Here is a 72,089-nt window from a genome sequence, read left to right as displayed (position 1 = left end):
ACTTTCGATCCGAAAGTTTAAGGCAAGTTCTTCTTCTATCTCTTTCCCTTTGATTCGTGTTTCTATACATGCCTAGGAAATTCCAGGATTTATTAAACATATAAAATTAAATAATTATGCATATTTAATTGGATTAAAACATAGGTTTTTATGAAATTAGTTCATATCTATTCTTGTGTTATGAATTGATAAATGCATGATTTTGATTTGATTTCTGGTGTGAATTTTTACATGTTTGAATTATGTATTTTTCATATCTGTGGAATGATGGAACGTAGAAACATGCCTAGGATTCCTGAACATTAAATAGGGACTAGGTTTGGGTTTAAATAAATTTAAATACACTCAATCATAACGATGCTTGCTATTTGAATGTTTTAAACAAACAAATGGATTTAATCTTTTAAAATGCTTTAGCAATTGAGATTAAATGTGTAGGATGAATTGGATATGGTGAATACTTATTTGACGATATAATAAAATATCATCATGTATAAGATTCAGTCTGTGCAGGACATATGATATAGGAAGCTTAAATAAATAATAAGTCATTCATATTATGTGATAACTTGATATCATATTATCATAGTTATTTCTGGAATGTTTGATGTATTTCTTTAATTATTACATCAATTGTTGGATTGTGTGGTTTAATGCACCGGTATGGGACGGTGGCCTTCTAGGGACGGATTAACTTATCAGTTAAGTCCTACCTATTTTATATAAGGGAATGGATTAACTAAAATGTTAAGTCCTACTTATATTCAAGTCAGGTCAGCTGAACAAGTTGAATGACTTATGGAGGATTAATTTATACTGGATAGGATGGTTACTATATTTTATATATATAAGTATGGCGCCATGATATGAGCTTGAGTCTCAGGATCAGTGGTTAGGGTGCGTATATCGCCAGGGATGTGTAGCTAGATATAGTGTAGTTGTGTACCCTGGTAGGTCTAGGTACTCATGCCCACTATATGTGCGTTTTGCATGTTGCCTACTATTCAGGTTGAGACAACCCTATAGTCTAGTGAGGTTCCTTTAGTGTGTGTATATATATATATATACGGACTACTAGTTACTGTTGGATTGACTAAGATATATACGTGTATCGGATCTCTGCTTGGACTGTACTAGAGTAGAACTTGTTTGTGGGCCTGACCCACCATTATTTTTTTCAGGTGTTCGTCAGGAGTAGAGGTTGTTCGTGCTAAGCGATGATCAGTCTACTTCATTCTTCCGATGCTACATAGGAGTTCCTTTATGATTCAGTTTCCTGATTTAGACAGTTATTGTTGTCATTTGTTTAGTTTGGATTTTCTAGGGGTCCACACAGTATGGATTCCCGAGTTGTATTTTGAAGGATCAGTTGTATCAGAAGAGTTTAGTAATTAATGGAAATATATTCTGAGGTTTATTGTTAGATTATCATTTTAGTTTCTTGTCAGCATTTTATTTTTGTAAAATGCTAGGTCGATGCATGCTCATCTCCTACGAGTAGCTTTATGTTACCCACTCACGTAGTGGGGACATTTTTCAGGTACATGGACCTTGATTTGGGATGCACACTAAGCTATGGAAGTTTCGTAGACTTGAAGTATCATTTTCATGAAAATGTTGGCATGAAAGGTCATTTTTGTAGACTTGTATATCAAACTTGTATTTTTGATTTCATATATGTAATGCGTACATAAGTATACTCTTCTCAATGTATTTGGCATGTATGAGTTGAGGCCGGAGGCCAACGACATGTATTTTGTATTCTATACACTTTCATTTTTAAGGTTATTTATGAAAATATTGTAAAATGTTAAGTCATTGCTTCATAACTTTTGCACCGGGTGTGGGAATTCCATTCTTTTTCTTTCATAGGGTTTCTATGATCATGTTTGAGGTGTGGCCAAGGTCCAACCACCATTTCGTTCTAGGTTTTGCATTTTGGTTCCATTTATTCCATTTTTAGGCATTTTTGACCGTTGGGAGGTCATATTTTGCATTAAGGACATTTTGAGGCCGCGGACCATTGTGACGCGTCTTAAATGTCTTTTTATGTTTGCGTGCATGTCCATATTTCACAAAACTCTTAAGTTTCAACCTTGGAACTATTTTTGGGCGATTTTATGAATTTTTATGAAAAATTCATCCATGGGGTGTCATTTTGAGTTCTTCCTTGTTTTGACACGATTTTAATGCTTCGAGGATGCTAGGGGATGTTTTCAAACTTGTTTGGATCATGTAGAAAGCATGTAGAACCATAGAGTGGACCGGACACCATTTTCACACATTGTAGCAGCTTTTCATAGTTGCAGCAGATGTGTCGGTCGGCTGATGAAGCACCATCGGTCAACCGATAAGCCTCGAGACCCGATTCCAGTAGCCTTTTTAAGGAAATCATCATTTCGGTCAACCGATCCTCCCTGGAACCCTGTTCTTCATCTTTTCCTTGGACAGCTTTGTTGTTCCGACTTTAAGAGATCATATCTCATTCGTTTTAAATCCAAATTGAGTCATTCTTGAGTCTAAGTTTAAGAGCCTGAAGTTGGCTTTCCACTAGTATCAACCACTCATCAAAACTCCATCTATAGTATGAGTTATTCTTATTCCAGTAAGACAGGTTTATGGTAACTCTTAACAGAGAACGCCACTTTGTTTTAAATTCATATCTTTTCCGTTCAGACTTAGAATCAGGCTATTCTTGAGTCTAATTTGTTCATTTTTCATTGTCCTTCCAATGGTGTGCATAGTGGCACCCATTTCATTATGAAATGACCATTTTGCCCTTGGTTAATTTCTTTTCGGGTTTGGCATTCTTGCTTCATTTGCTTGGCTTAATAGAGTTCCATGGCTTCATGGGGAGTCATTTTGGCGCCTTAGGGATGACGTGCATCTCTAGTGGCCATTTAGCTTCTTTCGCTTCCTCATTTCAGATCCGTTATCGGGTTATTCTTTCAGTTCATCACATAAGACACTGGGTTTAAAAATCCAGGGTCGTTACAAAAGCAAAGATAAAAAAGATCCTCAGCAATACCTGCAGGATGTATTTGATACTCTCAGGAAACATAGAATGATGTTAAACCCAGCAAAGTGTTCGTTTGGAGTATCCTCAGGTCAGTTCTTCGGTCACCTGGTGAGCAAGAGGGGAATAGAAGCTAGTCCCACACAGTTGGCGAAATTATTACAGAATCAGGAGCCCCGAACCATGAAAGAAGTCCAAGTCCTCACTGGGAGAGTAGTAGCTCTTAGCCGCTTTATATCCATGTTATCAGATAAATGTAAGCCATTCTTTGACATAATCAAAACAAAAAGAGGAAATGTTTGGGGGGTAGAGTAAAAAGAAGCTCTCGTGAAGCTCAAGGAGCACATGGCAAATTCCCTAATTTTATCTGACCCAGAGCCCGAAGAGCCATTGTACCTTTACCTAGCGGTATCTCAGTCAGTAACCAGCTTGGCCCTGGTAAGAGAAATGGGAAAAAAGCAACACCCAGTCTTCTACTCTAGCAATGCCATGACTGACGTAGAAAGCCGGTACTCAATGACAGAAAAAATCATCCTTACTTTAGTTCAGGCCAAAAGGAAACTTTGACACTATTTTAAGGCTCATCGGATAATAGTCCCCATGATACACCCTATCAAGGCAATTCTCAGTAAACCAGATATCTCAGGTCAGATTACCAAGTGGGCAATCGAGTTAAGCTCCTTTGACATTTGGTACGAATAGCGCACTGCAAAAAGGGGGTAGGTGCTTGCAGATTTTCTCTTAGACACTGACCTAAGGGAAAAATAGCAAATTACAGAAGATCCTTGCTGGGAGTTATACGTCGATGGATCCTCGAGCCAAAACGGAGCAGGTTCAGGATTAGAGATAAGAACCCCCGAGGGGACCAGAATCCAACAGTCAATCCGACTAGAGTTCCCAGTCACAAATAATGAAGCGGAGTATGAGGCGCTATTGGCAGGGCTCAGATTGGCAAAAGAACTCCAAGTAAAACACCTTAAAGCCTATAGTGATTCGTAACTCATCACTAAGTAGGTGACAGGAGAATACACCTCTAAGGAGAGCAGAATGAATGCATACCGAGAAGAAGTCAAAAAATTAATTGACAAAGTACTTTGATACAATCAAATTTCAGTGCATCCCTAAGGAAGAAAATCTGATAGCCGATCGCCTGGCCAGTGCAACATCTATAGCGGACGAATCACTAACTAGGGTTGTGATACCCCCGGATTCCCGAATGCGGGTTAGCCAGGCCCACGCCCGAATACCCGAGGATATCAAAAACAAATCGGCAATAAACGAACACAGAGTACAAAAGAATAAAGAAGAATAAATTATCAGCTTAAGGTGAAACATGTTAAAGGGCTTATGCCAACTAACGTCTATGTCAAGATGAGACTCAGGAAACATCTTAAGCTACCTTAGATTATTTATAGCATAAATCACATCATCCATGCAATTTAAACAATACAGAGGCATGTTATTCAAAACAGCTTGATATAGATTCTCAAAGTCCTCAACTTGAAATTTAAAATACGAAAACAACTAAAGTGGGTCATGCCACCTAACGTCTATGTTCCAAGTGAATCTATATGATCATTCCTAAGCTACATTAACATCAAAATACAAATCACAATATAAATGCCATTAACCAACATTGGAACTTTCAATACAACGCATAAAGCATGGTTTCTCAAAGTAAAAATCTTGAAACTTAAAAGGAGAAAACAAATAAGGAACAAGAAGTTATAACATCATCTAGTTATCAACTTGAAATGAAAAGCGAAATCAAATAAAGTGGATACTCGGACATCACGCCAGATTAGACCGACAACATAGTTACTTTAGGGTTACTAGCCCATGGGTAACCTCCCTATGTGCGCAATAGACTGTAGAGGGACAATCGCCCGTACTAGAACCATGTCCTAGCCATAGTCAAACAACGACATCCCCAAGTTTCCAAAATCAACAAGTTGTGCAACAACGTATATATCAACATGTATATACAAGATAATTAACTATCTACCATGCACAACCAAATTGGAAACACATACAATACATGCACTAAGTCCACAACTACTATGGCATGACAAATGTTGAATCTTCAGTGTACGATTCGTTACACGCTATGGCAATATATTCCAATATTGAAAACAGATACTCATGAATCTAATATAAGTCTGAAATCATGATTTAAACGTATAACCAAGGTCAAATACATGTTTTGATCTTTAATGCAATAGAAACAGAAATTAATTAAATAAACTAATCAATTTTCCTAGGTTTCATATCTCAACCAAAAAGTCCCAAGTCAATACATGTTAAACAACATAGCATGGACATTACAAAAATCAATCTAACAACTTAATTAAACCAATGGGACCGTTAAATATATTTTAATTAATTCTTTTAATTAAAATCTCTAAATTTTTATACTTAACCAAATGCTCCCAAATTAAAGTATGTTAAAGAACATGCCAAAACTTAATTTAATAACCTATCATAAGTTATTTTCATGCAAGATGCGACCATAATAATTAATCTTTCACGAAAGAAAAATATTAAATAAATGTTGCAATTCTTTTCCAAATGGCCCAAATTTAATATATGTAAACAACCACAGCAAAGCTTGATTTTCTAGCATGCCACAATTTAATTCTAAGTTATACATCATCATGAGAATTAAATCTTAATCATAAAAAATAATTAAATTAAATTCTAGATCTTAAACCAAAGCATGCATACAAGTTGTATAAACTTCTAAAATCATCCATACAACAATAATATAAACCTAAGACACCCCCTACCTCGATTTGAGATGAACATCTCAAAAGCCACCAAAGTGAAACGACTCCAAATCCGACAATACTTCGGGGTTTTGTCGGGGACAACGCCATGAACATTAAACTCCAAAGAGGACCTACCAAAATCCCAACTTGACCTCAAACCCAAACTCAAAATTTGGCCAGAAACGGGTTCTAATAAGGGTGAAAGATGCGCATCGTCAAGACAAGCACAAAACGCGAAGGCACTATGACTTTATAACAAAGGGAAGGAAGTTTACTTGAGAGAAGAAGGGTGGCAGCCCCCTTGGGCAGCCATGGATGCTTCTGGTCATGAGTGGTGAGAGGAGAAAATGGCTTTTCAATTTTATAACCTCCTATTTATAGAAAATCTCAGAAAGTGCCCCGAACGGGCCCCGCCGAGTCCGGAAAAGTAAAATTTGAGCAAACGCGCTCAAACGGCAAAACTCTGTGAACAAAAAAGATTCAAAATGAGAAAATATGAACAAAAAAAGAAACGGCGTCAAAAACTGAATCTCGAGCAGAGAGTAATACTCCGAACAAGTTCGGCGGCAACCGGGGCTAGAAACCCTGAAACTGGAGAAAAACGACCAGAAGGAAATCCTAAAAGTACACGACTCGACGAAATGTGAAAATGAATCCTGTATAAGGATCCAGGCTCCAGATGAGGTATTTTGCAATAAATTTTGTTAATTGCACAATGGCCCCTACAAAAAGGGTTAACTGTGAAACTGCCCCAAAATGAAAATATCTTCCAAAAGATATTTTCTTAGATACCCCTGAAATAAAATATCTTCAAAAGATATTTACAAAAAACACCCCAAGAAAAGAAAAAGATTCTAAAAAACTATGCATCCATGCCCCTATGGACACCGGGAGCAACCAGAGAGCTTTTCTGCAAAAGCAAAGATACGTATTTCATGGAAAACACTTAAGATGAAGGCATGTGAAGCTGGAAATCAACTCCGAGCACAAAAAATGAGGTTGTGTCAACAAAGTGGCAAACGGGGAAAAGATAAAATAGGGAAAAGGACGAAATAGGGAAAGGGACAAAAAACGAATAATGTCGAAAAACGAAAAATGTGGAAATGACTCGGTCCTCAAAGGAAGTTGTCAATTCAAAGGAAAGAGTCTTAGAAACCATTTCTGAGCACTTGAGATGACACTAAGAGGCAAGAAATCGAACCCAAAAAAGAAGAGACAACGGAAAAAAATTAACCGAAAAATTTGAAAAAAGGGAAAGGAATGAAAATGACCGGGTCCTTACAGCTTTTTACAACCATATCATCTATCTAAGCTTTGACCATTCGACCAATCTGCTCTTTTAACATCTTGTTAATCAACATTTGATAAGTTACCCCTGTATTTTTTAGCCCGAAGGGCATTACCTTGTAACAGTAGGTCCCACGTTCGGTGATGAAAGAAGTCTTTTCCTCATCCGAAGGGTTCATCGGGATCTGGTTGTAACCTAAGTAAGCATCAAGGAAAGTTAGTTTTTCATACCCGATCGTAGCGTCTACCATCTGATCGATCTTGGGGAATGGGAAGCTATCTTTCGGGCATACTTTGTTTAGGTTGGTGAAATCAATACATACTCTCCATTTGCCATTCTTTTTCTGGACAACCACCACGTTTGACAACCATTGAGGGTACTGACTTCTCTGATGAATCCTACTTCTCAAAGCCGATTGACTTCCTCAGTAATGATTTTATTTCTTTTGGGGGCAAACCTTCTCTGCTTTTGTTTCATCGGATGGTGGCTAGGATCCACGTTTAGGCTATCCAGGCTGTCCGTGGGTCAATTCCCGGCATGTCCCAATGATTCCAAGCGAAGATGTCAGCGTTCCGTCGCAGGATTTTTGTCAGCTCCTCCTTTTCCTGAACTATCTGGAGAGTCCCTATGTAGGTCAACTTGTGCTCGTCCCCTGCGACTATCTGCAAGGCTTCTAGAGGTTTTTCGGTAGGATGCTCTTCTTCCGATTCTTCTCTTTCTTCGGGAGGGGAAGAGTTCAGTAATTGCTATTTCAGCAATTTCTTGCCATTATCAGAGGGACAAATCGTCATGTGATAGCACTCATTTGCTGTTACTTAGTCCCCCCAGATGTCGACGACCTCTTGACCGTTCGGGCTCACGCATCTCATGACTTGGTGTAGGGTTAATGGGACTCCTTCCATGCGGTGGATCCATCCTCGGCCCATTAGTAAATTGTAGGTAGGATGAATATCCACAATCACGAAGTTTTCTTTCAGAGATCTTTTAGCAGTAGTGACTGACAGTGTGATTACACCTATGGGCTTCACTCTTCTCCCATTGAATCTGTGGCCAATTTTAACTGGTCAAACGTCCACTTCGTTATGATATTGGCACTACTACCGGGATCAATCAGTACTTGTTTAACCAGGCAATTATCCACTAGTAGGCAAACTACTAATAGGTCTTCATGCGGGTGTTGTACCCTTTTAAGATCTCCTTTATGAAAAGAAATTTGTGCCAAATTGGGTTTATAATCAACAGCGTTGATTTCACTAATCCTCCGTAACTTGTGGGCTTGTTTGAGCTAGATCCTGTAGGAATTTCCTGACTGTTTGTCCTCCTCCGGACGGCATGAATTGTTTTAATTACTCGAATAGGATGGTTTTCTACCGCAGCCTTTGGAATTACTCGGGTTTGATCTTGCTGCCTTTGTTGCCCCGGGGTAATTAGGAAATCAATCAATTCGCCCTTAGCTATCAATGCTACCATTTGTCTTCTTAAGCTCTTGCAATCATTGGTTAGGTGGCTAAAATTACTGTGGAATGCATAGTGCTTACTTTGGTCTCTCTACACCATTGGCTGTCTGATTGGTGGTGGGATCTGAAAGATGTTTCCTGCCTTGGTCTTTTGGTATAGTATAGCCAGCATTACTTTGAGAGGTGTAACTTTTTCGGCCGTTCGGGACTTCTTCTCAGGGGCTCGTCCCTCAACGGTCGGGGGTTCCCGATGGACCCTCGAGGTGCCCGATCGTTCCTTCGGTCGGTTCTCCACTATAACCAGAGTCGCTCTCAACTGTCTAGTTACTTCATTTTCTTCAAGTCTGATGTAGTTTTATGCCCGCGAATTCAATTATAACATGTTAGTTGAGGTCTTCTTCACCAGAGAAGAGTGGAAACATGAGCCCTGTACCATAGCTATCTTGAATACTTCTATGGCTGTGCCTTGGTTGCAGTGTGGAATGCCCAAAGACTCCATATTGAATCAGGTGAGTAAGGTCTGCAAGCCTTCTCCTTTCATCTGTCGAATCGTGAAGAGACTGGCGATGGTTTTTTTTCTGCTTCTTGTTTCCACAATACTGGGCTAAGAACGCAACGCACAGTGACTCGAAGTTTGGGATTGACTTGCACAGGCAATTCTTGAACTACTCTAGGGCCACCCCCATCAAACTGGATGGAAATATTTTACACATAAATAGATCGTTGTGCGCCTCTAGTGTCATTTCCTGAGTATAGTGGTTTAGGTGTTGGAGGTGATCTCAAGTCCTATTGAACTTGATGAACTTGGGCATCACGAACTTCCTGGGCCTCGTGACTCATTCTATCTCATCAGTGAAAGGGGTCTTCACTATTGATGCAGTGAATTCCCTCGCTATATCTTCTGGTGTTTGGGCCTTCAACCCTTTAATCCGTTCGTCTATTTCCTTTCGGAGCCTAGCAATAAAGTCACTTCCTGTGGAGGTTTGATCAATCGCTGGGATTCATACTTCTTTTTTGCCTGAGTCAGCATCATCTGATGGATGCATTTTAGTGGTTCGAGGCCCTCCCATATTGGAATTTTCAACGATGCAGGACTGGCTTGCTGTGTCGTTGGTGTCGCCCAATGCTCCGCTGATCTGTTGTTGCAGGACCGTCTGAGGAGGAGGATTATCGAGGACTGCGGGGCCTAGCCCTGGAGGAAGATTTCGTTCGATCATTCGGGTGGTAGGTCAATTGGGTGCCATTTGGGTGGTAGGTTGACCTGGTGCCGTTCGGGTGGTAGGTCGATCGGAGGCTCCTTCCGTCGCGGGTCCCACTGAAGTCTCTCATTTTCCTCGCACAAGATATTGATCTACATCATGCTGGCTTCCCGAGCTTGCCTCAGTGCGTTGATCTGTTTGGTACTGGCTTCATTGGCTTGCCAAAAGACGTCAAGTTACACTTGTATCTCTTCACGTATTTTCTGCATAGTCTCTGGCTGTTGTTGTGGTTGACCGGCGTCTGTTCTGTTGCCATTCCGGAGTGATATCGCACGCAAGAGATAGAGAGCGGACTTTCTATATCGGATTCCTACAGACGGCGCCAAAGTGTAGGTGCAAAAAATTACACCCGAACACTTAAGAGAATAATATGAGGAAACGTACGTAAAAATGAAGATAACTTTTGAACAGAAAGAACAGTAGTTGGAATCTAATCCTCTCTTATTTTATTCAGGCTCTATTTATAAGTTTTTTTTAGAGATTTACACGGGACTGTTTCTTGGCTTTTATTTTCAGACATGGGCAATTACGCTTTTCGATCGTGCATATATCATTATGGTAAGCGTTATGGAATTTTGGGACTTGTTGAGATTGGGATGTTCTTCCAGTTCTTATGTTGGGCAAAGTTTTCTTCACTTGATCAGGCTGAACCAGTACGTGCATGTGGTTTCTTCCGTTGGGCCTCCCATTGATTATAGGCCTCTAGATATGTTGGTTTGGTTTGGGCTACTTCTTACTGCTACATATTATATTTTGACTGGTGGGGTTTTTTCCCTCCACAAAAATGTTATGCGGAAGTCTTATACGATAGAATCCTAGAGACACTGAACCTAGAGTGCTCTAATACCAACTGTGATACCCCTCGATTCTAGAGCCACGGGTGATCAAGTCCGAGCACAGATCCGAGGGATACCAAACAATTAATATGTAATTGAACACGGAATACAAAATGAATTAAAGAAATAAATAATAAGTTGAAAGAATTCTAAATTAAAAAAATAAAAAAAAAAATCCTCAAAATAATATAATTGAAATCCAATAATCCAAAACCTCCATTAATTAACAACTCGGGAATCCATCTAGTAGACCCCTAATAATATCCCAAACTGAAACTGAAATAACTGAAATAAAAATCCAAAGCTAAACATAGAAAGTAGTCCTACGTAGTCGGAGGAATAAGTGACCGTATCTGGTCAGCACGATCAAGCTCCCTAAAAATAAGATAGTGGATCAGGCCCACATGCAAGTTATATCCTACTACAATCCGTACAGAAACCCGATACACAGATACTTCCTAGATAGCTCAACAATAACTAGAATAGTCCATATACGTATAAATACACACTATAGGACGCTTACTAGCCGAATAGGTCAGTCTCAGCCTGAGTAGAGATACCATACAAATCTCACATAACGTGGTCATGTGTACCTAAACCTACCAGGGAACAGCAACTATGTCCAGTTATCCATTCTAGGCGATATATGCACCCTAACCATGATCCTGAGACTCACGCTTATATCACGGCACCAAAATTATAAATATATAAAGTCCGTATAAGCCTAATACAAAATACCATCCATCTAGTATAGTGGCCTGACATATGTATAAAAATCCATCCAGAACCAAAGTATGTCATTCAATCATTTATTGACCTGACACCAAATATAAGTAGGACTTAACCTTTATAGTTAATCCATACCTCAATCCAGAATAGGTAGGACTTAGTGTTTGAACTAATCCGTCCCTACTATGCCACCGTCCCATACCGACGCATACAATCCTCCAAATAGTATAATTGATAATACAATAATAAATACTCATCAACCATACTCCAAGACATGCATAAATAAAGTTTAATGCATATATGACCATATTAGGCAATCATTATAAGACCAAAAAATCACGATCTAAACCTTTAAATTACTAAAATAAAGCTAAGTATTTAAATCTTCCAAACAGTCCATAAATTGATATAGTTTACCACAATTTAAATATCAATTTAATCCAACCCAAGCATAGTTATTTGCAGATAATCAATTATACTTATAACACTGTTGAAACATGATTAATCATTATTAAATCATATACAAAAGATTTACTAAGTTCCAGCAAACAAATTAATTAAGAAAACAGTATGCAACAAGTAGGTTTTTCCTTAACTTTATGTTGCTCTATTCCTTAATACATTAATGTAATAATGCTTCCTATTATTTTCTTAGGACCATAGTAGTTATTTACAACCTTTAATACAATTTAAATGGCCTAAGAATACCCAGTACAGCCCAAACAGAGCCCAAAAATCATTTTCTGGACGTTTCAGGCGAGAGCAGGCTCCGATACATTGCAAGCCGCCTCTGCCCTCTTGGGAGCCTGCTCCCCATAAGTGTGGGTGTGATACCCCTCGGATCTGAGACACGGGTTGATCAGGCCCAGGCCCAAACCCGAGGGAATATCAAACAATTAAAGTATTTTAAAACGAACACAGATGACAAAAAGAACAATAAAGATAGAATAAAACTGAAAGAAACATTAATTATAAAATCCTCCATGTACAACTGAAAATTGAAACTCCAATCCTCTAAAACTTCAAGGTTACAACTTGGGAATCCACTGATGGACCCCTAACCAAAAGTTCAACTGAAACTGAAAACTGAAAATAGATAATGCTAGAAATATCGAGAGAAGTCCAACGTAATCAGATGAAAGTGAGACTGTTCGCGACAAGCACGATCAAGCTCTAAGGCTGGAACCATCCTGTACCTGAAAAGAATAATAAAGGGGTGGGTCAGACCTACGAGCAAGTTCTAATCTAACTGCAATCCATACAGTGACCCGATAAGCAGATACACCGTAGACACCTCACTATATCTATCTAGTCCATACGTATAAATATATCCACACTAAGGGACATTCACTAGTCTATAATAGGGGTCTCAACCTGAATAGAAGGCAACATGCGAATACGCACCCAAAGGTGGGCACGAGTACCTAGACCTAACAGGGTACACCTCAACCTATTATAACCAGCTACGCATCCACTGCATATACGCACCCTAACCAACGAGTCTGAGACTCAAGCTCAACTCGTGGTACCATAAACATATACATAAAGTCCGTCCAAATCCAGGGTATGCAGTTCAACTATTTATTACACTGACATACAATAAACCAACTAGTTAGTCACTCAACTTATTCAGTTGATATGACTTAACTACCATCTGTTAATCCAGGAAGTCATCCAACTTGGTTACAGCTGATCTGACTTAGCCACAATTAGGATTCGATATCTTTCAATCCATTCCATTAATCCATTAGGTTAGGTTTATGCGTTTTGAGCTAAACCGTCCCTAGTATGTCACCGTCCCATACCGGTACATACAATCCTCCATATCCATGTAAATTACAACATATATAACAGTTCAATAATTTACAGATCAAAAACCACCATCCAATACTTGCAGAAGGAATCTTAACAATCTAGCAAATAAAATCCAGTAATAATCCATGTAATTGCATCGGAGAATAAACTATTCTAACAATTAACATCCAACACATGCATAGTTCAAATTTAATAAAACAATGACCCTATCATGTATTTAAAATTAGTTCTATAATAATATTATAGTCCAATAAATCGCTAAATTAAACTAAGCGATCTAGTTCCCTCCATCCGGTAACAGAATACTAAGTCATATACTTATATTGTGTTGTAACCTTTAGCACAGAGCCCCCACTATGTCATAAGTCCAATATATTACTTTAAAAGACTTCATCGTGCATCTAAAATAAATTTAAAATCATTTTATAGCACCCTAAACCATCAGATTAAAATTAATCAACAAATCTCCTTCCAGCCGTTAACTGTACGCAAAGTTGTCAAATAGCGTACTATTAATTCCATTTAAACTAAGGGATAAATTTATGCAATTCAAGACCTTAGTTACAAGTTAAAATTATTATTTAACACCCAACTAAAATTTTAAAACTGATTAATAACCCAGATTGCCCAAACAGTGAACATAGTACGTAGAAAAATTTAAAAAACTTAAAATAAACCAAAAATAACAAGGGAGCCTGCTCCAGAATTTGGAGCAGGCTCTTTTCCAGCCTAGAGCCAGCTCTAGGACTTCTTAGAGCAGGCTCTACTTTGTTGTGGGAGCCGGCTCCCACTTCTATGGAACCGGCTCTCACCTCCTTTGAGAGCCTCTGTCCCCGTTGCTTCGTTTCAGTCCGTCCGCTCCTTCTCTGATCAAATCCAACCACTCTGTTGGTCTCTAAAACTAATCTTAGGACTCTTAATTTAGTCTAGAAGCATTCCCCAAGATTGTTTACAATAGTTTTGCAAACAATTACAGAGTTTAATCAAGCCATTTAAACTAGCATAGTTGAAGAACAATACTGAAACTAAATTGCGACATCAGTTTTATCCCAACCCCTCTGTTCTTCCTCCAATTTTAAATTTGAAGTCTTAAATTACATCTAGTATCCAATCAGACCTCGGTTGATTTCAGTAAGATTCAAAATAAAAAAAAAATTTTAAATCAGTGAGACGTTACGCCAAAACAGAGTCAAGAAAACCTACGTGCTATAATTGTTTTGTAAATAAATTTCACAGATAAAACGATCAAGTGAAACATATATAAAACATGCATGGTTCAGTTTAAGGCCAATTAATCTCCTAGAGATGTCCAGGTGCACAGAACACAAATCAAAGGGAAGGAGGAAGAAAAGAACTTGCCTTTGAGTTTTAGACTTGAAACTCTAAATTCCCAGTTCTGTATTGCCCGTTCAATTCCCCATTGCTGTTCCACAAACCCACGTTCCTTCTACCTTGCTTCCACCTATCCTTCCTCTCCTATCTCTCTCTATTCTCCCTCTGTATCCCACGGTCTCTGTTGTTTTTACAGAAATTACGTTTAATTATTCTCAAACCCTAAACCACTGTGACACACATACTTATAGGCTTAGTGATTAAACCCTAATCCATGCAACCTTAAAGCCAGAGCCCATCTCGGCCCATAAACCGACCTAAGATAAATACCTATGTCGGCCACCTATGTAAATTGCAATCCTAAATTCACGTAAAAAACAGAAAACTAAATTCCCTTAAATTTAAATTTTCATTAAATAAAATTGATTAAACAATTAAATAAACACAATTAAATAAATAAAATTTTATAAACAGTTACCAAAAACATATTAAGTAACATGACTGATTAAACAAATAAACCATTAAGCAATTAATTAAACCAAATAATGCACATACAACCAATTTAAACAAATGAAAAAAAATAATAAAATAAATAAAAATGCGATTAAGACAATAAAATAAAGAAAAATGCAATACAATAAATATTAAAAAAAATGTCGAGACTATCCTTTTAAAATTAGGGGTATTACATTCTTCCCCCCTAACAAAAGGAATTCCGTCCTCGGAATTCGCTCTTACCTTCTTCCAATATTTCAGGAAACTGCGAGCGAATGACATCCTCCCGTTCCCAAGTGGACTCAGCCTCATTGTGATGACTCCACTGCACACGAACCAAAGGGATAACCTTATTGCGAAGGATTTGATCCCGACGGTCAACAATACAACATGGTGGCTCCAAATAAGTTGCATCCGGCTGCAACTCAATCTCCCCAACATCGATATGCTGATACCGATCCTCATCTCGCAGAAATTTCCGCAACATGGACACATGGAATACGTTATGTACGCGGTCCAAATTATCCGGCAGTGCCAACTGATAAGCAACAGCTCCAACTCGATCCGTAATCATGAATGGACCGACAAACCGCGGAGACAACTTCCCTTTCTTCCCAAAGCGCATAACACCCTTCATAGGAGATACTTTGAGAAGAACCTGATCCCCAACCCGAAACTCCAAAGCACGAGTGCGACGATCAGCATAGCTCTTCTGCCTACTTTGGGCAGTACGCATGCGATCTCGAATAAGAGCAATCTTTTCAGAGGTATCCTTGATGAACTCAGGACCTAAGAATCGATTCTCTCCAACCTCCATCCAAGAAACAGGTGATCAACACGGTCGACCGTATAACGCCTCAAAAGATGCCATCCCAATAGTCTTCTGGAAACTATTATTATAAGCAAACTCCACAAGTGGCAAATATTCCTCCCAGTGGCCCTTGAAATCCAGGACACACGATCGAAGCATATCTTCCATAATCTGATTCACCCTCTCAGTCTGTCCGTTAGTCTGAGGATGATAAGCAGTACTAAAGTGTAACTTCGTACCTAAAGCCTGCTGAAAACTCTTCCAAAATCCAGATACAAAGCTCGAATCCTTGTCCGATATAATAGACAATGGAATGCCATGTAGCTTCACAATCTCAGAAATGTAAAGCCTCGCCAACTGCTCCGAAGTGTAGTCAGTGCAAATAGGCAAGAAATGAGCTGACTTGGTCAACCTATCCACAATGACCCATATGGAATTATGCCCCTTGAAAGAATTTGGCAACCCTTCCACAAAATCCATAGATATGTTCTCCCATTTCCACTCCGGAATTGGTAGTGACTGTAGAGCTCCTAGTGGCCTCTGATGATCAATCTTAACCATCTAACAAGTACTACACTGAGAAACAAAAAGAGCAATGTCCCTCTTCATACCTGCCCACCAAAATTGCCGCTTCATATCCTGATACATCTTATCGCCTCCTGGATGAACAGAGAACTCAGAGTGGTGAGTCTCAGTCATCACATCCTTCCTCAAATTATCAGCAGAAGGTACCACTAACCGTCCCTTGTACCTTAAACCTCCATCAGCCCCAACATAGTAGAATGGAACCTCTCCGGAAGCTATCTCTGCGACCTTGTCAATGCACCGCTGATCCGTGAGTTGTGCTTGTAAAACCTTGCGAATGATGGAAAGTGTAACCACCATGCAAGCCATAAAAGCATCCGATAACTCATCCACACTCTTCAAAGCATTCCACTCAGTAGTGAATAGAGCAGAAAGACTACCAACAGGTCGGCGACTGAGTGCATCCGCCACCACATTCGCTTTCCCTGGATGGTACTGTATAGAAAAATGATAGTCTTTTACAAACTCCAACCATCTGCGCTGTCTCATATTCAGCTCCCGCTGAGTGAACAAGTACTGCAGACTCTTGTGATCACTGAATAATCTGAAGGACTCACCCAACAGATAATGCCTCCAAATACGCAAGGCAAAAACCACTGCTGCCAACTCCAAATCATGTGTTGGATAATTAAGCTCATGAGGCTTAAGTTTCTGAGATCCATAAGAAATTGGTCGCTCCTCCTGCATCAATACACATCCAAGACCCTGCAACGAAGCATCCGTGTAAACAAGATACTCTATCCCGCTCTGCGGAGTAGCCAGAACCGGTGCAGAAGTCAGCTTCCTTTTCAGCTCATCAAAAGCTCGCTGACAGTGTTCATCCCACACGAACTGTACACCCTTCTTGGTCAGATGAGTGAGTGGTCCTGCTATCTTGGAGAACCCCTGGATGAATCTCCTGTAATATCCTGCCAGACCAAGAAAACCCCGAATCTCAGTAGGTGATGTAGGCTGTCCCCACTCAACTACCGCTGAAACCTTGGCCGGATCCACTGCTATCCCCTTTTCTGACACTACGTGACCCTGAAATTTCACCTCCCGCTGCCAAAATTCACACTTCTCGAACTTGGTATATAACTGGTGCTCACGAAGCGTCTGCAAGACTATGCGAAGATGTCTAGCATGATCGTCCTCCGACCGAGAATAGATCAAGATGTCATCAATAAAGACAATAACAAACTGATCCAAATAAGCCCAGAAGACTCTATTCATTAAGTCCATGAATACTGTAGGTGCATTAGTCGTCCCAAACGGCATAACACGAAACTCATAAGAACCATATCTCGTGAGAAATGCTGTCTTAGGAACATCCTGCTCCCTAACCCTCAGCTGATGATACCCAGAATGCAGATTAATCTTAGAGAAGTATGTGGCTCCCCTTAACTGATCAAACAAGTCATTAATCCTGGGCAAAGGATACTTGTTACGAATCGTAACCTTGTTCAACTCCCTGTAATCTATACACAGACGAAGCGAACCATCCATCTTCTTCACAAACAGAACCGGTGCTCCCTAAGGTGATGTACTCCTACGAATAAAACCCTGGCTGAGTAACTGCTAAATCTGATCCCTCAGTTCTCTCATCTCTACCGGTGCCATCCTATAGGGTGCCCTAGCAATAGGCGCAGTGCCTGGAGCTAAGTCTATCACAAAATCGATCTCGCGACTAGGTGGCAACCCTGGAATCTCCTGAAATACATCCGGGAAATCTTGTACAATTGGTATGTTATCCAATGACACAGTAATCCCCTCATCCTTTTTCTCCTCCACATGGAACAAATAGGTTATACCGCCTCCTTTAGAACGTGGCATAGCTACTACATACATATCCTGACCAGGTATGGTAAAAATAATAGATCTATCAAAACAATTAACTTGAGCATGGTAGTGAGACAACAATCCATCCCAAGTATCACATCATAAGTGTGCATGTCCAGGACCAGTAGATTGGCTAGAAATCTGAGTCTGCCAATATCTAGTGTCACAGGCCCATCACTCTCATGTATAATAGCTGTATCACCCAATGGTGTAGAAATACCCTGAGGTCTAGTGCATACCCTCGTCCTCATCCCAGATAAAGCAACAAAAGTCCTAGCTACAAATGAGTGTGTAGCACCTGTATTAAATAAAACACGTCCATGTAAACCATGAATAGGAAACTTACCCTCAATAGTCTGAGGTGCCTGAACATCCTGTGGCTTGGGGTTATACACCCTGCCATAATGCAACTGTTGTGGTGCCTGTCCCTGAGTCTGCGGCGGTGTCGGTAAAGCCAAATGTGTCTGTCCCTGAATCCGTGGAACCTGTGGAGCTGGTAGAGGCACTGGCGCCCTCTGTCCCTGCTGCACATACTGTCTCTGTCCCTGTCCCTGTCCTGCTTTAGGACACTGCCTGGTGGTATGACCATACTCTCCACAAGTGTAACAACTACCCTGAAAAGTACCAAATGGCCTCCTCTGTCGGTTAGCCTGTGGCTGACCCTGTCCTGCCTGTGGTCCCCCATTCGGTTGCCTCTGAATAGGTGCCCCATTCTGATGAGCATCTAGACCACCCTTGTGCTTCTTCCAAGGCTGTTGCCCTTGGAACTTACCTTTGTCATTCTGCCGGTGACCATTGCCATTCCCCTTTTCAGCTGACTGATTAGTAGAGTCTTTATCACCCCACTTCTCACCACGAACCTGTCTGATGTCCACAGTCAACTGATACTGTTGTAGAGCGGCGTCTACCACCTGAGCATAGGTAGTATAGGCTGGACTACCTGTAATAGCTCTCTTGATAGACTACATCAGTCCCTTAACGAAACTGTTACGCTTCTTCTCCTCTGTATCCACCTCCTCCGGTGCAAAGAGAGACAAGCGTGTGAATTGCTGCTCATACTCCGCCACTGTCATGTTTCCCTGCTGCAGATTTAGAAACTCGGTCTTCATAGCTGCCCTGACTGCATAGGGAAAATATTTCTCCTCAAAGTGAGCACAGAACTCATCATAAGTCAATGTCATCCTCTCCTCTGGGGTGGTAACTGACTCCCACCACTGTAGTGCATCCCCAACTAACTTGAAAGTAGCAAGCATCTGCTTCTGAACCTCCGTGCACTGAACCAAACGAAGATGACGCTCAATATCCTATTTCTACTGGTGAGCTGCTCTCGTATCGGTGGAGCCTGAGAACACAGGCGGATTCCCCTTTGTGAAAGAGCTCCTAGCCTTTCCCCAAGAATCCGTCTGAGCCACTGGTACTGGTACAGGTACCTGCTGAACCTGTGGTTGGCTCCGAAGTGCAGCTGTTACCCCAGCCTCTATAGCCCGAGCAACAAGGTCATTGAGGTGTGGAGGAATCTCTGGATCTCTGTCCCGACCCTGAGTCTGTTGAACTTCCTCCTGCTCCTCCTGAAACCCTGGCATTTGCTGCTCTTCTTCCATTTGCCGACGTTGCAGACGTTCCTGCTGTCTACGTGCCGCTCTCCTCTGTCGACTGTTCATGTTCTGTCCTCTTCCAGTGTTAACCATGCTGTTAACATAGAAAGACAGACATCAGTACGAGTTTAAACGAACCGTAAAAGAATTCAACGAATCCTAAACATAAGCTCTATATAAAAAAAACGCTACGCGGAAGTCTTAATACGAAACGTCCTAGAGACACTTGAACCTGGAGTGCTCTGATACCAACTGTGATACCCTTCGGATCCGAAACACGGGTTGATCAGGCCCAGGCCCAAACCCGAGGGAATATCAAACAATTAAAGTATTTTAAAACGAACACAGATGACAAAAAGAACAATAAAGATAGAATAAAACTGAAAGAAACATTAATTATAAAATCCTCCATGTACAACTGAAAATTGAAACTCCAATCCTCCAAAACTTCAAGGTTACAACTTGGGAATCCACTGATGGACCCCTAACCAAAAGTTCAACTGAAACTGAAAACTGAAAATAGATAATGCTAGAAATATCGAGAGAAGTCCAACGTAATCAGATGAAAGTGAGACTGTTCGCGACAAGCACGATCAAGCTCTAAGGCTGGAACCATCCTGTACCTGAAAAGAATAATAAAGGAGTGTGTCAGACCTACGAGCAAGTTCTAATCTAACTGCAATCCATACAGTGACCTGATACGCAGATACACCATAGACACCTCACCATATCTATCTAGTCCATACGTATAAATATATCCACACTAAGGGACATTCACTAGTCTATAATAGGGGTCTCAACCTGAATAGAAGGCAACATGCGAATACGCACCCAAAGGTGGGCACGAGTACCTAGACCTAACAGGGTACACCTCAACCTATTATAACCAGCTACGCATCCATTGCATATACGCACCCTAACCAACGAGTCTGAGACTCAAGCTCAACTCGTGGTACCATAAACATATACATAAAGTCCGTCCAAATCCAGGGTATGCAGTTTAACTATTTATTACACTGACATACAATAAACCAACTAGTTAGTCACTCAACTTATTCAGTTGATATGACTTAACTACCATCTGTTAATCCAGGAAGTCATCCAACTTGGTTACAGCTGATCTGACTTAGCCACAATTAGGATTCGATATCTTTCAATCCATTCCATTAATCCATTAGGTTAGGTTTATGCGTTTTGAGCTAAACCGTCCCTAGTATGTCACCGTCCCATACCGGTACATACAATCCTCCATATCCATGTAAATTACAACATATATAACAGTTCAATAATTTACAGACCAAAAACCACCATCCAATACTTGCAGAAGGAATCTTAACAATCTAGCAAATAAAATCCAGTAATAATCCATGTAATTGCATCGGAGAATAAACTATTCTAACAATTAACATCCAACACATGCATAGTTCAAATTTAATAAAACAATGACCCTATCATGTATTTAAAATTAGTTCTATAATAATATTATAGTCCAATAAATCGCTAAATTAAACTAAGCGATCTAGTTCCCTCCATCCGGTAACAGAATACTAAGTCATATACTTATATTGTGTTGTAACCTTTAGCACAGAGCCCCCACTATGCCATAAGTCCAATATATTACTTTAAAAGACTTCATCGTGCATCTAAAATAAATTTAAAATCATTTTATAGCACCCTAAACCATCAGATTAAAATTAATCAACAAATCTCCTTCCAGCCGTTAACTGTACGCAAAGTTGTCAAATAGCGTACTATTAATTCCATTTAAACTAAGGGATAAATTTATGCAATTCAAGACCTTAGTTACAAGTTAAAATTATTATTTAACACCCAACTAAAATTTTAAAACTGATTAATAACCCAGATTGCCCAAACAGTGAACATAGTACGTAGAAAAATTTAAAAAACTTAAAATAAACCAAAAATAACAAGGGAGCCTGCTCCAGAATTTGGAGCAGGCTCTTTTCCAGCCTAGAGCCAGCTCTAGGACTTCTTAGAGCCGGCTCTACTTTGTTGTGGGAGCCGGCTCCCACTTCTATGGAACCGGCTCTCACCTCCTTTGAGAGCCTCTGTCCCCGTTGCTTCGTTTCAGTCCGTCCGCTCCTTCTCTGATCAAATCCAACCACTCTGTTGGTCTCTAAAACTAATCTTAGGACTCTTAATTTAGTCTAGAAGCATTCCCCAAGATTGTTTACAATAGTTTTGCAAACAATTACAGAGTTTAATCAAGCCATTTAAACTAGCATAGTTGAAGAACAATACTGAAACTAAATTGCGACATCAGTTTTATCCCAACCCCTCTGTTCTTCCTCCAATTTTAAATTTGAAGTCTTAAATTACATCTAGTATCCAATCAGACCTCGGTTGATTTCAGTAAGATTCAAAATAAAAAAAAAATTTAAATCAGTGAGACGTTACGCCAAAACAGAGTCAAGAAAACCTACGTGCTATAATTGTTTTGTAAATAAATTTCACAGATAAAACGATCAAGTAAAATATATATAAAACATGCATGGTTCAGTTTAAGGCCAATTAATCTCCTAGAGATGTCCAGGTGCACAAAACACAAATCAAAGGGAATGAGGAAGATAAGAACTTGCCTTTGAGTTTCAGACTTGAAACTCTAAATTCCCAGTTCTGTATTGCCCGTTCAATTCCCCACTGCTGTTCCACAAATCCACGTTCCTTCTACCTTGCTTCCACCTATCCTTCCTCTCCTATCTCTCTCTATTCTCCCTCTGTATCCCACGGTCTCTGTTGTTTTTACAGAAATTACGTTTAATTATTCTCAAACCCTAAACCACCGTGACACACATACTTATAGGCTTAGTGATTAAACCCTAATCCATGCAACCTTAAAGCCAGAGCCCATCTCGGCCCATAAACCGACCTAAGATAATTACCTACGTCGGCCACCTATATAAATTGTAACCTAAAATTCACGTAAAGAACAGAAAACTAAATTCCCTTAAATTTAAATTTCCATTAAATAAAATTGATTAAACAATTAAATAAACACAATTAAATAAATAAAATTATATAAACAGTTACCAAAAACATATTAAGTAATATGACTGATTAAACAAATAAACCATTAAGCAATTAATTAAACCAAATAATGCACATACAACCAATTTAAACAAATGAAAAAAAACAATAAAATAAATAAAAATGCGATTAAGATAATAAAATAAAGAAAAATGCAATACAATAAATATTAAAAAAAATGCCGAGACTATCCTTTTAAAATTAGGGGTATTACAGTGGGAGCTGGCTCTAAGGTGTTGGGAGCCAGCTCCCTCCACGTGGGAGCCGGCTCTCTCCTTGTGGGATGGCTCCCTCCTTTAAAGAGCCAGCTTTCTCCCTCTGAGAGCCGTAGCTTTAAAACCATGCATTTTCTTCGCCTCCGGCGAAGTTCATAGCCACTGTATTGTGTTCATTAACATTCCTAGGGTTCAATCTCTATCCCAAATTAATTAGAGCAAACTATTATGCACCAACAACATGAATAAACCAAATTTATAAGCAACAAAAACAAGATTAAAACATTGTTGCTAACAGTTTATGCACAAATAGTTTCAGTTAAACCAAACATACAATAATTTACAGTTTAATTTAACATGCATAACACATCCGTTTTCAAGCTTAGTTTAACTCCTGGAGACTATAAAGCATGCACAGAACACAGGTTTAAGGGAAAGAGTTAGAATAGAGACTTGCCTTCGGTTTCAGTTTTGAAACCTTAAAGCACCATCTCTGAGTTTTTCGACAGATTCTAGACTACCGTTCAACACCTCCATTGGTCTTGGTTCAATCTAGAAGTAATCCCTTCTTAGGTCAATCTAAAAGCAATCCCTTCTTGGTTTAGCCCTTGTCCCTAGCCAAACCCTAACTTTCCTCTGTCTGTTTTCCTCTCAAAACTCTCTGTATCTCGTCGCCTCCACTGCTACGTAACTTAGGTTCTAAAAACCCTTAGCAGACTTACACAAGTATTTATATAGGCTTATACAAACACAACCCTAATTCTAATTATACTAAGAGAAGGAAAAATATAATTCATTAAATCTCTTAGTCAGGTAAACCCAATCCGTGATTACCTAATAGAAAATAACAGCCTAAAAACAATTACTAAAAACAAATAATTAAATTTCCACACAAGCATACATTAATGAAAACAATTAATTAAAACAAAACTCAATTAAATAAACACAATTAAACAAATAATTCAATTTAAATAAAAACAACAATTGAACAACTAGGTAGATAAACCAAAAAACAAATAAAATGCAATAAAACAATTAAATAAAATGTCGAGACTATCCTTTTAAAATTAGGGGTATTACAGTCACCACGTCAGACTTCAGAACAATCAATCACTTTAAGTAACATTGACTCTCAAGGCCTATCATACTCAGATGTGGTCGCTGCTATGATGACTAGAGCTGTCACGGTAGAGGAACAACTAGCAACTATGTCTCGTGCCATTGAGAACCTCACAAAGACTATTGAAGAGAAAGACTTGCAAATCGCTACACTGATGAACAAATTGGAAGTTCAGACCTTCGGTGAATCACCAATACAATTTAGGCATCCTACAGCTTCCACAGCACCGCCATCTGGGAATTGTGCAAATTCCACACCACCACCTTCTGGGAATCCTACATCTTCCACAGTAGTGCCGACGGAGAATCCTAACTCTACCGCACAAGGTACTCACACGGAGGACCCCAAACAGACGCTGTTGACAGAATAGGTGACTGTTTAAACCAATCATACCTCTTCTTCAGTCTCTTTATTATCTGTCAAACAATTACAAGATATGATAACGATTACAATCCGAGCCCAATACGGTGGTGTCTCACAAAACACTCTCATGTACTTAAAGCCCTATATAAGGAGAATCGACAATATGAGAATGCATGTAGGATACCAACCTCCGAAGATTCAGCAATTTGACAAAAAAGGTAACCCCAAGCAACACATTGCCCATTTTGTCGAGACTTGCAGCAATGCCGGGACAGAGGGGGACTTACTAGTTAAACAGTTTGTCCGTTTCCTTAAAGAAAACGCATTCGAGTGGTACACTGACCTAAAGTCAGAATCAATTGATAGTTGGGACCAAATGGAACGAGAATTCTTGAACAGATTCTATAGCACTCATCGTACTGTTAGTATGATAGAGTTGACTAACACGAAGCAATAGAAGGATGAGCCTGTAATCGACTATTTTAATCAGTGGCGAACACTCAGTCTTGACTGCAAGGACCGATTGTCAGAAATCTCTGCTGTGGAGATGTGTATGCAGGGAATGCATTGAAGCCTTCTTTACATTCTGTAAGGCATAAAACCTCGCACATTTGAAGAATTGGCTATGCGTGCCCATGATATGGAGATTACTATAAAATCCCATGACGGCAAAGGTCCGGTGACTATAGAACCACGCAAAGACAAGAAGGATTGGAAAAAGGGTGACAAGTCGTCAAAGACTATTGCTAAAGATTCCATGGCTATCTCAACCACCCCAATCAAGATATCTATTAAAAATGACAAGAAGGATGATAAAAAGCCTCTCCAGTTTTAAGAGAGGGAAAGACAGCGTCCTACGCTCAAAGAGTTAGAAAAAAAGGAATACCCCTTCTCCGATTCTGATGTCCCTGGCATATTAAAATGTTCACTCAAAAGTAAAGTTATAGAACTCCCTGAATGCAAACGCCCTCAAGAGATGGGACGTGTTAACGACCCGAAATACTACAAATATCATCATATTGTCAGTCATCCAATTGAGAAGTGTTTTATCTTCAAGGAAGTGGTGATGAATCTCGCAAAACAAGGAAAAATCTTGTTAGACACAGACAAAGTTGTAACTTCAAATCATACTACTGCTATTTTGATAACCTCTATCGTGGGGAATGCTCGTTCTCAACTTTCAACTTCTGAGGTATATTGCACAACCATCCAGTTTGGCTCATTAGAACCAATCCCCATCTATCTTGGCCAAGGGAGTGTACCAGACGTTTCAACATTTGGAAGGGTCTTTCCTCAAAATGATGATGAATGATGGACTCTGGTGACAAGAAAGAAACCACGGAAGTAACGAGCCGATATTTTTTAGACTAGTTATTCTAACAGGGGACAAAGGAAGAAGAAACCTCAATATTGCCATAAGCAGTCTGGCCATAACAGAAAATGGGTCAAGAAGACACAGTCATCCAAACACGCCTCTATGAGCAAAGAGATCCAAAAGCCTATTACTTTGTAAGAGTTCTTTCCAGAAGGATATCTAGATGATGAAGTTGTGACAGCTTACATGGTTTCAACTGAGAAAATGAGCCCTGATGATGAGAATAGCAAGGATCAAAATGAAGCCTAGACTATGGAGAACCATGCAAAGGATGCAGCCATCATTGAAAAGTTCGATGATAATGAAGTAGTAAGAGGTACGCTAGATTCATGTTATGCACTAATTATTTTCACTGACGAGGATCTTCAGTTGGGTTTGAAGCCGCATAATTGTCCTCTCTTCATTTCCGGTTACATAAAAGAACAAAAAGTTACTCAAATTCTTGTTAATGGTGGATCAGCAGTGAATCTCATGCCAAAATTTACGATGAAAAATCTCGGCATCACAGTCGACGAGTTATCTCGTAGCCGTCTTATTATTCAAGGTTTTAACCAAGGAGAACATAGAGCTATTGGCATGATTCTGGCGAAACTAAATATTGGCGAGCTCCAGGCTGAAACCTTATTCCATGTTATTGATGCAAAGACGTCCTACAATTTGTTGTTGGGAAGGCCTTGGATACATAGTAATGGCGTCATTCCATCGACACTTCATCAGTGCTTCAAATTCTATAAGAATGGAGTATAAACGGTTGTGGCGGACTATAAACCATTTACAGAAGCAGAGTTTCATTTTGCCAATGCCAAGTTCTATATCAATCCTGATATCCCTTTGAAAGTGGCCATCCCAAGCCATCCATCTACACAAGAGATTCAATCTACAAAAACAAAAGAAGCATTAAGTGATCTATTAGATGTTTCAGTGATAGACATTGTAAAGGTAGCTAAAACGCGAGGGGTCTAGATAAAAGCACATCGGACGAAACCTATTTTAAAGTATGTTCCAAAATCTCAACGACAAGAAGGACAGTCACCTGTCGTTGAGATAATTGAAACTAAGGAATTTAAATTAAAGATGTCACAAACCAAGGAAAAAGAAGATATGCAAAAACTTAAAGGAGAGTTAACTCTTCCTTTCACTAAGATTCAAAAGTCTTCACCGTTCAAGTCTCCGTTAAAAGGGTTCATGTGGCCTTCGCAATCTCTGGTTGGACATAGATCATTTCTAAAACAAAGGACTGATGAAGGATTCAATCCTAAGGCATACCAACTCTTGGCTAAGTCAGGGTATGATTTTGCTAATCCTGTAAGCCTTGGAAAACTTAATTCTGAGGTCACAGGTGAGAAAGTGCATGGCCTCAATGAGACACGGAAGAAGTTGAAAGATCAAGGATATAAAATCATTCCACCCAAGTCTGGTATCGGTTTCGGAGCTTTTAAGCCACTTCGAATTCAAATCACAAAAAAGGATAAGAAATCAAACACCTTATACATTGGGTTTGAAGAAGTTGAATATGAACAAGATCATCAAACTATGCATCAAAAATCGGTCTTTGAACGTATAGGAGCTCCATGTGATCGAATATCTGTATTCAATAGTTTGTCGAGCCAAGAATCAAATGTCTCAAGTTCTCATGTCAGCAGTTTGCCTCGTGCCTCTGTTTTTAACAGAATGAGCTTTCATAACCAAGGAACAAAATTTCCACAACCTCAATCTTGAAAGTCAATATTTTCTCGAATTGGTACTATCAATGATATGCCGTTAAGAGGCAGCAAATGTGGAAAGTCAAAGAAAGTTAACATCGACGTGGTGAATAATAGTGAAGTTCAAAGCCTAGTGCCCTCGCGAATGAAATGTAAGACAAAGATAGATATCACCAATGATGTTACACTAAAAGCTCGAAAGCGAACCATTATATTCACTAATCAATCAGAAGAAGTGAATAGAGCAAAAGACACTGATGAATTATCTTGTATTATTTCATACCACATCACTATTGAAGAAGAACCTGATTCTGAACAACCAGATGACATCGAGAAAGCTCCACCAACACTAGAAGACGAAGGGCAAGCTACCGTTGATTAACTCAAATAAATTAACTTAGGGACTGATGATCAGCCCAGACCAGTTTTTGTTAGTGTATTCCTAAGCCCCTCAGAAAAAAATGATTACTTTCAATTATTGTCTAAGTATAAGGATGTCTTTGCTTAGACATACAAAGAGATGCTTGGACTTGATCCTAAAATTGTAGTGCACAATCTCGCTGTCAAACATGGGACACGTTCGATTAACCAGTCTCAACGTTTCTTCTGTCCAGAGCTAGTCCCGAGGATAAAGGAAGAACTCAACAAATTGATTGAAGTAGGGTTCATTCGTGAGGTCAAATATCTAACATGGATTTCGAGCATCGTTCCAATAAAGAAGAAAATTTGACAGATTAGAATTTGTGTGGACTTTCATGATTTGAATAATGCATGCCCAAAAGATGATTTTCCTCTTCCCATCCCCGAGCTCACTGTAGATGCAACCATGGGGCATGAAGCTCTCTCGTTTATGGATTGCTACTCCGGGTACAATCAGATAAGAATGACTCCGAAAGATGAGGAGCTAACTGCCTTTCACACTCCTAAAGACATATATTACTACAAAGTTATGCCCTTCGGACTCAAAAATGCAGGAACAACATACCAACGCGCCATGCAGAGGATCTTCGACAACATACTCCACAAGATTGTTGAATGTTATGTTGATGACTTGGTGGTTAAGACGAAAGAATGAAGAAATCATTTACAGGATCTGCACACAGTTTTTAATAGCCTCTGAAAATATCAGCTCAAGATGAATCCCCTTAAATGTGCATTTGGTGTAACTTTAGGGAAATTCCTGGGATACATCGTACGTCATCGTGGTATTGAGATTGATCCTAATAAAGTTGAGGCTATTCAAAAGATACCACCACCAAAGAATTTACGTGAGCTTCAAAGTTTACAAGGTCAACTTGCGTTCATTCGTCGGTTCATCTCAAATTTGGCTGGCCGTTGTTAGCCTTTTAACTGACTCATAAAGAAAAATGCCCCATTCAACTGGGACCAATCTTGCCAAAATGCTTTCGATAGCATTAAAAAGTTCCTTCTCAATTCTCCAGTATTAGGAGCACCTGTACCTGAAAAATCACTCATACTTTACATTGCTGTGCAAGAAGAATCACTGGGGGCCCTACTTGCTCAGAATAATGAAGAACATAAAGGAAAGGCCTTGTATTACTTAAGTTGCAGGCTCACCTCGACGGAGCGAAATTATCCTCTAATAGAAAAAACATGCCTCGCTCTTGTCTTCGCCTTTAAGAAATTGAGGCATTATTTCTTGGCTTATACAATACATCTTATTGCAAGAGCTGATCCTCTCAAATATGTCATATCTAAACCAGTCATTTTTGAAATTGTTTACGTGCCACGAAAAGCAGTGAAATGACAAGTCCTAGCAGATTTTTTAGCTGACCATCCTATTCCAGCCGATTGGAAAATTTCTGAAGATTTTCTTGATGAAGAAGTCTTCTTTGTGGACATCCTCCCTCCATGGATGATGTTTTTTGATGGCGCAGCACGATCAGACGAGGCAGGAGCAGGTGTAGTTTTTGTCTCTCCAAAAAGACATGTTATGCCATATTCTTTTACACTCTCTGAAAACTGTTCAAATAATGTAGTTGAATATCAAACCTTGATCATCGGCCTTTAAATGGCAAATGAGATGAAGATCACGGATCTCGAAATAAATGGAGACTCAAAATTGGTGATCAACTAACTTCTTAAAAAATATGAGGTTAAGAAAGATGATCTAGTGTCGTACCATCGTTATGCCTCTTATTTATTGGAACGATTTGATAGCGTCATACTAGAGCACATTCCGAGGAAGGAAAATCGAATAGTTGATACTTTGGCAAATTTAGCTACAACATTGGCATTAATTGATGAGGACCTGGTTGATGTTCCTGTATGTCAACGATGGGTCTTACCACAAGTCTTGGAGGATAAATTTGAAGAAAGTAATTTGGTTTCTTATTGGACACAAGAGGAAGAAGACTGGAGACTCCCTATCATTGATTATCTGGAACATGAAAAGCTTCCCGAAGACCTACGCCACAAGATTGAAATATGAAGACGAGCACCTCGTTTCATCTATTACAACGATACGTTATATAGGCGTTCATATGAGGGCCTTTTTCCTTCGCTGCCTTGGAAATGACGAAACAACCCATGCAATGAAAGAGGCACATTCTGGGATTTTTGGAGCCCATCAATCTGGTCTAAAGCTGCACTTTCGTGTCAAAAGAATGGGTTATTATTGGCCCACCATGGTCAAGGACTGCTTGGAGTATGCGAAGAGGTGTTAAGCCTGTCAATTATATGCTAACTTCATACACCAACCACTAGAGCCGTTGCACCCTAATGTGACTTCATAGCCATTCGATGCATAGGGATTAGATGTAGTTACTCCTCTAGAAAAGTCTTCAAAGGGCCACTTGTACATCTTGGCTGCCACTGATTATTTTTCTAAATGGGTGGAAGCTGCACCCTATAAACATGTGAAAAAGGAAATAGTGGTTGATTTCATTAAGTCTAACCTTATTTATCGATATTGTGTCCCTCGATACATCATTACTAATAATGGGATGAATTTTTAAAACAGTTGGGTGACTGACCTTTGCGAGAAGTTTGGCTTCAAACAATGTAAATCCTCTATGTACAATGTCCCTGCAAATGGTCTCGCGGAAGCATTCAATAAAACTCTTTGTGAGTTATTGAAGAAAGTAGTCAACCAGACAAAGAGAGATTGGCATGAGCGAATGGAAGAAGCATTATAGGCATACCGCACTACGCATCGTACACCTACTCAAGCAACTCCGTATTCTCTTGTCTATGGCGTGGAAGCGGTTCTTCCATTGGAACAACAGATCCCTTCGCTAAGGATAGCCATACAAGAAGGTCTTACAAGTGAAGAAAATGCCATCTTACGTCTTCAAGAACTGGAAGCATTGGATAGGAAGAGATTAGAAACTCAACAACATCTAAGAGTGTTATCAAGCTCGACTTTCTAAAGCGTTCAATAAAAAAGTTCAACCTAGGTCATTTCAAGTTCGAGACTTAGTATTAGCTGTTCGTAGACCAATTATCATGAATCACAAGGGAAATAAATTTGTATCCAAATGGGATGGACCATATGTTGTTCACGAAATTTATACTAACGGCGCATATCTCATTATTGATGAAGACAGAGTAAGAGTGGGGCCCATTAATGGCAAATTCCTGAAGCGCTACTACCCATGAAGGCTATGCTCCTGATCGTATGAGCTTAAACTGCACTATGCTCCTAGCCCGCATGAGCTAAAACTGTGTACGGTCCCAATAATAGGGAAAAAAAAAAAAAGAAGAAAGAAAGAAAAGAAAAGAAAAAGAAGTTATTTTTAACTGAACTACGTCATTGACTTGATCCCTGTAAGGGTACGTAGGCAGCTTGGAGGTTTGTTCCAAGTTCAGTCATCAAAAAAAAAAAATTGTATACTCCTGGCCCGCAAGAGTATAAACTGTGAATGGCGAAACCAATAAACAATGACAACATCTTTGTTAAAAAATAGAGATAACAAATCATTTGTTTTATTGCTGAGATTCAAAGTTACAACTTTTGGAGTTGCATATAAAAATAATAATAATAATAATAATAATTAAAAAAAAAAAAGATGATGATCAATAGTAAAATTCCATAGCTATGATTTCATCACGTTCTTGCCGTAATATCTCTTCTAGTTGATTCACTACTTCAAGATCATAATTAAAGATGGCGTTAGCTTCTTCCACTGATTTTTTATCTTCCCAAAGTTTGGTGACGACTTCCTTCTTATGAGATAACTGGGCATCCGTCGTCGATATGAGAACTTTAAACCCCTGAGTTTCTTCCCTGGCTTGTTGCAACTCCTTCACTAACCTGGCTTCTTTAACTTCGGCTTCACTCAAACTAGACCGAAGTGATTATATACGCTTAGCACCATCATTTTCTATAGACCTAGCATTGGTGAGCTGTGTATCAATACTGGCCAATTATTGGGATTGAGAATCTGAAGTCATCATACAAGCATAGGAAGAAAATGTAGCAACATAATTTGCCGCATTATTCGTATACGAGTCAATTCACCTCCTCAAAACTGAATGGTCTCCAAGGAGTTTTGCGAGTCCCTCATAAAGTGTTTGAAGTTTAGGTGCTCGAGACGATATTTTGTCGGCAGGAGTATCGCGTATGATACCCTTTATGAAATCAATAAAGAATAAAGCCGCACGGCGATGAACATCAAGAGCGATCTCTTCCGCATTGAAAATTGACATTTCGGAGGGGGCAATATGATGCAAGGGATAGCCATATGATCTATACCAACCTTTTCAACCGCCTCTATAGTTTGACTAGTCACTTCAGCAACCCCCAAAACATCCGAGTGTTGAATAGCTTTGCTTCTTTGTAATAAAACCTTTATACCTTTTCCTATCGCAGTTGCTAACACTAAGGCAGATGGTCCATAAATAGATTCTTCACTATATGTTGGGTTAGCAACAAAGACAATATCTTTCCCGAGAAATCCCTCGTTGCCTTTTGTCTATTAAGAAAAGAAAGTGATGGTAAATCGCGGAATAATAATAATAATAATAATACCTGTATAGATTGTGAACTGCTAGGTACCCCATTAAAAAATTTATCAAGAGAAGTGGCAACATATTCCTGTACTTGATCAAGTCTTACCTTATCAGTGACATGCTTCCAGTTACAATCCTCATCGCAAGATTTCTCATCCTCATCTAAATCCATTGCTAACTGACGACGGCGACGGTTATTGATTAGTGGTGGGACATCTTCTGCTGTCTGGTGATGACTACTAGACCCTCCAACAACATCACAATTATTATAAGATTTCATGGTTGCCTTTGCCATTGGCTTAGATGGGAGGCTTGACTTCAGCCCTTAATTAAAACTTTCTTGATTTTAGTTGGTTTCTCTAGTGGGGAAATTATGCGTTTAGGTCGATAGATTAAGATAGACTTTGGCCCACCATTCTGCATATGTTTTCGTGACCCCGAATTTCTGAAGATTGGAGCTTAAAGGAAGCAATACCTTACACCCAATATGGAAACAAATGGACAATCTCCACAGTTTCATAACCTCTTCTAATTTACCAATATGAATGTCCCTCTTCAACCTCCCTCGAACATCTTGAGGAAAATGAAATTGTCTGCTAAACCTGTGTGGACTGTAAGGCTCAATGATGAAATGGTTACCTTGACACAATGTCAAATAACTCAACCGAAGAGAGGCAAAATATTCAAAGATTGAGAAATTTTGCTGGCCCTCATCCACAAATAGTCGCTTTGGCTCAATGTTTTAGACAAATGAGATAATTTGACACCTTCGTAAAATCGGAACAAATTTTGGGCTTCTAATTCATCGAAGTGCTTCGATGACCCTTCCCCTTCGAACTGTATCATTTGAGGAACAAAGTTGTGCTCTAGAGAAATAAAGTGTGTGTTGAAATATTCAGCTAGCCATCTATACACATAGTGAATGGGAAATGTCACTACTGAATTCCAAGGGGTAGAGGAAGAAACAATATCTTTCAAGCCCTTGTAAATGCTAGCCAAAACCGGAATAGAAAGACAAAACCCATCACCATCTGTAATCATGCTGGCAACTTTGAAAACTCCAGGGCAAATTATATTTTCAGGCTGGAAGGCAGAACCAATTTGGATAACGAACAAGTTACAAAGGCAGCTAAATAAGTTTTCCTTTTCATCCCCTGTTCTATTCCAAGGCCGGTGAATACCTCATCCGCTTGCAAAGTCCAAGTATGAATGGTGGTGATCACTCCAGAAGGATGCTTATGAGTCTGTTTAGGGCGTTGGGTTTTGTTCTTTGACGATTTTTTTTAAGTTTTTCATACTTTATTGGGCCTTTAAACCAAAACTTTACCCAGTCAGAAATCTTCACAATCTGCTCCTTTGTGTGCTGTTTACAAAGATGGTGGAACGCAGAAAATAAGTATTAATAGTAAGGAGGAAGGAAAGGTTTATCGTCTTTGTCTAAGTCTGATAACTCTTTCACAGAAGGGATAACTTCTTTGTATTGTTTGCTAGAAAAAGGAAGACCTCCTATCACATACAAGTCACGAAGAGAAATTGACAATTCGCCTATTGAGCAATGGAGGATGTTGGTAAAAGAGCACCAAGATACAAGGAAAGCTTTAAGAACAGGCCCAGGGCGATCATATGTGAATAACGAAGCAAATATTGCACCATATAGTTTTTTTTTTTTTTCTTTAAGGAATTTAGCATGGCGACCCATGACGTCCTCTGACCATTCCCAATATCCATCAGTATAGGATAAATCAGGGATCTTGAAGGAATTGCCCCATTCAGCTCCTTTAACACGCATCATATGACCCAAAAGTGAAAAATGTTCTAGCGCCTTTATTGGTTCATGAAGTGCAGAGCGTAAAATCAGAACATTTGAAATCGGACTTATCTTATTATTCTGATTATAGCCAAGGTTGGAGAGTTCATAGGAAGATATGCAGGACCACTCTAGCAAATGATGGTACAGAGGATCAGAGTGAAGCGGCTTCAGTGCAAAACGGCCAACAAAAGAAGTTCTGACATCCAAAGTAGTTCCTTTCTCTATGGTGTCGTTCTCTCGCTCCAAAATGGTGATAGTATAGGGCTTGAAACTTTTGAAAAACACCATGGTTGACTAGAACCCCCTGATAAAAAATAAAAAAAAAATAAAAAGGTGTGTATTGGCATGCATGGAAGATTTTTTTTGTTCCAATGGAATAATGGGTCCTTACGGACTAATTGCGTTCCAAAGGAACAATGGGTCCTTACGGACTAGTTACGTTCCACGGAAACAATGGGTTACGGACTAGATGCGTTCCAAATGAATAATGGGTCCTTACGGACTAGTTGCGTTCCAAATGAACAATGGGTCTTTATTGACTAGATGCGTTCCAAAGGACCAATGGGTCCTTACAGACTAGTTGCGTTCCAAATGAACAATGGGTCCTTATGGACTAAATTCGTTCCAAAGGAATAATGGGTCCTTACGGACTAGTTATGTTCCAAAGAAACAATAGGTCCCAAAGAGACTAAAAAATCATGAATTTTTTATAAAAAAAAAAAAAAAAAAAAAAAAAAAAAAAAAAACTGTGATTTGGAAAAATAAAATAAAATAAAATAAATAAAATTGGAAAAAAAGTGATTTAAAAAAATTAAAAAAAAAATAGAAACGTGATTTGAAAGAAAAAAAAAAAAAAAATGGAAGAAGAAGAATAAAGACATACCAATTATTTGTGTTCAAGCAGAGGCCGCAATCCAACGCAGTCTTCAGAAGTTGTAATTTGACAAGTCTTCAGAGATTATTGGAATTGATGTCAAACCTTACAATATTGAGGGTATATATAGGCAACAAGATACCTCCAAGTTGTATTGGGATTTGGATAATTCAGTTCAAATAGGAAAGTCAAATTCTAATCCAAAGTTGGATAAAAAAGCAAAAGAGGAAAGCTTATAATCTAAAGTTGGATAGGAAAGTGAAAAAATAAAAATATAAAAAGAAAAGAAAAGAAAAGTTGGATACTTCAAATCATACTTGAAAAAGGAGACAAGTCGTGTCAATCTTGGGACTCGAAGTAAGGGCAATTTGTAGACACTAAAATTTTAGTGGGCTTTGGTTTTGACAAATGGACCCATGAAATATGGGATTAATGTTTAATTAAGTTATTTAATTGGCCCAAGCTTGGTCCACTTAAATTATTCAATTAGCCCAGCCCAAATGATTAAATAAAAACATAATTATTCATAATAAAGTATTTTTGGAATAATTATATTTAAGGATAATTATCATAATATAACCGGCTCGGCTCAGTTATGATTTTATCCTTATCAGGAGATGACACGTGTCATCATCTTATTAATCCAAGAAAGCTAAAAATAAATGCCTGAAGAAAGAAGGAGTGGGGACACTAGTTTAGCAATCCAGAAGGTCCAAAAATTCAGAAGTCCACCAGAAATTAAGACACAAATTCAGAATTCAAAAGTCCAGAAATCCAGAGACTCAGAATTAGAGACACAAATTCAGAATCCAACCCCAAAAGTGAAGAACATCAAACACATCCAAAGACGTGTCGTTCTGCATCAAATTTCACGGTGATCAACAATAAGCACATCAAATCGTGCCGTTCTTCATCCAAATTCCATGGTGATTCAAGATTAAGCTCGTGCAACCCTTAGATGCAACCAACAACAAAAAGGAGATCGAATCAGAAGACCTTTCTTTTTGTAAAGAATATTACAAAGGATTGTACTCCATCTTTATTAATTAATAAAATATTATTTTTGCCCCTATTTTGTTTCTTATTTGCAGACTTACAAAATTTGTATGTATAACAACGAACCATGATTCCAAGTGAATAAGACTAATTTGCCATATATGTGTGTGTGTGTATTTGCTTATTTTCTAATCTAAACTAAGTCATTAAGAAACAAGAATGCAAAATAATTAAAAATAATAACAACAATACAACAATATAAAACGAGACAGAATAAATGACACGTATCGCATTTTCAACATGAATATCTCACTTATAATGTCTTAAGTTAATAGTCTACTATGTTGAGAAAAAATACAACCGTTTTAACGTTTTTTTAAACTGGTCTCAACAAGTCATTGATTTTAGTGAGATTTTTCGGTCACTAGTCTCCCAACTCTAGTACCTTCAGAATCCATCATAAACAAGAGAGAATAAGACTAATTTGTCTTTCTTTCAATTTGGAAGATCTCACTAATAGTGCTTAGAATCCACAATAATCAAATAGAGAGTACATACAACTTTTACACAAATGTAAAAGGTTGTGTATAAACTCAAAAGAGAGAAAGGAAAACTCTTAAATTTTTTTTTTTTTTTTTTTTTGCATTTTTCTCTCTCTCTAAAACATTAGTTTTGTTTTTATGTAGTCTTGTTTTAGTTTGAAAAAGTCATTTTAAAAATATTTCAAAAAACATCGTCAACAAAAAAGGTATCTCTGCCTAAGAAGTTACTGGATCTAGGACATTCTCCATCTGTTTTTGGTTCATAGAGAGCAAATTCGAGTTTGACCAGGCAAATCAAAAAACAATTTGAACAAAATGAAGTTAGACTTTGATTTAATTTTTTTTTTTATGGCAATAATGTTAGGGATTAATGGAGAGGGAGGTGCGAAGACTCAAAATCAGACAAGAAAGATAACGGAACCAATTCTACCACTTAAGAAGACATTTTTTTGAAAATTCAAGCAATGTTATATAATATTTAGAGTAACAGGAAAAGCTACTGAAGCCGGACAAGCCTGCCGGGCCCAAGTCAAAGCAGTGAAGACAAACTAAACATTGGGCCAGCCCAAAGAAATATTACAGTCCAACAAAGGAGGCAAATAAACAAGCCCATAACTCTCTCTGTCCAAAGTAAATATAGATTGATAATGAAGGCCAGCATTCTGAGGTTATAGCCATGTACATGATGGAGAGACACTAATGCTACATTTGGTATGCATGAATGAAATAGAAAAAAAACTTAGAATAGAATGAGAATGAAAATAAAATGGAATGAGTATTACCATTCTAATGTTTGGAGTGACACGCGGAATCGTTATGGAATCGAATGATTATTTTCATTCTTTTGTTTGGTTGAGTATCATTAAATTTGGAAAGGAATGCCTTTTCTCAAAAATGCCCTTTTCATTAGAGGAAAGAAAAATAAAAAAATTATAACTAAACCAACTCATCATGATTGAATACTTAACTTAAGAAGTTGATGTAAAGGATAAATATATATATATATATATATATATATATATATGTATATATAATGATATATCAATATTAATAATATATAAAAAAACCATGCACCATAATATCAACTCAAATAAAGTTAAGGAAATAAATAAATCATCAACCGAACAAAAAAAACTTTGTAATATTTCCAAGTACTTGTGTAAGAACAACTATGAGGTAACTCGTAATTTGTCTTAAGCACCAGTTTTTAGTTGGAAGTTAAACTAGGAGCTCATGGGTCAAAATCAAACTAATATCATAAGCTAATATCATTGCATGAACAAATTAAAATTAAGGAATCCAAAGCATTATTAAAATAATTAAACAAAGTATCACCAAAAAGTGCCACACACCCATCACAAAATTAACCAAATAATCATTCACAGCATTCATAATAAAATTCAAAAACTACTTATCAAAAATAAATAAATAAAGAAATTAATTTATATTTCATACATGTAGATACATTATATGTAGTTGTGTATGTGTGTGTGTGTGTGTATCTATATATATATATTATACACACAAGTAAATATTATGTAATCCCAGCAAAGAATGGTGGTTTAACTAAGAATGAGCCCGTAGGACCCATAGAAAATTTCCGCAACCATCACCAAGTCTTTGCGGCTGCAAACCCTCCTATTACTCTATTCTTTCTCCCCCATATTTTTTTTTTTTCATTTTTTTTATTGTAGATTTCTTGAAAATTCTAGTTTTGATAAAATTCTAATCAAGCAAGGTTCTCCAATCATCCAACGATGAACTTGACTAAGGGTCCAAAAGTCAAACAAGTCCACCTTTAGTTCCAGATGATTACACAAATGTTTTAACACAAAGCTGCAAAAAATAAATAAATAAATAAATAATAAAAATAAAAAAGTAATATAATCAGAAGATAAAAGAGATTTAATATCTACTTATCAAAAATAAATAAATAAAGAAATTAATACCTGCAATTTGGTTGAAAGTCCTGCAACTTTTTGTCAATGACAGCTCTGGATATATTCAGAAGAAAGGGAAGATGAAAGACATTTACGTCTAATAAAGAAGCCGATAAATATGAAAAATGGAATGTGAAAGATTTTTGGTGAATGCGAAATATTTTTGCCTTATTGGAATGTAATTAAGGGCTTATTAGGAATATTACACAAATATTTTATCTTACTATTAAATGGAATAATCATTCCATAGGTTTACTAATGAAATGGATTTTCATTCCATTGGAATGGTCATTCCATTCCATTCTTGCACACCAAATAACTGAATGGTTGGAATGAGCATTCCATTCCATTCCATTCCATTTTTGCACACCAAACGTAGCATAACATTCTTTGTTCTACTACTTTTCTGGTTGGCCTTTTCCATATTTTTACATAAGGTGTGTTTGACTGTATGGAATTCGAATCTTTGAATTAGAATTTGTAAAATTAAAAAAAATTTAGTTCAATTTTTTGAGTTGTTTTTTTTTCCAATTTCAATTTTATATATACCAAATATAGTAATAGTGTATGATTGATTTCACATTTAAGGAATGAGAGAGTAGGATTTTGGTAACAATCATACGCATAGGGAGTGAAAAGCGTTTACAATATAAGAAAATAAAATCTAATTAGGCCTTTTCCATATGGGCCATTATGGGCCTAGATTATTGGGTAAGTTGCTAGTTTTGTACTAGTTAGGAATAAGAATATCAACGAGGGTGGGTTTAGGCAGGTGTATCCTCTCCCGCCCTCACAACCGTTTAAAAATTTTACCCCCATTCTTGCCTAAAATAGCAAAAACGGAAAAACTTTCCACCCCATCCCCATAACCGTTTAACATTTTTATCCCCCAAGTACCCGCTCCGTTTAAAACCATAATTTATTTGTTATTGAAATAAATTTGCTATTTTTTTCCCTCCTTATCTTCAATTCTTCACCATTACAAATTTCCTTTTAATCAAATTCATTTGTTACTTTAATATTGTTACGTAAGGTACTTAATATATAGTGGGAAATATATATATTAATGAAATAAAGGTACTTAAGTAATTTGCCTATCTAAACGGGGCGAGGCGGTGCGAGCGAGGCGACCTCTCCCGCCTTCGCACCAAATCCGTGCGGGTTTTTATTATATCAAACCATTATCGTCCAAATAAGCAAAACGGTCCCTTAAAATCACCAAAAATGGTGCGGGATGGGGCGGGTAACCACGAGGTGGGTTAAATTGCCATCCCTAGTTAGGAAGCTCCAATTCTTGTGAATTTGATTCACTTTTGTAGACGGGATAGCATCAATTCTTGAAAGTTGCCCTTGAAGGTTCCTCTTTGGACCTCAGAATAGAAAGAAGTTACTTATAATAAAATAATAATAAGGTGTACATGTGTGATTTATATTCAAAGAAGATCAAATGGTGCATTTGTTGATTGTTCATGGACTAATAATAAATGAACACGTTATATTTTTATTATAAAATAAAATATGAAAATTTAATCTATCATCTGTGACGTGGTAGATGAGCATTTATTTCACCATATGTCCATATATTATTTGTCCAAATCAACAGTCAAGATTGTGTGTACATTCTCACTAATGACAACCTAACTATTGTCCTGAATAAAAACCTGGCATGGTACACTAGTATGTTCAAAAAATGATTTTGTCAAAATCATTATTCTAAGACTAAATTTAATGTGTTGACTCTCCATTTATTGTGTGGGTTGACTCTCTTGTGTTTTTATGAAAATCCAACGCTATTATTTCAAATTTTCCGTCTAAGACAGTAAATACTTGAAATAATTTATTGGCGCTTTAACTTAGTATGTTATTTTTAAGAAGAAAAAAAAATTAATAGAATTGAGAGGGTGTGAGTACCAATTAAAAAAATATTAAAAAAGAATGCCCCATCCATCTTGAACCCGACCCACTGGCATCCCTCACGCGCCAACACCATAAGGCATGGGAAGATAATTCGATTCCTACAGATGAAACCCATTCCTCACGTCAGATGCATTGACTTCCCAATGTTACCCAATCAACAAGTTTAAACCCGACCCGAGTCAACCAGTCCACCCATTCCGTATTGTTTTTTCGTTAGAAATTGGTATGAAAATAAGGCAATGCAAAATCAATGGGCGTAAACAAAGTGGGTTTGTTATTATAACAGTTACAAAACTGGTTTCAAATTCTCGATTCCCTTGTAGATCCGTTGCTCCATAGCTTTGTTCGGCAGGAATTTCTCTCTCTCTCTCTAAGCTGTCGCTCTTCCTCTGACCATGGCGTCCCCAATGAAAATAGTGTTCGGATTGCTAACATTTGTCACTGTAGGAATGATTATCGGTAATTTTCTGATCAATATATATACATTTTTATGTATTTGTGTATAGTATATGTGTTTGTGCGTGGTATATATTTGTTGTTTGTATACGTGTATCACTGTATGATTTGGATCTATTTTATCTATTTTTGGCCTTTTATATAGTTCTTGTTTTTTCTTGATTTTGATGCTTGGACTAGTTATCTATATGATCTGTGTTCTTACTCTTTGTTGGTTAGCTAAAAAAATCAAGGGAAAAAAAACTAGAAAAGTATTTCAAGCTTTGATGTTTATGTTAATGATGGAAAGTCAACTTATTTAAGCCGAATAGTTGTTGTAGAATGGGCAGTTGAGCAGTGGGTTCTTTATTATGATCAGTCTATAAATGGTAATATTTGTCTGCTATTGCCAAATTGTTGATCCACTGAAATTGTGAGCTTTCTAATGGAATTTTGTTAGGTTACAGTAGATAAAGGGAATGATATACTGAAATTAAAAATAAAAATAAAAAATCATAAATTTACCAACATGTCTTAAAAGCTTTTTGTTCTAAATTGACTGAATAATTATTGGTTCATTCCTTATAAGTTAAGACAGATTAGGATATGGATCTGTTTTGAGTTGGCTTGTTTTATGCCTTCTCATGTTTTAGTCACCTAATTGGTGCTGCATATTCAAGGAGGATCGAGTCAATGCATGACTTGTTGGAGTATCCTCCAATGACTAGGAAATTTTGGGCTTTACTATTGAATCAATTTGGGATGAGTTGAGCTTTCCTAGTCGGTGACTCCTCTGTGCTCTAGCTCGGGAAGAGGTAGGGTTGAGAGAATGAATAGAAACCTGGCATATGGCACCACTTTGTTTGATGTCGTGTATCTAGAGAGTAAGGAACAGGAGATCGTTTGGTGGCATGCATGGGTTTTAAGTTGAAGAGTAACTTTGAGTCCTTTGTTAGGATGGTTGACAGGTCACATCTATCAACCTGAGGAGTCCTTGTCAGATTTTGTAGATTATATAGATATAAGTAGCTAAGTTATGTAGGTTATCACCGATAATTCTAGTATACATGGGATGTGCCCCATCTTAAACACCTTTGATGTAATAGCCTTTAGTTGTAAAAGGTATCAGTTCACTTCTTCGGCATGAGAGTTATTTATTAACTTATTATGCTCAATATAGCCAAGGCAACTCAGTGACACTATTTTGTCTTGGTGAGGAATAGTTTGATTTATGTTAATATTTTGCCTATATCTATCTCTATGAGAGTTTGAACGTTCATAAAAATTGTTAATACGTGAAAAGATTTTTGAAGGAAAAATATATTGTATCTTAATATAAATTATAGATATGTTTCATTCTTTCTGCTGTTCTTGCTCCCACTAAGATTGAAATAGGAAATAAGTTTAATCTAAAAACAAAAAGAAAAATAATTGATCATTATAAATAGGAACACCTGAACAAGAAAAAGAAAAAAGAAAAATAACTAGAAGTTGAAACAGAGAGTGTGTACTGTTTTTTTTTGGCTAATTGCAACAGAAATGCACCATATTTTAGATGGTGTATATGTAGCACCATCTTGTAGTAGTATACTTTATATTGTGATTATCACTTTATGGTTGTGTTGGGTATGATTATAGAGTGCAGGTGGGATCTGTTTTTCCCCCAAAGACTTCTTACATATCACAGAGGTTTCGTAATTGTTGTACTGTCATTCGCAGGATGTGCCCTTCTGAACCTACTCCTCTTTGATTGATCACGAGCTGAGAATCATATTCATCATACAGTTCCTCTGATGTTTTCGTATCTATATATATTTATTTTATATTCTAGCTAGGGTAGGAAAAAATTGCAACCAAGTTTTTCCTTCACCTTCTGTCTAATCGCCATGAGCTCATAAATCTAGTAACAACATGAGATTGATGACTGTTACATATTCTATATCGAAGTGAATCAAATCAACCCATCTTTTGTCTAAATAAACTCAAAATAGAATCAAATTAGCCATCTTGTTTAAATGAAATCATCCTTAGTAGAACACCAGCTGCTTGCAGCAAGATTCTTTAAATGAAGAATATGTTTACTACAAGAAAAGGGACTTTCAATATTTATTTTGAGGGACGTTAATTGCATTTTAAGATGTAAGAAGATCATTTACTTAATAAAACAGTTAGTAGAGAATTGTAGAAGTAGAAAAAAATATCTGCACATAGTTTTCTTAGACTTAGCAAAGACACATGATAGAGTACCAATGGATGTAATTTGGTGGACTTTACGAAGTAAATAAATCATATAAAGTTTTGTATGTGCCTGTTTTTCGATGATAGCTGAGAGATCAAAATATCTGGGATATACCACTAAAACAATATGAGGAATACAAAAGAGTGGATTGAGGGAGAGAAAACCAGCCCAATCTGAGGACTGAAGCGATGGTAGAGAAGACGAAGCCTGGAGTATTGTCAGAGCCAGAAATTCTTGTTGTTCTTTTCTGCCTTTGCTATCTCTATATAGTCCTTAGGTTATTTAGGTGGTATTTGTTGGGCTCCAGATCAGATGAGTCAGGGCCCATGTCCCTTTATGGATCATGATGCCCTAATCCCCGTTCCTTCGATTCTGCTACCAAGTGTACGATTTTCCTTGAATGACCTAAATGGGGGCTAGCTGTAAAGGTTTCTGTACTTACTCCAGCATGTCTTTCGCTTTTATCCTCAAATTTGGTCCTGCCTTAGCAAGACTTAGCTAATTTTCCATCCTCCATTCCAAAGTCCTTTCTGCGTTCCCCCTGGTATCGAAGAGTCCTACCATTACTCTTCGTTGTTCATTTTACTTAGGAGAATGCGGTTTGGTCAGATCGGGGATCAAGACCCGTCGACCGATAGTTTGTGGCTTGGTCGGATCGAAGTTCAAGGCCCATCGATCGACAGTTTGTGGCTAGGTCCGATCGAGGTTCAAGGTCCTTTGATCGATAGTTTGTGGCTTGGTCGGATCGAGGTTCAAGGCCCGTCGATCGACAGTTTGTGGTTTGGTCGGATCGAGGTTCAAGGCCCGTTGATCGACAGTTTGTGGCTTGGTCGGCTTGAGGTTCAAGGCCCGTTGATCGACAGTTTGTGGCTTGGTCGGATCAACTTTTGCTGAGTTAGGATTCCAACATCGACCAGGTGTTGGTCAATTTGTCTTCTTGTTCGAAGCTGGTACTGATGTGGGGTCAGCTTGATTTAACTCTCGATGACGTGGCCTAAACCACATCCACAAGTTTATATAAGTTATTTAGATTATATATATGGATACAAAGATTATAGTTAGTTTTACATGTGGATAAACAGATGATTTTTCTATAAATGTAGGATTACACTAGGATCAACGCCAAGCTCATATTTATTCCTTGTACTTTTAGATAAAATAATGACAGACTTACAACGAGACTTTCCATTTTGCACATTGTTTGCCGATGGCATAATGTTTTTGGATCATTCTAAAGAAACCCTAGAAGAGAATTTAACTAGAGTCAAAAGGCTAAAAACTGATTAGGACTAAAACATAAATTGTGGAATGTAAAATTTAGTAATATTTCAAAAACGATTGATAAAATGGCGATAACAACTCAAAACCAAATAATCAAAATAACTAATTCAGCAATTTAGGATCAACTATATTAAAAAGATGAAGAGATAGATGGGATTAAAATAGTAGGATTGAAACAATTTGGACATAATGGTGGTAGACTAGTGGTGTCTTATATGACAAAGAATATCAAATAAGTTTGAAAGGAAAATTAAGAATTAAGATTATATTAGCATATTCAGTGTTTCAGAAGATTCATTAGTCACATGTGAGCATATGTTGCAAAATGTCATGCACGTGTGAAATTAAGAATTTTATTTTAAATGATGGATTTCTCCAAGAAACATTGGACATGTGTCCAGGATTGTTTGAGAAGTGTCGGTGTTGAAGTAATCTCATTCATGTCGGTGACGTCGGTCTCTTATCCAATGCTTAAGATTCATCAATCACATGTTGGTAGTAACTAATTAAGGGCTTGGAATGTTCAGTGGGCGGTAAAGTTATTAAAATTATAGTTTTTTATTTTTATTTTTTATTATTTTTATTTTATTTTTATTTTTATAAATATATAAGCCTTCAATGTGTTTTTCCTTATAATTGCAGTTTCCTTCATATCAAAAATCATACCGACTTGGGGCTTTTGAATAAAAAAAGAGGGTTTGAGGTTCGTTAGTCACATGTTGGCAAGTGTTCAATAAGTGTTGGCCATGTATGCAATGTTAAGAATTTTATTTTAAAAATTTGGACACGTTCAAAATATGTCAGTCAAGCGTACGCGGGTGTCGAAAAAGTGCTTGTGTCTGAGATGTGCCCGACTATTTTACATAGACCTCTATTACTTGGACTTAAGTATGTGTGTTAGGTGTGAGTATTTTGTCCAAGCATCGCAATTTGTCAAATCTCCAAATCTAAGAATACAGGGACATGACTAAAAAATTATATTGTTTAATTATTATTTTTTTTTTTTGTTAATTCACTCATTTTGAAGCAATAATGTAAGGAGAGGATCTTAATAAATGAGTTTACGTATAATTATATTATAAAATTTAATTTGTTGAATATGCTTGCTATTTATATGTCCAACTAGAGTCTAGACAGTTTAAATACCATTACCTATTTATACACCGGTACCACACAAATTTTTGGAGAATCATAGTAATTGTTGGGAAAATCACAACATGGAATCCAAATATGTAGAATTTCTTTAGAACAGGTACATTGATGAGAATATATCATATATAATTTAGTCTAAATTTTATGTTTATGCTTTCTAAATTTTAACTTGTTAGTCTTAATATTTTTTTTATAAGGAAACTCTAAATAACAATATATATAACATAAAAAACAATTACTATGTTAAATGTATACAGAGATTGATATATACATATTAAAATTACATATATTTGCATTAATTCAATATATACACACATACATTGTCTTGTTTTTTGCGTAATTATTTTAAAAATTTTGTTGTATTGCCATGATCATATTGTGTTGTCTCCTTATCCGGTATTGGTGTCTATCCTTCATACTGGCTTGTCCAAAAAATCATGAAATCTTAAATATTCTTTGATTTAGTAAAACATAGAAAACATAACTAAGCAATATGTTAACCTAAAAGAAGAATGGACAAGGTTTTAAAAAACTACAAAGAACATTTGCCTTTGGAGCCCATTGTTGAGGGACTATGCCAATACGTGGTGACTCGGGTGAGTCATAATGGATTTGTCCTGTTGTGGTAGTTATATACTTGGGAATGAAAATCACGGGTGACTCGATAGGGACTTGGGCCGATTCACCTTGACTTGGTCTGTTACTGCCTATAAACTTTGTAATGGCTGTGATAGCCGAATAACCAAATGCCAAATAGAAAAATCTACCCCATATTTTTATTCTCTCTCTAACAACCTTAGCTCACCTCTAAACTCATAGTAATCACTAAATATTGGGTAAATAACTCTGACCTCCCTTAATATTTAGGGTAATTACTACCGAATGAAGTTTTGGGAGTGATGAACAATGATGACCCAAGATATCTATTGAGGTTTTACCATGTTATTCTTCGTATGATTATATTCATTTATAACTTTTTTGTTGACCGAATTTACCAAATTATCCTTCTCTATTTTCTTCATTTGCTCACCATCACTATCTTTCTCTATCACATGTTTCTCTCTCTAGATCACTTCACTCCACTCCACTCCCATTGTCCCCTCTCTTGTTCTATCTTTTTTCTCCATCAGCAGCACCACCACCTCCAGTCATCTGCACCGCATAGTTTCAGTCTTTTCTGAAATTGCCCAACCAAAAATAGATGAGGTATGGTGCTTGAAAAACCAATTTCAATAATTGTGGGCTCCTATAATTGCTTTGTTCTTTGAAGTTTCAAGATAACCCTCTGGGCATATTTGTCATGGCAGCATCTGATGCATACTTCGTGTTGGAGTCCTCTGGATCGATATAATTAATTCCATAGGAAACATTTTTTATTCTTCAATGTCGACAATTTTAAATATACATAGTTTACTGACTTATAAATCTTGCAAATGTTAAAGTTTGGGAACGAAATAAACATAAATGCACGTGAGTTTAAGTGAGTGGCCCATTTGTGTTGGTTTCATGAAAATGCTTTACTTTGGCCGCGTCTTTTATGTAACATTAATGTTCACGCTTGGGGTTGATTTCAGACAATTATTAGTTTTAGTTTAGTATCTGCAGATTACTTTTAATTTTTTCTTTTTGAAATATAAGTGCTATTATAAAGGGATGATGTCTATGAAATGTGCTTGTAGTTGTCTTTTTCAGTGATGTGGTAAAACTTAATAGCAATGACATTTTGACTTTCTGATTTGCAGGAGCTTTATTTCAATTGGCATTTATTCGAAGATTAGAAGATTCGTATGGTAGATTTTCTCAATCATATCATCTTTCAAGAGATAAAAACTGTTTGAGTTTCTTTTATGCTTATAGCTTGGCTTTCAATGTGTTAATCTGTTCCACTATTTTGACATATTCTATAAAATTTAAATGTGACTAATTTTGTCATATGCTTCCTGAAAATTGCAATCTCTTGGTCTACGTTTATTATCTTGATTGGTTGGGCCATTAACAATGGTTGGTTTGAGGGGTGGATCAGAAATGGATCTAATTTTCGCTTTTATTTTGCACAATTTTTTTTTTTTGATAAGTAACTTTTATTTTGCACAAAATGACTGGTCTCAGGATCAAATTTGGATTCTCAGTCTTGCAGTCTTTCCCTCTTACATCAAGCAATGGTTCCTATGGCTGTGAAAACTTAATTTATATGGTTCTTCTTCCCTTAGAGATTTGTCACCCATTTCATTCAAGTCTGTTCTTTTTTCATAAACTGTTGCCTGAATGACTGTTTTGAGCTTCAAATTTTTTTTATTAATTAGTGAAAAAATAAACAGGTTAAGAAAATGGTTTTTGTTTTGAAAAGAGAGGTGTTTGTTGAGATTTTGAGAGTTATTTTAGGGAAATTTGAAATCAACATATTTGTTTGATTCATTTACCGGGAAAAAAACATATTTCTTTGATTCTCCTTTTCTGCTTTTAGGAAATCAATAGCTGTCCCATTTGAAATATTTGTTTAGCAGGTCTATGGTTTGAATCATCTTGGGTGCAAATAATTCCTTGATGGGGGGTGTGTGACTACCAACTAGGAAAAAAAAAATTTGTTTAGGATTTTGAAATAAGGTATTTGTTGGAGATTATCATAAGAGTGATTTTAGCCTACGATAGAATTTTGATTGGAGTGATTTATTAGATTGATTTTAGGAATCCTCCATCAATGTATTTCCATATTTGTCACTTGTATTCTTTCACCTATAAATAGAGGTGCTGATTGTAAACAATATGAAGGGAGAATATAATAAAGGTGATGTAGCCCTTTGGGCTTTCTGTGCCTATCCTTGTGTTCTTCATGTTTAATTTCTCTCTTCAAGTTTTATATCTTTCAACAGTATTCATACAAAGTTTTACAATATTGTTTGGTTTTGGTTTTTGAAGACAAATGTTACCCATAAAATAGTCATCAGTCTTTTGTTACCCATAAAATAGTTATCAGTCCTTTGTAATTGACCAATGTTAATGCAACCTACAAGTTACATATTGTTTGCTTTCCAAAAATTGTTTAAGAAACAGATTTTTCTCAAATGTAGATGGGGAAGTTGCTATTCAAATCTCACCAATTACTTGCGTTATATTTAGGTATTTGTTTTCAGCACAAATTTGAGGGATTTGACTTAGCTATCATTGAATATTGTTGTAAAGACTGTTTCATGGTCCTTATTGGTTCTGAAGAAATAAGTTTTTATGGTTCTCTAAGTTCATGTCTTGATTTTATTGTATCATTATAGGAATGGACCCTTTCAAGCTTCATTTTTATATTAATCATATCAACTCAAAAAGATTTTTCCAAACTATTTGGGGTTCGATACATGAATTCTATTTTGCCATTCTGCTACATCTAAGGCCATAGTCTCAGTTAAACCACATGATATTGTATCTTTACTAACTATATTAATTCATAATAGTTTTGGTCTTTCCCTTCTACTTCTCCCAGAATTACCCTCAATCAGAACCACATCACTTTTTCTCCTCAGTAGTGTAGTTATTGACCGTCACTGCACATGGCCAGACCATATTAATCCATTTTTCTCTCATTTTATCTCCAATTGTATCTATTTCAACCCTTTCATGAATATATTATTTTCTAATTTTATCCTTTATTGTCTTGCCTCACATCAATCATAATTTCGCATTTTGCCCATTTTTAAATTAATAAATTTGAATCATAAAAAGAAAATTATTTTTGTTTCTGAGAAAAGAGGTGTCCTGATGAGGTTTTGAGTCCTCTCATGATAGTATGAAATCAACTTATTAACTTCCGAGAAAAAAAAAATTCAACTTATTTGTTTGGTTTTACTTTTTTTTCTCTTTGAAGAGAAAATAGTCATCCAATTCTGAAGTATTGATTTTTGAAAATAAAGGGTTAGATACAAAAATTTGGAGTCTCTTTTTATTTTGGTTTTGAAGATAAAGGTCAGCTATAAAAAAATTCTGAAAATATTTGATGCTTGGAAGTCACTTTGTCAAATCTTTGCAACTAATAAATGCCAATACAGAAGTCAGGGTGGATTTTATTCATTGTTCAATTTTTTTTGAAAGAGCAGGAATTCCTCAAATTTAGTTTGGCTCAATTTGAACTTTGTTTCTATATGTAAAAAGTATCATTAGAAAGCACGGTAAATTTTATGCTTGAGAACCAACATAGGAGATCCAACCACTTCAAAATGACCTCTTGCTCCATTCACACCAGATAGGCAAATACTCCATCAAGCACACTACAGAACAACCTGTTACAGTCTAGTTATCACTATAAAAGCTGTCGACGTCACTGGTGTTTTGACCGTGATCTAGACTTCATCAACAAAATAGATAGAATAAGAATGCTCCCAATTCATGGCCATTGGACAATGCACCGACTGAAAATTAATTTTGTCTCACTTGCACATGCGGCACATGTCAATTATCAACTTATTCATCTTCCTCAAGTGATCAATTGCAAGAATTTTCCAAAGTGCCATTGTCCAACCAAGAAATCCGACTTTTCCTATTTTCTTTGTGTTCTGTGTGTGTTGAGGGCGGGGAGAATCCTTTTGTGCCCTAAAACAGATTCCAAGGAGTCAAATCCTTTTCCTGATTTGATCATGCAACCTTTGCATTTCATCATCCATTGTTTCACCCTTTGCATTGCTCTTCCCAATCTGTGGTATAGGAGCCAAATCATAAAAAGGAGTTTGTTGTCTTCAATATGAAGGTGGACTTTTTCCGGTAGTTCGATTCTTACAGTAATTATAGGCAAATTCCCATTGCTTTGGGTGTTTGCCAACCAAACACCTCATATATTTCCCAAACTTCTATTGATTACCTCAATTTGTCCATCCGTTTGAGGATGGTAGGAACTACTATACTGCATCCCAGTTCCTAATTTTTCCCACAAGGCTCTCCAGAAATGTGACAAAAACTTGGATTCTCGGTGTGATGTGATTGTTTTTGGCACTCCATGCAAGCGAACAACTTTCCGGAAGTAGAGATTTGCAATAAAGATATTTTAATAAGGAAAGGACACTTACAAAATTATCCTTTTTAAACTTCCCCAAATTAGCAGTTTAAGTTTAGAATTTTGGAGCATTAAGTTTGGAATTTTAAAAGGACATGCATCAAAATAGTCGGCATCTCTGAAAGGGAAACTTATTTTGGGATGGAGGGAGTAATATTCACTATAAGGCAACTGTGCATGAGCTTCAACAAGCTGTGTTGTTGCTGCAACTGAGCAAAGCTCAAACTGTATACAGGCTTCTCAGTTCACTTATCAGCAAGGCTTCATAAATGTTAAGACAATTTTCTAGATTAATCTTTCTTGAGATGGAAAACTATATGTGAAGTGTATTTATTCCTCCATGTTATAAGTCCAACGTGCTTACATTGTTTCATTTCAATTACTATATTTTTCATTGTGGTTCTACTGTTTTGCGGATGGATCTATCAACATAACATTCTTCTGTTCCATTTTTTGTTTATCCATATTGTTGCTTTTAGAATTTATTATAGAACCTATTACAATGCCTTTAACTATATATATATATATATATATTATTTATTGAATGATAATTTGTATCCTTTTCAGGCACTGATTTCCCTTCACATAGAAGAATGCATGAAAGTCAGAATGTTGTCAATCTGCAGTTGTCAGGAGGTCAGTATGGTTAGTTTCCGTTGGAAATATGCATGAATTCATGTGGTTGAGTTATGCACAAGAAAATAATAACATCAGCCAATATTTTCATCTATTCATTTAAAACTTTTGGATAGAGATTTGGCTGCAGTTGAGAAAAGAGTTAAAAGTGCTAAGTCGAGTTTTCTTATTTACGATGAGGTTATTATTATTATCTTTTTTCATATATATATTTTTTTGCTGTCTGAGTAGAACCTATTGCACTACTTTTGTTTGTCACACCAACTCAATTGTTATTTTGATGACATGCATTTCAAAATTTTGGATCGCATTGTAAATTCTGTACTCATGATTAATTGATTTTCAGTAGCATAAAGATTGCATCTGCATTTTACTAAATGTTTTCTTTGATTTCAGGCATTTCTCATTGGGCTAATGACAAGGACGCCGTTATTTTACGTCTTGGATATGTATGTTCACAATCTTTGTACATACATAAATGGCTTAATGCTGGGTCTCTCATTATGTGTTGTGCAGGCAGAAGCAAATCAACACAAAGATCCAATCACGAATTTTATCAATAAATAAATAAACTCAGAAAGGAAACAATATATAATACTGTTCAGCAGAACATGTTCTACATCCAAGGATGTTTAGACTCATCAACTACACTCACTTCCCTGCTCATCCAGTTCTCTTGAAGCAAGTCCCACTTTATAGCCTACCTTTGGTGAGATCTGGTCTCTGCACAACTCATCTCTGTAATTCCTTTGGAACCCTTAAAGGCCTCTCTCCTCACGAATTAAATTTCTCTTATCAGATACTTATGGGTCCTAATCCAAGTTCCAAGTTGGACAAAGAATATAATTTCTTATTACCCAGCTTAAACTTTTCTGACAAAAAGCAACTCTACAATGGAAACCTTATTATAATAGGACGTTGAGACAACATCATGTACCCCCTACCTATCAAATTTGAAATAAGGAAGGCAGCATAATGTGGAATTATAGCAGAGGATCCAAAAAAGATAATAAAGGTCATTGCCTAGTGCTGGTCTGGCCTAAGAAGGGAAAGAATGGAGATAGACCTAGCCCTTCATGTTATGTTACAAAAATTGATACTTGAACGTGCTTTTTTCGGTTTTTTGAACACTAAATGAATTTACGCAAAGAAAATTAAAACCATGAGGTTATATAATATATCAAAACCCAGAGAAGTGCTTGATATTTGTTTAGAACTGAGAGGTTAAGTCTATCGTTCATGATATGCACATTTTTTCTGTTCTTATGCCTTTCATTCTCTCATTCCTTTACACTTTGTTGGGATACTCTCCCCTTCCCCACCCCTCCTTTATTTGTACCTTTTATATTCAGTCCAAAGGTTTGAACTGTAATCAACTAGTTGCAGCCTTTGAAAGGTAATAATGTGTAGGAAAGTGTATGAAACAAGTTTAATATTCATGAGTCATACGCATTGTCTAATATTATGCTCTCAATGACACAGCTCGTTGTTAGACCTGCCTTGTAAATCAATCCAAGTCTCAACTTTTCCCAGCCTGAAATTATTCACAAATGAGTATGGCAAAGAATCTCATGATTGGTTAGCAGTGGTTTTCTTTGTGTGGATGTTTGGGGTGAGGCAATGCAATAAAACGAATTTGATTATTTAAAGACTGGAGGAGTGAAAACCTGTTATTTGTCACAAATTGTCATGAGTCATGGGCAAGACCACCATTGTGTCACTCACTCTCCTTCTCTCTGCATGCACTAATTCATCACACAATTATTATTATTATTTTCTTCTTATTTATAGATTATAACATATTTACTTAAGATTATTAATCATGCACATAGCCCTGCATCCTACCAGAAAAGATGAAAATGTAGGGAAGGAAACCCAAGTTCCAGCACGAAAGATATCCTAAACACCTAAATTAACGGAGTAGTGATAACCTATTTTATAGGCTTTGTCATGAATCAGATTCATGAACCCCATTTGCCATTAGCCAAAGTATGGATTGAATAGAAGAAAACATTTGTGTAGCTTGTATAGCTGCAGACTCATCACGGAAATTGCCTCAATGAAGTGATTTAACATTAATTCCTTTGCCTCTATGACCATCCAATAACCTGAGAAATCATCGTCCACCAAAATGGCTTCATCCCAATGATACCTCCACTTTAAGACCTTTAGGCACAGTTATCGCTGCTTTAGTAGTTTAATATAACCTACTTTGCTATGATCATTAAAAGTACCATCTGCTCCAATTTGCCTTGATTCCTGGTAGAATGTTTTCCGGTGTTTGGTTACCTTTTAAAATTTGTAAAATGATTTACAATGAAATGATTTTACACCAAAAGGCCAAAAATGACTTGTGGGATACAATTTCTGTAAAACATTTTATGAATTGAGTCTTGACATTACTCAACTTCCCGAGTGTCAAAACAGAAAGGGAGAGAGCTCTATCAATTATGACTGCTACTGCCTACTGGCAATGCTTTTGAGAGAGCTCCCACGATTATGATTGCTACTGAAAATGACTTCCTAAAACTTCCATTTGCCTTATATTTCTTTAATCTCTCTGATCACTGTTCTCTCTCATTTCTCTCGGCTCCCGCCTCCTCTTCATCAATAGATTTAATATGATGAAAATTTTACTACATATATATATGAAGAGCCATTGAAATTAAAGAAAAATGGAACTTTTTATTTTTTTAAAAATATTTTCAGTATTTATGCTGAACATGAATTTTTTTTTTTTTTAAAAAAAAAAAAATGTTTTATGGATAAAATACTTTACATGAAAAATGTTTTACAATGAATTTTTTTTTTTTTTTTTGTTACATCTAAACAAACGGAGTACTTAACCACTCTAAGAGGGGGTTTCAGTAAAATCATAGTTGTATCAGTGGGAGAGTTATATGAATAACCTGCTATCCAATCCAATTGAATTGACATAAGTACCACTTTAAGCTCAACCAAAGTCCAGAAAGAAGCCAAAAGATTTACTCTATCCCAAGTTTGATTCGAATCCTCGCACTTTTCTAAAATACTAGCATTTTCTCTTGGTCTGGATCACGCACATCATTAAAACGAGCAAACCTGGTTACATTTGCCTCTCTTACTCTTGCCTATCCTTTCAGAAATTATTTCTACCATTGTAACTACCCAAAGTCGGCCTTCCTAAATCCTATATCAACTCTACCAATGGGTCATTGCCATGAAGACTGAATGGTAGAGCAAAATTTTTTTTTTTTTCTTTTCAAAATATAATTTAATAAATAGAAGATGATACGGCACTATTGGCAGGGTGCTCCTTTTGCCTATTTGAGTCAGTGCTCATGGTGGGGCCATAGTGAGGGGTGGCTTAACCTTCTTTCCAAGTTCTTGCATCACCCACGCCAACACGCTATATATACATTTATGCAAAATTATGAATCCGAGGGCCAACAGGATCTGTCACAATAATCACTTTCTCTACACATTTTTTTTCTTATAACTAATTCACTAAAAGCAGCAAGGAGCTGCAACCTATGTACATGCAATATACACTAAGAAAGAAGATATGGATACTATCTGTGGAGATCATTTCATTGGTTAAATCTCCAATGAGCCGATGAGGAACTTATCCTTTTCAAATTAACTCAGAGGCAACAAGATTTTGTGCGCAAAGTTTGTTAATAAGAAAGAGCAAAAAGGACTAGAGAATAAGCACCAGCAACGGAGACACGACCTAAACTTGAGCATTTGGAGAATAAGGAGATATGTAGACATCATGAACAACTTCAAGAAAGAAGGCCAACTAAGTATTCTCCCCATAATTGAGAATCTGAGAAGAAAATTAGCTCTCAGCTGATTGTGCAAGAGGGGTTAAGTACTGTATTAGAAATGGATTTTGCTGTGGACTTTAAGAGTGGAAGATAACTGAAGGCAAACAAAATGGAGTTCTGCCCACCAAAATTATTTTTGAAAATCAGTTCTCTTCAGCCTAACATATGGGAATTAGTACCCTATGAGATAAACTTCTAAAACTTTGGTGATTTTCCAGCATCCCATCTGTTGCCTTGTATACCATATTTGCTTTTGATGTGACCAGATGCTAGAGCTAATTTCATTTTACCGGGAATTTTTACTAGTACATTGTAGTGAAGGCACTATCTCTACAAGTGAAATTTGCAAGCCTAATCCTCCCTGATATTTGGAGGGCGAAATCCTTCCCATTTAACTAACCTTTATGCTGCCTCTCTTAAAAAACATCCCCCAAAAAGAGTTGTTTTGCGTATTTTCTAATTTATAACCATTACTAACCGGCACTATAAAAGTAGTGGGGTAGCAGTTAGAAATGTTAAACAGGTCTTGATTATAAATATTATATATATATATATATATATATATATATATATATATATATATATATATATATATACTAGATTAAAGTGAGTCTACCACCTACTAAAAATGAAACTTCTCTTCTGATCATCTAGTCACTTCCCCTCTTGCTCCACCATGTAATATTATTTCGATTGCAATTACTACACAAAGCTGGGGAACTGCTAATGGAAGTTGGGAGGTCCTAAAGATGCGGCCATTTTGTCAATCTATTTTTCTGTAAGTACTATTTTTTATAATGAGTCATATTGAAGATGAGAGAAAAGTGGTGCATTTCATATATTGAAGATGAGAGCCCACAATCCTACTACCGATCACAAAACCTTCATGAGCCCTCATGATTTGACTTTAATAACCACTAGGTTGAGATTAAATATTTCCACCACCATTGTGAACAAAAAAAGTCAAGAGTGTGGTCACAGTAACTCATATTCTACTAGCTTTTTAAATCACCATTATGCTTCGCCATTGATGACCGCATTAAAATTCATTGATGTCAAGCAACCACTGATGCACATTTTCCAATCCCAAAACCTTTCTTCTCCAACACAATCTAAGAAAATCCAATTGCACATGACAGTTAACCTATTCAAAATCAATCTTGAAAATAATATTTCCTGACCACTTCTCTTGGAATTCTCAATTGCTTCTTCGACAATCACTGTGTGAAAAGATTGGTGACCTTTAACAAAAGCACTGTAGGACAAAGAATTGGTATTCTGGAGCTTCTCCTGGGTTTTAAAGACAAGTTTTTTGGGATCTTATAATAACATCGAGAAGCATATATGCGTAAAATATTTAATACAAACAAACATCTCATTTTTATCAATCCACAAATAGAGGAAGCTTAAATGAAGCACCTTATAACTATTAAGAACTTTACTGTTGAAAAACTTCGAATTATTGTCCTTCATTGTCTCCCAACAATCTTTTAAAATTGTCATTGGAAAACCATTTAAGCCCAAACGAATCGGCTCTGACTACACAGTGGCACACGCTTAACCCTTTTATGATTTAAACTTATTATCTGTCTTTTGAGTGCACTCTACCATTCAACTCTATTTGAGATTTGTTGAATTCTCAATTTGCTTTATTCAAAATATATTTTATTTCTTCCTTTCTTTTTCTTATTTTCTTTTTTCAGAAATAACTTTTCGTTAGTGCTGCCAGCCCGGTTCACAAATAGCTTATGATTCATCTTTCCTTGTTTATGTAGGTCAAACCTGAAATAATTGGCTGGTCGCCGCGAATTATTGTATACCATAATTTTTTGAGTATGGAGGTAGGTGAATTTTGCACCTCTTTCTTTCCCTTTTCTTTTCTTTTCTTTTTTAACTGCATTTTTCTGGTTGATATGTCTTTTGATGGGCTTAGTATTGCGTGGTATCTGTATGGCTTGTGTTAATGGGGAATAATACCATTTCTTTTTCCTGGATTATATTACACTTGTGTGTACAGAGCTAAGCTCAGCAACATAGAGATGACTTGATGAATGTAAAATACTGATGCTAAAATGAAATGTAATTGAGATTAATTCAGTACGGCTCATTCTTAAAGTTAGTACTTTTCTTATTGCTTACCATGTAACCACGGGGTGGCGATCAAATATTTTTAGAAAAAAAACTGTAGATCAGAAGGACCTTTTGATATTGTTGTAATGACGTGTCAGCTAACAATCAGAACATGTCTATTTTTTAATTTACTTTTAATATTCAAGATTTTCTTGATTAAAATTTATAAAAGCAGGTTTTGAATTTTAAAAATATTTTCCATGCCAAAAGCTTCGTTTGCATATATTATTTTCAGTATTTAGAGTTCTGCTGATTTTACATGTCCCTTTTAACTATGCCAAATACACCAAACTTCCCTTATCTATGGATCAGGCTTGTAAAATTCAATCCAGGAACTTTGTATGCAAGCTATTCAGAGACTTAATTAGTCATACACTGTTGCATTTGAAAAGTCCCATATATATATATATATATATTTCCGTTTCTTTTCTTTTTTACTCCTAGGGGTGGGCTGGTGAAGCAGGAAGTGTGTTGGAAATGGTTTTGTTCCTTTCAGTACAACTTTGTGACTGGTTCAACGTCTAATATTGAGAATATGCAAATTATAGCTCATTCCAACTCAAATTTAGTATGCTACTTTACTAGTTGGATCCCACGTTTTGGTTACGTGCTTTATATACTTTATTTTATATATACTGTGCAGGTTCCATTATGTTAATCTTCGAGATGGCTTACCTCTTACAATTGTGGACCATTCGGTAAATTAAGGAGGGACAAATATGTTTTTTGAGAAGAAAATTTTATCTTCTTCTTTAGTATGTCTAGCCGAAATTAGTAGATCTTTGGAGGATTGAGATGGACGTGATTGTGTCATTTTGCTATCTGATCTTAGTTACTCTATTTTAGATAGTTTTAGGCCTTTGGCATGGTTAGTTAATTTGGAAGAAAGCTCTCTTTACTTTCTTTGATATGCGACATAGTTACATGTGGATATTGTTCTTTAAGCAAGTTATCTTCACTCTCTGCCTCACACAAAAGTTTCACATATGGATATTGTTCTTTAAGCATGTTAACCTTCACTCTCTGCCTCACACAAAAGTTTCACATATGGATATTGTTCTTTAAGCATGTTAACCTTCACTCTCTGCCTATACAAAAGTTTCATTGTGTTGACCAAGCTGGTTGAATGCACTATGAGAATCTCTGATACCATGCCGAAGCTCTGATATTATATAGTTGCAGGCAAATCAGAAATTAGGTTTCAGATGGAAACAAAGAAAGGTGCAGAAAACCACGTACACAGAAAGCACAAAAAACGTATCAAGTGATTTTGCTTAAAGCTTCCATCAACGGGAAACGAAGAGTGAGAAGTTTCACTAAAAAGATGAAGAGACTACCAAAGTTTCAAATCCTGACACTCTCATACAACAGAATGACTCACTTTCCAAACTTCATAATAGATGCAGAAAACGACGTTCACAGAAAGCACAAAAAGTTCTAAGTGATTTCGCTTAAAGATTCCATCAATGGGCGAAGGAGATTGAGAAGTGTCACTGAAAAGATGAAGAGACTACATGGCTACTGAAGTTTCAAATCCTAACACACTCATACAACAGAATGAGTCACTTCCCAAACATCATAGTAGACCCTTGTTCATACCCAAATACGAGAACAAGAAGGATTCAAAGTAGGGATGATTCCCTGGATCACAACTGTATGGGTCAAATAACACTAGTACTTATCTTTGAACACCCATACTGGGCTTCTGATGCTATGAGTCCTCTTATTATTAGATTACCAACGTTGTTCCCAATTATGGGAGAACAAACTTTGCAGCCAAATCAGACCAGTACCATGCAGGTAAAAAGTAACACTACTGCTGACATTTGAACACCAGTAAGGGTCTTCAAATGCTTATTCTCTTCCAGGTACCAGATTGTGCCACGCTAGTTATGGGTCTTCTCCATTTGGAATGTAACACACTGTTCCAGCTGGAAAACAAACTCGGGTGAAACCAGCACCTACTTTTGTCTTCTCTTTTTGTCATGGGCATTGGAGTTGAAATCAAGAAGCATTACAACGAATGTCCTCTTGGCATTCACCGTCAATGTAGAAAATCAAACTATAAGCAATGCTTGCACTTCAGGATAGCATAGGAGAGAATTCACCCCCTTAATATTCCTAGGGTTTGTGGCATCAATAATTCTGATGGAATTACAGATGGCCATGACTGTAGAGTAAATAGAAAACCTTGGCAATATAATTACTATAACTTAGCAAAAAAATAAAAAAACTAAAAAGAACTTGAAAAAAAAAAATTAAATGGCTTAAAACAATAAAATAAACTACTAAGAAATTGAATTAGAAAAACATGTACTTGTTCTAAAACTTTCCTTGGCTGACAGGACTCTTTCAAGATAGAAACTTTCTACAAGGAAAAAGAAAAGCCAAATATATATACACTAATTCAATATATATAACCTATAAAAACTTCATTGATGATCTCTGGGCCTTCCCGCTATTAGATATTCCGAGTGCAGAAGCATACTCATGGTGAATACTCTTGCACTTTTTAGGGATAGTAATTCGTAGAAGATGATAGAAGGTCATTTTTTCATCAGTAGAGGAGCATGCGTGATACAGATACTCCTCCTGAAACGTTGTGCATCTGAGTCATCTGACACCCTGTCATTCATTGTTTCTTTGACTAGCTCTACTCACACTGAACAGTTTTCATTCAAGATTGAAATCATGGAACTTGTTTAAACCTTTATTGGCTAAAAAAGCAGCATTGCAAGTGTTTATCTTTTTTGTGTATTTTCAAGTTAGTTAAGGTGATTGTTTGCAATGTGCAGTAATTATATTATTCTCATAAACTACAAAGATCCTGTGTCGATGTTGCGTAGTTTGAAAGTGCAATTTTATTGACTTTGTAGGAATGTGATTATCTTAGAGCAATTGCCAGTCCCCGTCTTCAGATTTCTACTGTGGTGGATACAAAAACTGGAAAGGTGTGTGGCTTTTCTTTTTCTTCCGATTCCATTAGTTGAAATCTTGTGTTTCAGTTAACTTTGTGTAGATCTTCTGTAATGTTTCTTTTGATGATTCATGCGACCAAATGCTTTTTTCACTACGGGCTTCCATCAAAATGTTCTGTATTGTTTCTTTGTTGCTTATTGATTAATCTTACATCTATGTATTGTGTTTGCAATTATAGTTAAGACATTGAATTGGTGAATATTCAACATAAATTCTTATATCGATTGTCTTTGGTGTCACTTAGTTTTCATGCTCCATATTGTTTTGAATATAGAACAAGGCTTGCATGTGGTTGAAGCATATGGTTTATAGAAGAAGTTGTAAGGAGGGAAATATAGGTAAAAAAGTGGAAGATGGGCATCTAGTAATATGAGAAATTTATAGGATATTGGAAGGATACAGGGAAGGGATGGGAGGAATACTCCAAATTTGTCAATTTGTTGTTGGACAAGACACTCAGGTCCAGTTTTGGCTTGATGAATGATGTGAGATATTTCTTAATGGTTGTCTTCACTGTTTTTTCTGTATCACATATATTAGATTGGATTTTCTCTCTACCTCTAGAGTGATAAATTTAGTAATTGATTCTATGTTTCATCAAATAACAATTCTTCCGCCCCCCCCCCCCCCCCCCCCCCCCCTGATAGAGGGGTGGAGTGAGATCGTCAGTTCCATGGAGCAGGGAAGGATTAGGAATTCAAGGCTGTGTGGGCTTTCTTTGAGATGTTGTATGGCAGTCATGTGAGTATGGGTAGGTAGAAGACCCCAATATCGAAGGTGCAAGGTAGTGCCAATATTTGAGGTGACAACATTTTATAAAGTGCTCTGTGATGATGTAAGTGCTTCTGGTTTCCATGAAAAGACATTTGCTGGATGAAAGAGAAACTGGTGCCTTTTTTTTCCCGTGGACAACTGTGGTAGAGGCAATTTTGATTATTTACCTTTCGGGCTTGAAGGAGAAGATGCTTTGGAATCAGGGTGACATGCAGATTGGCAAAGCAAACTGTTGACTACTGTTGCTCCATCTTCAGGTTGCCAGAGGGTCCCTGTTCAACATATCTTATCTGCTGTATGTTGGACTATAAGTTGGTCGGTGAGAGTTGATGATTGTGGTTTACGGTTGGTGATGGGGGTTTTGAGGAGGCTTTGGCGGCTGTGTTTTTGCCTTGCATGGATTGTTTGGAAGGATAGGAGAGTGCATAAATTTGAAATGGTGGAGGTCTGCCATATCAATTCAACAAGTTAATGCTTAATTCTTTACTGTGATGTTGTGGCCCGAATTTGGTTCTGCGTCGCTTTGTGGCCCGCTTTTGACTTGATGAACCGTTGATTGAGGTTTGTGTGGGCCTAGGCCAGACAACCTGTTGGAAAATTTTTTGACCTGGTTTTTACTTGCAGATCATGGACCCTGTTTAGTACTCTCTTGTAATCCGAAATATAAGGGCGTTAGGGTTTGGAGTGGGACATTGAAAATCGCAGAAAGGAGAATGAGAGCAAGAGCTAGGGTTTGGGGTTAAAAATTATAATCTCCAGATTTTCTCATAGCGAAAACTTTCGCCTGATCTTCACTGTGGACGTAGGCTTTGCTGAACCACGCTAAATCTTAGTGTTCTTTGTGTGTGCCATGTTTATTTTTCTGTCGTGTTTCTTGATTGTTTCTTGGTTTGCTACATTTGTCATAACATTTAAATTTTTGGATTTGGGAAGAAATCACTTCATTATTTTCATTCCTTTATAGATTTTAGAAGAGACTTGAGTTTTCTGGTAGGAGCATAGGTTTTTGATTTCATGTACGTTTTATATGTCATGGTTGTGCTCCCTTCTGATGCTTTTAATTTAATAATACTTATCAAAAGGAAATAAGTTTCCAGTTGTTCTCATAGTAAATTAACTTATAAGTGAGAGTTGATAAGTAGTATGAAAGTGAGGAAGAAATCTCAAGACGTCTGTGCATATGTGCGCACGAGAGTGAGTAAATACGCTTCCATTGACCTAGAACGGAGAATAGTCATTACCCAACTCCATGTTCCATTGTTTTATGGACTCTAATTTCCCTGTACAGGGATAAAGACTATCAAGGCTGATTGGATTAATTTTCCAGTTATAGTTCTGCATGTACTGCAGTTAGTTTTATGTCATGAAATTATCTAAACAAGATCCTCCATTCACCAAAAAACTGCAACCCCCGGCTTTCAATTTTATTGTTTTGATTACTGCAAGTAATTCCATTAGATAGAATTAACTTCAGTCATTTGGTGGACTTTCTTCATCCCGATCTCGGGGGCTATTGCTTGGTGCAATAGTAAAAATTTGAATGAGCCTGTGGATGGCCTGTCTGTGCAAATAATGCCAGTGGTAGGTTTGTAGCCACTACCCAGTCACAACCTATCAGTAATCCACAATGGCGGAATCCACATTTGGATATTGGTGTGCATTTAGAAATTGAATTACGTGGATATTCAGGGCAGTATGCTGCCATATTCACCTTCTTTTGGTTGTGCTTCCTAAATATTCATTGAGTTGTTGAATATGGCAGTTTTTATTTTATAAAATTTAGTTCACATCCATATTGAAATTTTTTATTTTTATTTTTTTATCAATTTCTAGTTTCTACTTGAGATTGAGTCCAATGTCTGTGGAATGAAATCTTTACCTCAACCTAGGTTTAATATCTGTCTAGCTGTTCTATCATCAAAATCGTTTCGAAGGTTAACAATTTATGTGAAGACAGTTCACAAGTTTGATCGTATTTATATACAACGGTCAACAAGTTTTTTATTTTATAAAATTTAGTTCACATCCATATTGAATCATTAAATTTTATTTTTTTCAATTTCCAGTTTCCATTTGAGTCCAATGTCTGGGGAATGAAATCGTTTACTCAACCTAGGTTTAATATCTGTCTAGCTGTTCTATCATCAAAATTGTTTTGAAGTTTAACAATTTATGTGAAGACAGTTCACAAGTTTGATCATATTTATATACAACGGTTAAAAGTTGGCCAGTTATCATATGGAGATAGTTCACTATCATTGTTTTCCTTTTTTGCGGCATGATGTTTAAAAGTTATATGGGAAACGTGTTTTTATTTTCAGACTAGTTTGTTTTTTATCCCTGTAATCCCAAATTAGTACCTGATTGAATTTATTGTATGCCCATTTATAGGGAATCAAGAGTGATGTTAGGACAAGCTCTGGTATGTTTTTGAATCCTGAAGAGAGAAAGTATCCAATGATACAGGTTGGTACATTGGGAAGTTTACTTTAATTCTATTTCTCTCAAATTTCTGGATATGATGTACCATATAACATTCTGCATCAGTAGTTGAGTGCCGCATATCATATACTAATATCAGGCAAATGATTAACAATATCTTACTTTGTTTCTTGCACAATCAGGCAATTGAAAAACGAATTTCTGTCTATTCTCAAATACCAGTAGAAAATGGGGAGCTCATTCAAGTATTAAGGTGAGGATATTACTTAATTCCCTTTTTAAGTGTCTATATTAGCAGGAAGACTAATATGTTGCAGTATCAAGGCTAACATTTGCAGAAGCACAGGTACGAAAAAAATCAGTTTTACAGACCTCATCATGACTACTTCTCTGATACTGTAAGTAATTTACTCTTTAATGTTTTTATCACCTCCATCACATCTCTTTTCACCTGTATTAGTTTAATCTCCCTTTATGTTTATCTCATGCTGATGAGAGTATGAATGCTTTAATGGCAGTTTAACTTGAAGCGAGGTGGTCAACGAGTTGCAACAATGCTTATGTATTTAAGTGACAATGTTGAGGGGGGAGAAACATACTTTCCTGTGGTAATTATATTTGAACCTTGAATGCTTAAGTTGTGTTGTGTTGACCTAAATTTTAAGGTACCTCAATTAAAATTTTCGAAGTAAATTTCAACTACTATACCTGATGCTAAAGCATAGACATCTTGTTTTACTTTCCATTAGCTCCCTATGAAATTAACCTATACCACATTTCATAGAATAGTCAATTCTTTAATACCACATGTCATAGAATAGTCAATTCTTTGTTTCAAAGTCATGGTCGGCTTATATGAGGCAATGCATTAGATATAAGACTCAAAAAGTTACAAAGAACATTGTAAAAATTAAAAAGAAAGAAAAAATAGAACGCAAAATGTATCCATCACATAAAATAAGGTCATTAGCTAATGCGGTTCTCATTAATTGAGAGTGTTGGGAGGGACAGATTGGATCCATCAAGTAACCGAAAACAAAATATCTAGTATATAGGGCTCAAAAAGTAATGCAAGCTTCACCAAACTAGTCTACTGTCACTACATACGATCATTTTGTATAATAGTTTTGAACAAGAAGTACTGTAGAACTTGATTTCTAATTTTTCTTAGTTAAGCATGTCATAGTTCTACAAAGATCTAATGAATTTAAAAAAAAAATTAAAAATTAAACAAAAAAAATGTATACTTGTATTCTAAATGTATAACATTTCAATTCATAAATAATTTATAAATATGTGCAAAATTAAAGGATGATGATGATATCCAAATAAGTCAGAAAGTGAAAATGATGCATGCATTATTTGTTGAAGAAACTCAGATATGTTGCTCCAAGCCTAACTCACAATTGATATCCAAATAAGTCAGAAATTGAAAATGATGCATGCATTCTTTGTTGAAGAAACTCAGATATTTTGCTCCAAGCCTAACTCGCAATTGATGGTTGAAAAAGAACCAATACTTGGTGTATGAAATTTCCATGGAGAATTTGACTTGTATGCAGAGTTTGAATGTTTAAGAAGCAAGTAAATCAACAAGATCTCTCTGACTATTGGGTTTATGTTGCATAAATGAGGCGATGTCTTCTCAGCTGAATCTTGGTATAGCCATGAGACATCTTACAGGAGAATTTGTGAGATGCGGAGATGTGAGTCTTCTCGTGGTACCTGAAAAGATGATGTCATTGTCTCACGATACAGACCAAGATTGCATCATCCAACTAATTTTTTGTAACATGTCACATATTGTCTTGGATCCCTATGATTCCAAGAGGACTCAGCTATGTCGCCCTGGTATCAGGAGAGACTTGGAACCATCTTCCTGGTACCAGTTGCTGAAGCATCTGGTACTGTATTTGCTTGCTGACAAATGTGAGAGAAAAAAAAAAAAAAAAAACCCAAGTAAAATCTTTGATCAAAGACACAAGCGTCCTGAACAAGTTCTTCAAAAAGCATTACTTAGAATCACTCTTTCCATGAATTTCATCAATTAGACTTCATAGTTTGAAAATAAACTCTTTTTTTTCCAAGCAGATATTCAGTACTTCTTAAATACTCCAGCAATTTGTCATATCCATTTCAATTACTTTAGGTTACATGTCTAATAGGACTTGAATATTTGAAAGTGAAACTATTCTAAGTAGAATGTCATATGTTAGGAATGGCAACTGGGGTTCCAAATCCTTAAATTTCTTCATAAGAGAAGAATTTATGGTTTAGTCAAAATTTCATCTCCATGCAATATATTTCAGTTTTTCATTATCTTTTAAAAAGGGTATGTTGGTATCATACAATTGTTGTTTTAATTTACCATAGATATATTGTCAGGTCCTTGCTGTGTGTTTTCTTATTCTTTAAGAATTCGTCATCTTGCCATGTCGGTATCATAGTTTCATATCCATCCATTCATTTAAATATACCATTAAGTCATTCTGCCATAAAATATTAATTTTTTCAATTTTTATATAAGTTATCTTGTTATTTATATATCTATGTACTTGTTTGTTTATGTACTCAAATTCTTTCCATTGCATGGGTGTGTTACTAATTTTTGAATGATTTCAGGCTGGTTCAGGCGAATGCAGCTGTGGTGGAAAAATGGTGAAAGGGTTGTGTGTAAAACCTAATAAAGGAGATGCAGTGCTTTTCTGGAGCATGGTTTGTTTCCTTTGCATACTAATTTGATCATGTTTATCTTATTACAAATCAGTTGGAATCTGAAATTGCAATTAGTTTATGATAAATGAAAATTTTGGTTTGAGTGCCTAAATATGTTTCAGTATGTTTGGTTAGTTTGCTTGGTTCCCGTCAAAAGTATAAACAGTAGTTGAAATTTTTCAAAAAGGCCTGAGAATCCTCACCAAATTTTGGTACTTTGCTGCTTGGCAATCGGGCGAGTCATTCCAGTTGCTCTTTATGGTTAGACATTTAGGATTGGAAAATCATTTAGCATCTGACAGTTGAAAACGAGTAACTATTGTGTAAAAAGTTCCAGAAAAAATCTCAAATCAAAGTCGTAGATTAGGAGAAACAAGGGATGTCGAGATACATCTATTATTTAGAAATTTTTGAGGACAAGTTAGACCGTTCTGTGACTTATGGGAATGATTCGAGTATATTTTCATTATAATGTCCAACTCATTTGCAGTCCCTGAATGTAAGGCTGCCATGCTTGTCTGCAGAATAGCTGAAATTAGAAGGATTGCTTATGATTAAGCAAACATATCAGAAGAGAAGGAAAAACAAAAAACAAAAATTCATTGAAGTAAAATATAAACAAGTTGTCCTAATAAAAATGTGAAATACTGTCTGATTTCCAAGTTACATTACAAGAAGCACAATGATTGTTATGTACTTTTTGATCTTTAGATGGATTAAAAAATAGCTTGCATCTCATTATTACACTATGTGGTTGAATATTTTTTCAGGGGCTAGATGGACAGTCTGACCCAAACAGCATACATGGGGGATGTGAAGTACTTGGGGGGGAGAAGTGGTCAGCTACAAAATGGATGAGGCAGAGAACTACTTCCTAAATTCTCAATAGTTCTTCCATCTGTTAAAAATATAGAAAGTTTTTCTTTTCTCTTTTTTTTTTTCTTCCCTTTCATAATTAGTCATGATAGAGATAGCTTAATCCATACAACTGGGAAGTGTAAAACTAGCATCAGGTAAAGTAATAAATTTAGCTGAATAATAATTCACCGATCCAATTTGAACAAACCTTGTCCAAGAACCAAAATCGACGTCAGGCATCGTAAATCGTATAATCCAAAGGATTTGTATTACTGAGCAGGCATAGAAGATTGGAGTGGCACTGCAAAAGAGCACTTGGGTATATATCATTCAGTCTCCAGCTCCGGTATAGCTTTTTCAGTTTTTGTCACTTCAGGCATCTAAAAATGTGGTCTCTCCTGAGCATTTTCTGGTTCCCATTTTTGTTTTGGTAGCGGTTGCATTGATTCTATCGATCTTAAAAGTTGAAGGTAGTGCCTTTTCCAAATTAGGTTTCCATTCTTAAGTTGTACTTTGTGATAGTCCCATAGATGGTTAATAGAATGAATGAAATCCAATGGCAAGCAAAGAAGCTTGATTATCGAATGGCTCAAGGAAAACTGATCACTAGAAGAGGATTATAACGCTTGAGTGATTTGAATACTAGGTTGGTGCTTATTATCTACTTTGTAGTTCTGTACAAAATTTATAGAAAATTCTCTTCTCGTCTGTGGATACAGGTTGGGTTGTATTGAACAACATTAAATCTTTTTTTCGTCATGAGAAAATTTTAAATAGTATTCATTTTTGTTGTCTATTCGAAAGTATTTCTGTTTCTTTTTGCTTTTATTTGAATAAGATTAAGAAAAAACGATGTTTGTTAGATTACAAGTTTACCCATTTACCTACAACTTAGGTTTCTTGCATACTACAAATTATCATATGTGATTATACCTACCATATTACCATATATAAGTTACTTGTTCAATATTCATCTACCCACAAACCTTCTCCTATATATAGGAACTTTATGTAATCTTCAATAATGCAATAAAATATCATATTATTTTCTTTCTCAAAATTTTAACTGATATCAGAGCTTTTTGTTCACTAATAAAAAGTCTTATTACTTTATTATAGTCACCGCTGAGGATGGCACATCAACCCCATTCTCGCTGCGATCAACCATCAAATTTATGCTCTCACATCCCCAACATTCAATCTCAAGTTCATAATCAACAAAACCATTATCTGGCCACCCAATCAGCATCCAAGACAAATCATCATAGTTTCACAGCAATAGCACCATAATTCTGCCTCGTTAGTGCTTCATTCTCAAACATAGTCAACAGTAGTCTGTCATCTGCCACAATAGTTGCCATGTTAGACATAGTCAGTAGTTAGTAGCGGTGCCAACAGTAATGCTGCGACAGCGGCAATGTCAGACACAGTCAACAGCAGTGGCAACTGTAGTGACATGTTACATGCACGTCACCTGTTAATCGTGCCTCCATTTTCATCACTGGTGAAAACCTATATCCACTAAATTTTCGTCAAGCGGCTTTCATGTTCTTACCTTCAATCTTAAGTTGGGTTCATACTCACCTTGAGTTTGAGGGGGTAGTTAGATTACAAGTTTTCCATTTTACCTACCACCTAAGTTTCTTATATACTATAAATTATCATATATGATTACACCTATCATATTACAATATATAGGTTACTTGTTCATCACTCACCAATCCCAAAACCTTTTTTTATATATAGGACCTTTATATAATCATATTATTCTCTCTCGCAGTATTTCTAACATGTAAAAAGTAAAGGTGGGAGTGTATTATTTACCGTGAAAAAAAGGGTTGTTGGGTGAATTAATTTACTTTTAAGTTGTGATAATAAGATTTTAACTAAGAAACTCTTAAAAACTATCCGTTAACAAAAGATTCTTCAAGAAATAAAAGGAACATTATCGAGTAATTTGTATGTTATCAATCATCATGACTAAAAGACCCGATTAATCAAAATGTACAATGGGAAATACTTTAAAATGTATTGTATATTAAAATATACACAATTCAGTTTATTGACAAGCATAAATTTATGTTTTCTATAATAATAAAAGTTAAAAAAAAATAAAAAATAGCACTCTTAAGTCAACATTCCAATGTAAAAGAACAAGAATTCAAGTTCCCATAGGACAAGTAAGTGCATGTGTTATTTGTACCCAAAAAAAAAAAAAAAAAAAAAAAAAAAAAAAAAAAAAAAAAAACACACAAAAACAAAAACAAAAAAAAAACAAAAAAACGAAAAAAATCAACATTCGAAAACCTTTATGAGAGTAAGATCGCTTTCCTATTAAAAAAATAAATTATAAATCTATATATATAATCAAGTAAAAAATTTTAAAATCATTATAGATTTTTCACACAGGCATATATAAATATCTCAAGCTATGAATAAAATGTGTGCAAAAAAAGAAAAAGAAAAAGAAAAAGAAAATCAACAGTCATCATATTGTAAATTTATAAGCATTTTCTATAACAATTAGACGTAATAGCTGTCAATATTTAACAAATTCCAACAATTAGTAAGGGGTAGAAAAATTGATTTAGAAAGGCCATCAGGTGGTTAAATGGTGTTGGGTAGGATGAAGAAAGGTCGCCCGCGCTCATTTATAGGTCTAAGGAGGGTTAACTATACACAATCTTACTCATGATAATTAGGTGTCACAGCCGTCAATATAACTTAGAATGATTCAATTTGGAATGATTTCATATTCATGATCAATTCCATAATTATGACTCAATTTAGGAATGATTTCTTGTTGTGACATATAACTTGGAGTTGTTCTCATTCGAAAATCATATTAATTCGAGTTTTGTTTCATCATAGGTGTTCAAGTAAGCTTAAAAAATCTCTAAAGTTAGAGAAAGAGCACGAGAAGTTCATGAAAATATGTTTTTTGCTGGTAAAAAAATATAGAAATGATGGAAGATATTGTTGGTGTTCTTAATACGTCGTGGTATATTATTTCAAACTCAAAGGTGAGTTTTCTTCAAGGAGGATGTTCTGATGCAAATAATAATTACTAGCCTTGGAAAGTGTTGGTCCAAGTTTTAATTATGGTATGGGAAATCTAAAATGTCATGGGAATGGTAAAAGCAATCATTATTTCTTTTTCAGTAGCCTAAAAGTCAGTCTAGCAAAGTGAAGGGTTATTAATAGTATTATTATAAAAGGAACACACTTGTCTATTTCCTGTAATCATGTCATGATCAATATTCTCTCTGTCCTGATTTAGATGCCTTTGAAATTTTTAAAGGGACATGGAGAACATGTCTTATCTTTCTAAAAAATTATTAATTTGTCCTTCTAAAATGTGAATATTAAGTTTGAAATTTTAAAGACATATATGGAAAGATGTTAAAAATATTATTTGAAAAAGGAAAATGACAAATATTTGGGGACAGACAAAAAAGAAAGCAATATATTATTTATTTTTTATTTTATTTTTTTTGGGACAAAAGAAGTATAATTTTGAGTTATTATGAATTTATAAACACTTCTTCAGGCTTTTCCCAAATAATCCTTTATAAATCTAAGGTCCAACGGTGATTGCCTTATTGAAGTATTTCTAGTCTTCTGTCCTCTTGTAAGAAGACTTGTATTCATTTCTATTTGCTTCAAGTAGGATCAGTGCCTTCACTTTAAGAACTGTGATTCCTATAGATCTATGGCTAGATAAGGAAGCAAGGTAACCACAAAAAAAAAGACGTTGAAAGACTACAGCATTAGATTTCGCATCAATTTTCTCGACTAAGCACTCTATTAGAACAAAACGGAATCATTTCTCTCGCAAATCTGGACATTAGGAGAGAAAGGGTTCAACAAATGAATGCATAAGAATGTGAATATTTGATAGAATAACTTACTATAGAAAGAAGTCAACAGCATATACAGTTCAAAAGTGCAAAATTGGGTGTTGACACATCAGTTAAACAGCCACAAAACGCTTAGACAGCAGCGGTGAATCATTCCCAAGAACCTGAATTTTGGTCCTGTGTGAAGATTCAGGATTCAAGATTCAAGTCTGCCCAGTGCCAATGAGTTGTAAACAGTCTGATTATTGATAAAAAAAATAACTCTTAATTAAGAAAGATATTGGAAATCATGTTGATTTTGACAATGCCAAATCAGCTTGGGATGAATTTGTTGGATGGGATGATGATGAATGTGTTAGAATTTGTAAATGAAAATTGTTTTATTAGTCATCAATAGATGTCTTGGACTGAACATGTGTGATCACTTATTACTTGTGGAATAAAAAGATATAACTCAAAACCAACACATAACATATTCAATATGAACCATTGTAACCTATTACAATGCTTTGTAAGCAAATTCAACAATATTTAAAATACATGGTTCTAATGCATAAACATTGTTTAGAAACATACCTGCCATCTTTAGCCGTTTGTGTTTGAGAACAACTTTTATAGAAACACTCTGATACACAGAAACACTTCACCATATAGAAACACTCTTCAACCCTCTATCTTTATCTGTGAAACTGAACGATGAATTCAGACCTTTCCTTCACGTATATATATAGAGGGTTGGGACCGTTTCTAAGCATTGCCAAGAGGAGACATGTTGGTTCCATCAACCAACACATCGCTCTGTAATTAAATAACTGTTATGATACAACGTTACATCTCCTAAATATGAACAATAAAATAATTAAAATAAAATAAAGATTAATTATTATAATATGACCATTAAATTCTTACATTCTCCCACTTAGTCTTATAATCATAATTAATTTTTTTTTTTTTTTTTTTTATGAAAAAATATTTTGAAATAATGTTGGTGTGCATACTTTAAATAAATTATCTATATTTAGGTAATAATTGTACCAAACAACTTCCATGAAGTCCTTACAAGTAT

General features: G+C 36.3%; 1 protein-coding gene across 1 annotated transcript; it reads left to right on the top strand.

Annotated features, from left to right (window-relative positions):
- The first annotated feature begins 40,902 nt into the window (after positions 1 to 40,902).
- On the top strand, positions 40,903 to 67,959 carry LOC132300338 (prolyl 4-hydroxylase 1). Its single transcript, XM_059797369.1, has 12 exons — positions 40,903 to 41,140; positions 47,531 to 47,578; positions 51,388 to 51,456; positions 51,853 to 51,905; positions 57,041 to 57,106; positions 60,272 to 60,346; positions 63,540 to 63,614; positions 63,773 to 63,843; positions 63,937 to 63,988; positions 64,109 to 64,198; positions 66,213 to 66,305; positions 67,076 to 67,959. The coding sequence occupies exons 1-12, from the start codon at positions 41,077 to 41,079 to the stop codon at positions 67,181 to 67,183; spliced, it is 864 nt and encodes a 287-aa protein (XP_059653352.1). The 5' UTR covers positions 40,903 to 41,076; the 3' UTR covers positions 67,184 to 67,959.
- Positions 67,960 to 72,089: the final 4,130 nt, after the last annotated feature.

The sequence above is a fragment of the Cornus florida genome, unplaced genomic scaffold (genome assembly GCF_030987335.1).
Source record: "Cornus florida cultivar Cherokee Brave unplaced genomic scaffold, ASM3098733v1 CherokeeBrave_3.0.0_Hap2_Chr01, whole genome shotgun sequence".
Classification (NCBI taxonomy): domain Eukaryota; kingdom Viridiplantae; phylum Streptophyta; class Magnoliopsida; order Cornales; family Cornaceae; genus Cornus; species Cornus florida.
The sequence above is the reverse complement of the archived record's forward strand: the minus strand, read 5'-3'. Positions and strand labels throughout refer to the sequence as shown.

Bases quoted from the DNA above. Each gene is read 5' to 3' on its own strand.
- LOC132300338 (XM_059797369.1), top strand. From the start codon at position 41,077: ATGGCGTCCCCAATGAAAATAGTGTTCGGATTGCTAACATTTGTCACT. The intron at 51,906-57,040 runs GTATGTTCACAA...TTGTTTATGTAG, and splicing joins TTATTTTACGTCTTGGATAT to GTCAAACCTGAAATAATTGG. The intron at 63,615-63,772 runs GTTGGTACATTG...TTGCACAATCAG, and splicing joins GAAAGTATCCAATGATACAG to GCAATTGAAAAACGAATTTC.